Below are 70,751 nucleotides of genomic sequence, written 5' to 3'. Positions count from 1 at the left end.
CAGCCAGAACTACTATCTTTCTTACTTGGTCAGCTCTTAAAACTGCTTCATGGTAGAGGAGCCCATGATATATATGTAAGGGCCCTGAGTTCAAGTCCCTGGCTGCCCAGTACCTCCCTGGGGGATCATGGGGGTTTGCCTAAATTCTCTGAACCTCGGTTTTCTCGGCTGTACAATTCAACCAGTAACCTCTGCTTTGGCTCCCTCCCTTGCCTGTTGTGAGGCAATAGCCACAAGCACTTTTCATGTCCTGAATGGGATAGTGGTTCCTGAGATGCACTGATTGATTGCCCACTCTATTCCAGGGACAGCATGTGTACTGGGAGCTGGAGTAGCAGGGTGAACATAACAGAGGGTCCCTGCCCTCATGTAGCACACAGTGTGATAAGGGATCAAATCTTAATAATGAACACTTCATACAAATGGGGGTATGGTTGTTAAAGGGAAAAATAGAGTACATATCAAAGGAACCCAGTAGATTCTAGGGATCTGGGAGAGGTGCCCTGAAGGCTTAAGCTGAGATCTGACAAGAGAGGAAGCATTAACTAGTGAAAGAAGACAGGGAAGAACATTACAGTCAGAGGGAACAGCACATGCAGAAGTCCTGTGGCAGGAGAGCGGGTTGAAGGCACAAAAGAGACAGAGTGAGAGGGACAGGGACATGAGAAGGGGGAGAGGTGGGCAGGGTTCTGCAGATCACAGAGTGTTTGAATTGTCTCCTTAGAGCCCTGAAAAGCCATGGAGGGAATTAAGGAGGGAGTAATGTGATCAGCTTTTTTTAAAATCAAGATTCCTCTAGCTGCTGGGTAGAGAACACAGTAGAAGGAAGGCAGGGGCTGAAGGGAGACCCACCAGCAAGGGGGCTATGGAGGGCTGGAGAAGTGTCTAGCTCCAAGGGCAGTGGAAACCAGGAACCAAGTCCCCAGGGGGACTTGGGGCTGGAGACCCCAAGGCAGGGGGCACTGAGGGCCATCCTGCTTCCCTCAGTCCATCCATTAGCCCCCCATCCCCCCGTCTCTTTTCCTCCTAGTTCAGCCCTTGCTTGTTATTGTAGGATTGACTCCATGGATGACTCATCCAGGAGTTGGCTTTCTCGTTCCAGCCATGTCCCCATCCCTGGCCACTTGGAGCTCCTCAGGGCCTGCAGACCTCGCCCCTCACCATCTGGGGAGGCAGCCAAGAGCCCCCCAGCTGAGGGGAGGTCCAAGGAGGAAGGAGCTGGTCTCTGTCAGCCTCAGCCATGACCTACGCCTTCCTGCCTCTGTGGATTTATTCATCCTCTTCCCCTCACCAGGGGACCCCCTTTCTGCAAGTCCTGTTCATCCTCCCAGGAACACCTCCTCTGGGAAGCCCTGCCTGGTGGCCCCAGGCGATCTTCCCCGCTCTGCTCAGCAGCACCTGTCTTTTCATTCATCCCTCAGGAACTCACTTTCTGGTAAAGGAAGCAGGAAACTGCTGGAATGGAGTTGTGGACACAAATATGTTAGGAGCCTAGAGGAGGGAACCAGTAACACCCCCTAGAGGTGGGATCCAAGGAGTTTTCCCACAGGAGGGACACTGGCACCGGGGTTGTGAAGGAAGAATAGGAGTTCACTGTGGGGAGAAAGAAACAGGATGTGCAGGGGCTGATGGCAGGTAATATCTGTAATGTGTGAAAGGGACCCCGTGCATTCAAATGTTTGTGATGAATAAATGAATGTTTGGGAAGAACACTGAGAAAATTCAATGTGGCTGCGAACTGGTGGCATATGAGCCAAACCAGGCAAACAGAAGGTTTAAAAAAAACCAAAGCGAATCAGTTGTCAATGTCTAAAAATAAGGAGGCTTCACATAAACTTCTGAAGCTGGGCAGCAAACTCTCCCTTCGCTGAGGCACTTGGTAGTCAGCTCACCAGAGTCCCCACCTGGTTCACTTTACTTGTTCATGGTACTTCCTGGACCCTGCGGACTTCTGATTTGCACCCCTGATCCAGATAATATGCTTTTTTTAAGGTTCTGGACCATGAGTTGCTCACAAGGCCGGGCAAACAACAGGTGCTCAATTAATGTTTGTTAGCTAGGTGGATGGATAGCATGGTGATTCTAAAACATGCCCCAAATTTCTTTCTTTTTAAAAAATTATTTATTTATTTATTTATTTATTTATTTTTGGCTGCATTGGGTCTTCATTGCTGTGCCTGGGCTTTCTCTAGTTGCGGCAAGCGGGGACTACTCTTCGTTGTCGTGCGTGGGCTTCTCATTGCAGTGGCTTCTCTTGTCGCAGAGCATGGGCTCTAGGCGTGCGGGCTTCAGTAGTTGTGGCACGTGGGCTCAGTAGCTGCAGCTTGCGGACTCTAGGGCGCAGGCACAGTAGTTGTGCACGGCCTTAGTTGCTCTGCAGCATGTGGGATCTTCCTGGACCAGGGCTCGAGCCCGTGTCCCCTGCATTGGCAGGTGGATTCTTAACCACTGAGCCACCAGGGAAGTCTCCACGAATTTCTTAACTCTTCCTTTCCCAGAGTGGAGCCCCCTTCATTGTGGGCTGGATCTAGAGACTTACCTTGAAAGAATCAAATGTGGAGGAAGTGACGGTGTGTGACTTCTGAGACTAGGTCATAAAAGACATTGTGGCTTCCACCTTGCTGTGTCTTGGATCATTTGCTGTGGGGAAAGCCAGCCACCATGTTGTTGGGACACTCAAGAGGCTCTACAGAAACACCCATGTGTCGAGGGACTGAGGACTTCTGTCAATAACCATGTTGCTCAACTTAGCAGCCATGCAAGCAAGCCATCTTGGAAGTGGACCCTCCAGCCCGACAAGCCTTTGGGTGTCTGCAGCCCCAGCTGACTTGATTGCAACCTCATGAGAGACCCTGAGCTAGAACTACCCAGCTAAGCTGCTTCCAAACTCCTGATCCACAGAAATTGTGTAAAAAAATAAGTATTTATTTTTGTTTCAAATGTTGAGCTGGAGGTAATTTGTTGTGCATCTAACTAATATAGATGGATGGATGGATGAACGAATGAAGGGATAAATGGATGGATGAGAGGTTGGATGGATATAGCGTATGTAGGGAGGGAGGGAGATTCTATTCAGAAAGTGAGTAGAGGTCAGATCCGAACTAGAAAGCCAAAAAAAGTTTGCAATACAGGAGTGCCATAGTCATCTCTAAGTTTTAGGCGTGTCACACAGGCAGCCAGCTAGGGGAGGATGGAGTGGAAGAGCCTTAAGTCTGAGAGGTAAGCAAGAGGCTGTGTCAGTCATCCTTGGGAGACTGGGTGCCCTGTGTCTCCAAATCCAACTTCCTCGAAAAGCAGTCCTACCCCAGTCTTTTGCACCCTGAGGTCCTGGCTTCGTCATTCCTCGGCCCCAGCTGGCCCTCTGAGCTGTGGAGGAGGTCAAGACTTCAGCATTTCTCAGAGGCCTAGTCATCCTCTCACTCAGAGTCTTCTTTGTGTGGAGGAAGCAGTTTCTCCCTTGCCTGGTGGGGGGCTGAGGGTAGGGTCAGTGGCCTTCAGGAACCAGAGAGGGGGAGTGAGGGGCTGCGATCCTCTGTGGAGACCCCACTGGCCCTGGGCATGACGGGAGCCATGGCCACCAACCAAACATGGGGTTAGATCAACCCTGAAATCCAGTCTACTGGGGTTGTTTGAAATGGCCCAGCACTTCTGGGGCAATGTATATATGAATGGGACTGACATATAGGAGAAGTTTCAATGCAAATCAGACTGCACTGAGATGCCATTTCTCATCCATCAAATTGGCAAAAGTTCAAAAGCTTGACAGCACGTGTTGATGAGCCTTTGAGCAAATAAGCACTCTCATATATCATTGGTGGGAATTTGGTAATATCAGCAGAATGACATGCTGTACCCTCTGACCCAGGATTCTTACTTCTAGGACTTATTCTAAAGCTATAATTACACAAATATTTTAAAACTTACATACAAGATTATTCACTGAGGTATTATGTGTAATAGCAAAATGAGTTTTGGTACCATAAACGGCTGAATATGGCTGAATGTTATGCAGCCATAAAAGCTGGGAGGAAGATCTCTATGAACCTGTATGGAGTGATTTAAAACATACATTGTTAAACCAAAAGATAAAATAAAAACAAGTGTAAAGGATTATGTATAGTATGCTACATTTCATGTAAGAAAAAAATTTTTAATTATATATTTTCACATGTATGTATTTATTTGATCATGCAAAAGAAACCCAGGAAGGATAAATCAGAAACTTATTATTGGGTTGGCCAAAAAGTTCATTTGGGTTTTTTGGAAAAACCCAAACAAACTTTTGGCCAACCCCAAACAGTTACTCATAAGGAGTTTGTGGCAATGCAGTAGAAAATAAAGAGATGGGAGTGAGACTTCTCTGAATATATTTTTATACAGTTTTGATTTTTTAACCATGTATACATTTTCAAAAATAAAATTAAATGAGAAGATGAAAACCTAGACCCTAAGCTTGAAAACAAAGAGAAAAAAATGAGATTTATTGTATGTCAGATTCATAATATAGGGGTTTCCCTGGTGGCACAGTGGTTGAGAGTCTGCCTGCCGATGCAGGGGACACGGGTTCGTGCCCTGGTCCGGGAAGATCCCACATGCCGCGGAGCGGCTGGGCCCATGAGCCATGGCCGCTGAGCCTGCGTGTCCGGAGCCTGTGCTCCACAATGGGAGAGGCCACAACAGTGAGAGGCCCACGTACCGCAAAAAAAAAAAAAAAAAAAAAAAAAAAGTATGGATATGTGTGTACACAGAAGTTAGCCTATACACACTTATTTCTTTTCTCCATCAGCTGAGAGGGCTTAGAAACAACAACACCCCAGTAACAATGAGCCCACCTAGCATCCACAACTTGGTTTCTAATACCATTGTCCAATAAAAGAACCAGGGCTCCTTGGAAAAGTGGCTTATGCTAGGACTGGGATAGGAATACACAAGATGAGCCTGGATCATCTTGCAGTGCCAGAAAGTAAGGAAGTGCTAAAAAACAAACAAAACCCACAATGATGGCAGCATGTCAAAGGGACACAGGAACCAAATGAAAGAGCTTCTAATGAGCAAAGCTGGGACAATTTGAGCAAGAAAATAAAGCATTATACTGATATAAATAAATGAGTGGATAAATAAGTGGGAGAAAATAGATAAATCTCCTTGCAGAAGAATTCCAAATAATTTATGTAGATACATCACCTTCAAGGAGATGGAGCATAATTTGTCACTCCTAAAGTATGGGCTGCACATAGTGACTTCCTTCCAAAGAGCACAGGATGGAAAGGAAAAAAAAGAGTAACTTTACATGGAGAAACCTGACAAACACTACCTCAGCCAGGTGATCAAGGTCAACAACAACAGTGATAAATCCTGTTGGTAGTAAATACTCTTCATATGTGGGCAAGGATAAGGTAATTGAGGTACAAACTGCCTTAGACAGCCTCGATTCTGTTCCCACCTACCTTGCAAAAATACCCAGACAGGGCAATAGTCTTCTCCAAGGACACACAGAGTGTCCATGGCAGATCAAGATTCAAACCCTCTACCCTGACCTCTAGCCCAGGAATCTACCCCCAAATTCCAGAGTGCTGGAAATGGGAGGCACACAACAGGCCTATTTACAATATTACCCAAGGTGCCACTATGGGGACACCCATTTCACAGAAAAGGTAAGTGGGGCTCGAGGGGCTGGTAGCATTTCTCCCGCATCACCTTGGAGTGGCAGAGCTGCAAAAAAAAATAGGATATGTGGCTTCCCGAGTTATGTATGCCCCCAACAGCCACAGCTTAGCCTGATTTACCTTCATCCCTGGAATTCTCAGCCCTAAAATGTCTCCTTCCCCAAATCTCTAGCTCTTTCCCCCTCTTTTCTCACGAGAATGCCTTTGCCCCTTGTGGCCATACTTCAAGGCTCTAGGGCCACCCAAGGACACCCCAGGCCTCTTGCTGGGGTGCAAAGGCCTGGGCAGTGCGAGGAAACTGGGCAGATGGTGCGACGGTAATGGTGACAGGGAGGGGGCCAGGGTCATACTGCGGCCCCTTCCCACCAGCCAGCCAAGAACTTAGCTCCTAATGAAAGGGCTAAACTGTCCTGTGCAGCTGTGCTTGTTTTTTTTCCTCCTCTTTCAATCGGCAGCGCTGATAGGGGAGGGGGGAAGGTCGCTTTCTTCCTGCCTGTGTTCTACCCCCCCCCCAGGGAATCCCCCAGGACTATTCTACAAGGGCTATCAAGTGCCACTTTCCCTTTCTGGTTTCTTGTCAAAGCAGAATCTCAGGTCTGCAGAGTGAGAAGGGGGTCTCAGAAGCCATGGTGTCCAGCTGTCGCCACATCAGAATGACCCATGGGGTATAGTATATGCAGAAGTCCCTTTCTTCTCCAGAATCAGGACCTCCAGGGCTGGGACTGGAAATTGTATATTTTCATAAACACAGCTGGTTGATGAGACACCTGGTTTCACAGACTGAGAAAAACGGAGGTCCACAGAGAGCTGCTCACAGTCACAGAGTGATTTTTATGGCTAGACCCAAGCCAACTCATTCAGTCAGTCACAAAAGCATTCACTCAGTGCTGACTCTACCAGACTATATGTTAAGGATTTACCAGAAAGAAGGTTTGCTAACAAGATGCTCACAATAAGCAAACAAGCAACAAATGGGTCCTTCAAAAGCACAATGATAAGTGACCATTGAGATGTCCAAGACACTGCAGGAGCCCAGGAAAGGGTACCTAACCAGGCAAAGGAGCAGTAATCAGGGAAGGCTGCCTGGAGGAGGTGGTAACCCAAGCAGACTCTTCAAGGAATCCTATGAAATATCTATGTAGTGGAGGAAAGGCCCTCCAGGAAGGTGGATCAGCATGAGTAAAGACTTGGAGGTGATAAACAGCATGGTGTGTTTGGGCAGCCAAAAGCAGTTCAGTGTGGCTGAAGCCCAAAATCTGAGGGAGGAAGAAGTAGAATTCCACTCACTGATTCTATCTATTGCGTGCTTGCTGTATGCTGGACCTTTTTCAGGCACTGGGTTTGGGCACAGTGAACAAAGTGGACAAAATCTTTGCCCTCGTGGGACTTACATTCTAGTGGGAAGGAGAGAAAAACACAAACTGGTAAGCAAACAAGCAAATAACATGCATGAGGTGATAAGTGCTGAGGAGGAATATAAAGTAGGGTAAGAGGCTGGGGGTTCCTGTTTCATGAGGGACAGACAGGAAGGCGTCCTGGAGAAAATGGCCATTAGTGGAGACTTAAAGGAAACAAGGCAGTGAGTCATAAAGTATCTGAGTGGAATGTGTTCTAGGAAGAGGGAGTAGCAAGTGCAAATGTCCTGAGGCAGGAGTGAGATGGAGAAATGTTGGTGGGGGTCAATTCAAGGAGGAACTTATGCAACATGTTAAGAATTTTGATTTTCTTCGTTATGGAAAGTATAAGTCAGCAAAAGATTTAAGCAGAGGAGGGGACAAAGTCAAATGTAGACTTTAAAGTTCCTTCTGACTGTCATTTAGAGAATGGAGCAGATGGCAGCAGGAAGACCAGTGAGGAGGCTGCTATGGCTGTCCAGGTGGGAGGAGATGGTGGCCTGGACTGAGGGGGTTGATGAGGAAGAGAAAAGAAATGCTACACTAACGCTCCAAGAAGCAAAATCCACAAGGCTGGATTGGTTGCTATTGTTGGGAGAGAAGGAGGTGTCCAGGATGGCATCAGGTTATAGGTGGGAGGCATGACCATCTCTTAGTTGGAGGCATACTTGGACCTGGACGAGCAGGACTGGGGGAAAAGATACATTTAATTTTTAACTCCTGAGCCTGGGGTTCCTGTGGGATGCCCCTGTCCAGAGGGAGGATGATCTAGGGCTCTAGAGGGATCTGAGACAGAGAGGGGGGTTGGGGAGTTGGCAGCATAATGAGGGGCTGGGGAGAGGCTGGACAGATTGGTCATTTGAGATGGTTCATGAATGTTGAATGGGAAGGAAAGGGGGCCCAGAACAGAACCCCAGGAAGCCCCAGCATTTAAGGGGTGGAATAGACACCCACAAGGGAATAAGAACCAGGGAGCTGGGACCCAAGGAAGTGAGGAGAGAGTTTTTTGGGTGAAGCCAGGGGATGCTTCAACGGGAGAAAGACAGGCTGTGTTAAGGGCGCTCAGAGACACATTCAATCAGGGACTAAAATATGCCCATGAGATCTTTGTCAGGCATTAAACAGAATGACACTGCTCTCAATGGGCTGATGTGGAGCTGTCTTCAAGACTGTATTCATTATCTACTGCTGGGTAACAAATGACTGACAACTCAGCAGCTTAAAGCAACAGTGAACATTTATTGTGTCTCACAGTTGCTGTGGATCAGGAATTTGGGAAGGTTTAGCTGCCCTGTTCTGGCTCAGAGTCTCTCACGTGGTTGCAGTCAAGATGGTGGCCAGGGCTACAGTTATCTGAAGGCTCGACTGGGACTGACAGACCTGCTTCCAAGATGGCGCACTTACATGGCTGATGATTTGGTGCTGGCTACTGTCAGGAGGCCTCAGTTCTTCACCCAGCAGGCCTCTCCACAGGGCTGCTTGAGCAGCCTCACAACGTAGCGACTGGCTTGCTCCCCCAGCAAGTGATCCAAGAGAGCATGTGGAAGCCACAATATCTTATGACCTCACCTCAGAAGTCACACACTGTTATTTCCACAATATCCTATCATAGTCAGTCCTATTCAGTGTGGGAGGGGACTCTACATAAAGGCAGGGGTCACTGGGGATCATCTTGGAGGCTGGCTTCACAAGGTGAAGACAGGAAGACCATCAAGTGCCCAGCAGCATGTTTGGTACACAATGATTTGTGGAAGTCTTTCAAAGGCCACCCATCTACATAAGCATGTGATGCTTATTTCATAGAACATCTCTGGGCAGATATGCTTTTCACTGTTTAATCCCTTTGTATCTTTTACATGTTTCCCCTATTCTAATAAATATATTTTAAACAATAATTATCAGGTGACTGGAAGAAGGGTCCATTGAGTTTGGAAAGGAGTTCTTTCATTCCTTCAAACAACAGACACTTGTATTGAGTTCCTACTGTGCGCCAGGCATTGCCCTTGGCACCAGAAACAGTGAAGTGAGCAAAACAAAGCTCTTGCTGTTGTCAGCTGATTTGTTTGCTAGGGCCACCATAACAAAACACTACAGACTGCAGAGCTAAAAAAACAGAAATTTATTTTCTCACAGCTCTGGAAGCTAGACATCCAAAATCAAGGTGTCAGCAAGGTTGGTTCCTCCCAAGGCTCTGAGAGAAGAATCCATTCCAGGCCTCTCTCCCTGGTTTACGAACGGCCATCTTCATGTTCCAAAGCCTTCTCCCTGTGTATATGTGTGTCCAGATTTCCCCCTTTTTATAAGGCCACCCATCATATTGGATTAGGGCCCCCTCTCCTGACTTTATTTTAATGTGATTACCTCTCTAAAGACTGTATGTCCAAATACGGCCACATTGCAAGGTACTGGGAGTTAGGACTCCAGTGTATGAATTTGGAGGGAGCACTACTCAGCTCATAACCTCACCTTATGATCTAGGGAGAGAGACAGATGATAAGCCTATAAGCATATGAATCCTCAGGAGGTGGGGGGTGTAATGGAGAGAGAGACAACAGCACTGGGGGACGAGTAGGGCCAAAGGAAAGGTGTGGCTCTTACCTGTGGGATGGAAGTTTCCAGGGGCTGAGTGGGGAGGGGTGGCCTGAGGGCAGCAAGTGGGAGTCTTGGCCTAGGAGACAAATGGGGCTTTGTGGAGGTTTGGCTGAGGAGGGGCTGGAGGATGATAGCTGGAGAGAGGCCTGGGATCAAAGGGAAGTTTCATCTAATTTTACGAGGAAGAATTTCATGAGCTGAGAAGACTCAGAAAAATTCAGGAAAGCGGGGCAAGACCCCAGGTGGAGAGCTGGGCCTCTTCTGGGAGCTATGAGGAAGGGAGGGAGGGAGTGAAGAGGCGGGGGTATCAGCATGAGTGTCAAGGTAGGTATGAGGAGAAGGCTGAGGGCTTGGCTGAGGGACACAGGAAGCTTCAGGGTGGGGGCTCCCCAGCCCTCTCTGCCCACAGGCCTCCCTCCCAATCCCCCACCAGCCCTGACAGCCTCCGTCCTTCCCATTTCCTCCCCGTCTCCCCCAGGACTCTCCTATGACACGGCTGTGGGACACTCCCTCCCCACCGCTGTCCACTCCATCAATGGATGCTGTGTTCTCTCTGGCGTTCCCCTCACCATGTGTCCACCGTCACAGGGACCACACGGCCCGGGGTCGGTCAAGGCCACCTCCATCTGGCGGCAGGGAAGCTCTGCCTCCACATTATGACAATTCAGAAATTCTTAAGAAGCTGTGCGGGGCTTTCCTGGTGGCGCAGTGGTTGAGTATCTGCCTGCTGATGCAGGAGACACAGGTTCGAGCCCTGGTCTGGGAGGATCCCACGTGCCGCGGAGCAACTAGGCCCGTGAACCACAATTACTGAGCCTGCGCGTCTGGAGACTGTGCCCCGCAACAAGAGAGGCCGCGATAGTGGGGGGCCCACGCACCGTGATGAAGAGTGGCCCCCACTTGCCACAACTAGGGAAAACCCTCGCACAGAAATGAAGACCCAACACAGCCAAAAATAAATAAATAATAATTAAAAATGAACATCTGCTTATAAAAAAACAAAAGCTGTGCGGTGGTTTGTTTTTGGGTTTTTTTGTCTTCAATTTTTATGAGAAGCTGTGTTTTGTCTTTTCACATCCATTGGACTCTGCCCCACCTTTTGAAAGCCCTCCAGTGATGCCTTGTTGCTCAGAGGACAGAATCCAAACACTTCAGAGTGGCCTCCAAGGAAGGCCCTGCATGGTTTGGCTTCTTCAGTACTTTTTTTTTTTCCCACATTGCACATGCGGGATCTTAATTCCACGACCAGGGATCGAACCCGCGTCCCCTGAAACGGAAGTGCAGAGTCTTTTTTTTAAAATTTATTTATTTGATTTATTTATTTTTGGCTGTGTTGGGTTTTCGTTGCTGCGCGCGGGCTTTCTCTAGTTCCAGCGAGCGGGGGCTACTCTTCGTTGCGGTGCGCAGGCTTCTCATTGCGGTGGCTTCTCTTGTTGTGGAGCAAGGGCTCTAGGCGGGCGGGCTTCAGTAGGTGTGGTGCGTGGGATTCAGTAGTTGTGGTACGCGGGCTCTAGAGTACAGGCTCAGTAGTTGTGGCTCATGGGCTTAGTTGCTCCGCAGCATGTGGGATCTTCCTGGACCAGGGCTCAAACCCATGTCCCCTGCATTGGCAGGCGGATTCTTAACCACTGCGCCACCAGGGAAGTCCCTAAAGTGCAGAGTCTTAACCACTGCACCACCAGGAAAGTCCCTCTCTAGTACTTTTTAAAAACTTTTTCATTTTGAAGTAATTTCAGGTTTGCAGAAGACTTGCAAAGACAATATAAAGAATTCCAACATACCCTTTGCCTAGGTTCCCCTAATGTTGCCATCCTACCTCACTATAGTACATTTATCAAAGCTAAGAAATTAATGTTGGTGCAACGTTGTGTTACTTTTATAATAAATAAAGATGCTTATAGATTTTTTCATTTTTATTGTGGAATATACCACAAGTACAAAGGCATATATGTGCAGTTTGAAGAATAATGATAATGCCCTTGAACCCACTAGTCCATTTAAGAAATAGAACCTTACTGTTACCTTGAAGATCTCTGTATGCCCCTCCCCGATCAAGTCCCCTAGTCTCAATGATTGTACCCACAGATTTTAATTTATGGAGGTGACTGAGTGACGACTCAGAGAGGCTAATGTCACTGAAAAAAGAATTGATGACTTACACTTTCCAAGGGAAGGGGGGTGCCCCAGGCCACTCAGGGTCACATGAGAAAGACACCTGGGTGATTAGGAGGCAGAAGCAAGGTTGTAGGGAGCTTAACGTCCTTTACTGGGGTTTCCATGGCTGTAGGGGTGGTCTCTAATTGCCTGGTTAGCTGGATGATTTAGGGCAGGGAAGTATTGGTTTGGTGTGTGAGAGTTAGATAAAGTGGGTAGTAGTGGGTATGGACTCTGGATTCGTTGGTTTGCATGTAAAAAGCACACTCCCCGAGAAACCCTTTGCTATCTCTAAGAATTGGCTACCCTGCAGTGCCATCTCTCTTGGGCCAGCAAGATTTTCCAAATGTCAAAACACCATAAGATAACAGAAAATAAAAAACAATTAAGGGAGTTCCCTGGTGGTCTAGTGGTTAGGATTCTGGGCTTTCACTGCTGTGGCCCAGTTTCAATTCCCTGGTCGGGAACTGAGACCCCACAAGCCACTAGCTGTGCCGCGTGGCCAAAACAAAACGATTAATATGCCCCCCTCCCTCCATGCTCCTGCTGCCTCATCTCAGGAAACCCATTCCCTTGTTTTTCACTATAGTTTTACTCTTTATATATAATTTCCTAAACAAAATATTCTTTTGCTTTGTCAGTTTTCAAACTTTATATAAATGGAGTCATACTGAATACATTCCTCTGTGAGTTGCTTCCTCCCAATCCTCCCGAAACTTCTGCTTTTAAGATTCATCCATGTGGACACAAGCAGCAGACAGTTTCATTTGCCTTCACTGCTGTATAGTACTTCATTGTCTGCATATTACAATGTATATTGTACAATGCAAATTACAATGTATGTATGTTCTATTGTGGATGGATACTTGCATCTTCTCCAGGTTTTCGCTGTTGTTGTTTTTCTGTTGTGAACAACGTTTCTCTGAGTATTCCTGCAGATATTGCTGATATACAGATGTGCTTCTTTTGGGTAAACCTAGCAGTGGAAGGGCACGTACAAATACATTCACATCAAAGCACAGCATCTTCAGCGTTACTGAGGATAACGGAAAACTGTTTTCCAAAGTTTACATGCCTGCCAGCTCCCTTTCAGACCCTCATCATCTCTTGGTGACATCATCTCTGACTTTCAAAATTTTGCCAATCTAGTGGGTATGTAAGGATATCTGATTGGGTCTTAATCTCTACTTCTTTGATTGATAATCAGGTGTCAGTCCTGACTGTTGGCTTTTCTTTTTGTAATGGAGGTGACTGACTTAAGCTTTGATTGCCCGGGCATCCACTTCCAAGAGGGCTATCTCAAATAGACACATGGCTGGCCACAGGACTAGGTAAAGAGCCTGGCCACCTGCCCCAACTGAGGCTCTTTTGTTTTAGAGATCTTGGTTGATTTCAGTAATTGAGCTTTTGGGCTACTTGTTTTTGGTTGTTTCCTCTTCCTGCTTCCCACTCTTATGCTTCAAATTTTCCAATAAAGAGAGAGCCTGAGAAACCCTAGGTCCCCACCCTTGACCCCAATTAAAGCAGGACCCCATGCCCTCACCCTCTCTCTCTGCTCGAACCTCGCTGTGTGGCCCCAGGTGTGCTGTGTAATTTCTGGTTCCTGTAAGTAATAAAGCTTTATTTTTTCATGCTGAAGGGCATCTTGCAATCATATGAACCACAAGGGCCGGTCCATGCCAAGCATTGTTTACTGATGGGCTGAGACCAGCACACAACAATTAGTAAAGTTGTCTGGATTCTATGATTGCCCTTGCAATGAATCAAGGGGAATGCCCCTTTTACCTGCAACCTTCTTACTAACCACCTAACTCAGGTGGGGACTCCCATCTGGGAAAGAGCACCGCTTGCTGGGCTTGTTGCACTGCTGTGTGCTTTTGCATATTGCCTTTGTGGTGTATTGCCTGCAGTATCCAACCCAAAAGGTAATGGCCGCCATAATAATCCAAAGATCTCCCCAGAACAGCGTGATCAAGGACATATGGTTTAAAGAGACAATTAGACAATTACTTATAAAGGCTTTAATTGACTATAAGTGTGCATAAGGGTCCTCCACGTGTCAAGACTAAGGGGAGCTAAGGAGAGTGGATTGGATCACAAGGCTATTGTCACTGCCCAGGGAGAGGTTCTGGGGTAAAGGCACCAAGAAAAAGTAAGGAGGACAAAGAGGGTGGGAGACCTCAGCCTGCAACCGCTGAGTCAGTGGGTTGTGCCTGGACTACGTGTCCTACCCCAGGAGTCAAATAGCCTTACAACCGGAAACCAATGGTAACACCAGAGGGAAAATACAACAGAGGCCTATGGTCTCTGTGTCACCACTTCACTCACAACTGTTGCTCTTCGTTGCTCTTCAGTTTACTATGGATTCAATCCCTGGTGTGATGTTGCTGGCAAAAGCCAATCCCTAAGAGGTCTCTTGGGATACCCTAGGGGTGGAAAAAAAGAAGTGAAAGAGGGCTCACAGTGATGTCATCCAAAATTTGCCAGGAACAACACAAAAGATTAAGGTAACAGGAGAAATCAAGAGGTAGAAACTGAGATCAGAAACTGTACCTTAATCAAAATTCAAACCTTTCTTAGATTTTATGCAACAGGAAGGAGAGAGAGGAACTAACTGGCTATTTCAAGCCTTTCTAAAAATTTTACACAGCAGGAGACCTTCAAACCTTTCTAAAAATTTTTCGCAGCAAAATTTTATGCAGTAGAGAGAGGAACTAATTGGCTATTGTAGGTTTTTGTTTGCCCAAAACAGGCTCCAGATTTTTTTTTTTTTTTTTTTTTTTGGCAGTACGCGGGCCTCTCACTGTTGTGGCCTCTCCTGTTGCGGAGCACAGGCTCCAGACGCGCAGGCTCAGCGGCCATGGTTCACGGGCCCAGCCGCTCCGTGGCATGTGGGATCTTCCCGGACCGGGGCACGAATCCGTGTCCCCTGCATTGGCAGGCAGACTCCCAACCACTGCGCCATCAGGGAAGCCCCGGGCTCCGGATTATTATTCATGGCCGCCAAAATGCATCAACTGGTTTGTATCTCTGAGGACCCTAAATTCCATAATTTTCTTAAAGATCCATCCAGGTTACATGCTCATTGTCTTCAAGATACCACAGATCCTAAGTCCCCTCGGCTTTCCCTTGAATGGGGCAAAACTAAAATACACACCTCACTAGGAGTCCCTGCCACCAGGGGAAAAGCTGGCAGGGTTATTGAGGCCTCCAGTGAGGATCACTGCTAAGGCTCACAGTGAATGAAAAACATTAAGATGAGACCTATCTCCTGGTGCACAAAGTTGACCTGGTCCAATGGGTTTATCATTTCCATGAACACTGTGACGCAAAAGACCCCCTCTTCACTTCCAACCCTGAAGAGGCCCCATTTGACCTTGAATCCAAGGAATTATTTTTACAGGGACCTTCCCTAATTGCAGGGCAATGCTACTACATTTTATTGGGACTGTCAAAACCATCCAAAGGACACTAAAACTTCTAGAAGAAAACTTACATTCTTTCTCTGTCTCTTGAAGATATAAATCTCCCCATGTCTTTGAAATTTAAAACCCCAGGAGGTAATTTAAGATTATAAGTGGATCCACACAATTCAAACCCGTGTTGTTCAAGGGTCAACTGTACTTTTTTTTCTCACTACCTGATCCCTCCAGAATTTAGAAACTCTCATTGAGTATTCTTACATTCATAGCAGTGTAATTATTTGCATAACTTCAATAAGAATCTGTTCGCCTTGTGACAGGATAAAATTTGAATCATTGGTTATATTACCAAGGCTTTGGCTGGAACATCGTATTTGAGAATGTGCATAAAAATACACACGACCAGGTTTAAGGAGCTAAGGCTGACTATATTGAGCCAGTAAAGCCCGATACCAAGTCTCCCTAAAATTGAGTGCCCTTACTGAGTGTATGATTAATCTCTCTATCCAAAACTTTATTCCCCACCTTGTCTCCTTTGACCTCAATCCCTTTCTCGTCCCCTCTGACTTCAATCTGGTGCTAACCAAACACTAATCAACAAGAGTCAGAAGACTAAGATTGCTGTGGTCAATAATATCGTTAATGTATTAAAATTGTCATTATAGTATCATCATTAATATACAAATTCAATTTGCTTCTCCAGGGCAAGATGAAACGAACAGACCCCCAAGCCACGGACCACCTGACCTGAGAATTGTAAAACAAAGACATCCTGACTTCCAAAACTATGATTAAGAAATGTCACAGAAATGTCCCAACGTGATGTTTAGTCCCAGTTTCTTTGTTCTTCCCCTTTAATACATCCCTAACTCAAAGACCAAGTTGGAGTGGATCTGAGACTTGTCTCCCACTCCCTTGCTTGGTGCCTGACAAATAAACCCTTATTTTGTTGCAAACACTCACTGTTAGAGTTTGGTTTTCTGCACCAGGGGCACATGAGCCCTTGCCCAGTAACAGCCCCTTGGAAAATCAGCCTGGCACCTTTCTTATAGGGTTTCTGGCAGCCTTACCAAGTGGTTAAGAAAGGTCACTCCCTGGCAGGCCCAGGAACCTCAGGATATTTGGGAGACCTCGAGAAGAGAGGAATTCATCTAAATCTATAGGTATTGCAGGCAAAGTCTGATGGTAAATGTTTGGCTTGTCTTCCTAGCCTTTAAAAGTGCAATCTGAGATTCCTTATGAAAAGTTCCAGCAAATCAGACATAAAAGAGTCTGTATGGTCAATCACTATTCTTGCTGCACTTATGTGAATAATAAGGCCAAGTTTAATGAGACTAGATTTCTTTTGTGAACAAATTAGTCTTACTTTGATTGTCTGTGATAGAAAAAGGAGTGACCGTAGAGAAAAAAATTATCTTTCAGTAGAAACTATATACACACTTGTGGATACTAGATTCTAGTTCTGTTAGTGGTCTTTGTGGTTTTTAGATTCTAGTTCTGTTAGTGGTCTTTGTGGTTTTGTTTTCAACCTGTAAACTGGAATGGACACTGATCCCTTTTCATTTCCTCTGATATCTGGCTCCAACTCTCCAAACTAATGTTTCCAATTTTTCTCCTGCTTTCTGACTTGGAACCTCTGAGAACTAAAACTGCCCTTTCCCAAAGTCCCAAGAGCTAAAGTGGAACAACTTGAAATAAACTTCAGAGAAATCACCACACTAGCTCATATATGGATGATCTTCATGCCTGTTGCTATGTGGGCCCCTCAGAAAGATCACCAGAGGCATTCAAACTGCAAACCAGGAAAATCTGTCAGATCACCACTGCCTGCCCTCACTCCATCTGAAGATGCTTCAAGCTCAGCATCTAGAAATCTTCTCAACTGGTTGCCTTCAAAACTCAGAATCTTTTGTTTCCATAGAAATGCCTCTTATGCAAGTACTTGCACCATGTTGGCCTAACTTGGAGAACTCACCTGCATCACAGCCAACTGAAGACACAACCCTTTAACTGAAGCAACCTATTGTCAGGACTAAGAGGCTGATTCAATTAGATATGGCGCAATCTACCAAATCAGGACAGGTTCAAACCTACTTATACCAAATGGCCCAAGATGTTAAAATATTTCATAATACTACTCAAATCTTTGAACAGATTGCTAGGGCTCCCAGATCACTGACTTAGTTCCATCATGAGGCCTTTCAAGTTTGAGACAATGGCCACGAACTGGATTTCAGACTATTGGCTGTATAATTATTGTAGAATTTGCTAATATAATCTTATTTAGGTGTGTAATTTCTGGGTTGAAACATGCCCTACCCCTGACTTTTAGCATCCAGCTATCCAGGCAGTTAGTTGACTCATTGTTGACTCTGTTGCCTCCACATCACAGGGTAGATTGTAGTGTAAGCCTTGACGGCTGGCTTTTGTTTTTGTAATGGATGTGCCTGACTTAAGCTGTGATTGCCCAAGCATCTACTTCAAAGAGGGCTATCTTTTTTTTTTTTGCGATATGCGGGCCTCTCACTGCTGTGGCCTCTCCCGTTGCGGAGCACAGGCTCCGGACACGCAGGCTCAGCGGCCATGGCTCACGGGCCTAGCCGCTCCGCGGCATGTGGGATCTTCCCGGACCGGGGCACGAACCCATGTCCCCTGCATCGGCAGGCGGACTCCCAACCACTGCGCCACCAGGGAAACCCCAAAGAGGGCTATCTTGAATAAACAACTAGGTAAAGAGCAAGGCCCGCATCCCGCTCCTTTGTTTTAGACATCCTGGTTAATTTCAATAATTGACCATATGGACCACTTGTTTTTTCTCTTCCTGCACTTTACATTCCTGCTCTCATGTTTTAAATTCACCAATAGAGAGAGAGCCCAGGAAACCTGAAGACCCCACCCTCTACCCCAATAAAAGCAGAACCTCAGGCCCTCACATGTGTTCTCTCTCCTGCTGCTTGCAGCCTTGCTGTGTGGCCCCAGGTGTGCTGTGTACTTTCAGATCCTGTAAGTAATAAACCTTTATTTTCTCAAAGTTTCCTGATGGTTACTTCTGAAGGACATCTTGTAATCATAATAAGAACCACAAAGGCGGGTCCAACCACATTGCTTATTGATAGACTGAGATGAGCACAAAACAGGTGGAGTGTCTTTTCTCATGTTTATGGATCATTTCTGCTTCTTTTTTGAAATTTCTGTTCATATTTTTGCTCATTTTCTTTTGTGTTATTTATTAGTCTTTTATTGATTCATAGGTGTTTTTATATATTATAGTTGCTACTCTTTGGTTAGTTATGTGTGTTGCAAATATAGCAGATTGTGACTTGTCTTTTCATTCTCTTAATGGGGTCTTTTGATGAATGGAAGTTCTCAATTTTCATGTAGTCAAACTTATCATATATTTCCTTTACAGTTTAAACCTTTTGTATCTTGTTTTTTTTTTTTTTTTTTTTTTTTTTTTTTTTTTCTTTTTGCGGTATGCGGGCCTCTCACTGTTGTGGCCTCTCCCGTTGCGGAGCACAGGCTCCGGACGCGCAGGCCCAGCGGCCATGGCTCACGGGCCCAGCCGCTCCGCGGCATATGGGATCCTCCCAGACCGGGGCACGAACCCGTATCCCCTGCATCGGCAGGCGGACTCTTAACCACTGCGCCACCAGGGAGGCCCTGTATCTTGTTTTTAAAAGCTTTGGTTAAAGGATCTTTCCATAAAAATGCTCTCCTACATTTTATTCTAAAGTTGTAAGATTTACCACTTACATTTAAATTCTTAATTCATCTGGAATGGGTTTTTTTTTTTTTTTTTTTTTTTTTTTTGCGGTATGCGGGCCTCTCACTGCTGTGGCCTCCCCCGTTGCGGAGCACAGGCTCCGGACGCGCAGGCTCCGGACGCGCAGGCTCAGCGGCCATGGCTCACGGGCCCAGCCGCTCCGCGGCATATGGGATCCTCCCAGACCGGGGCACGAACCCGTATCCCCTGCATCGGCAGGCGGACTCTCAACCACTTGCGCCACCAGGGAGGCCCTGGAATGGGTTTTTAATATATGGCATGAGGTAGGGAATCATTTTCATTTTCTTCCTTATGACTAGCCAATTATTCTGGCACTTTATTGGAAAGACCAATATTTCCTTCTGCATTTGCAATGCAAGTTGTGTTGTATACCAACTTTTCATATATGCATGAGGAAAAAAAAGTGTTAAGGAAAAAGTAGAATGAAATAAAGTGGCATGCAAGTCTTCATCCCAGCAAGTCCACGTCTAGGAATTTATCCTAAAGGAATAATTATAAATGCAAAAGAACACTTAGCTCAAGGATGTTGTTCATAAGACCTAAAAAAAAAAAAAAAAAAGGAAACTATCTACTTGCATATCCAACAAGAGGGGATTGTTTAAATATATTACGGTACCTCCATGCATTGGAACACAGTATAGTAATCTAAAAAGATGTGGCAGGTTTTAATGTGGTGACATATGTTGACTGAAAAAAAATGCACCACCTAAAAGTTGAGAATTATGTTTTATTTGGCAGACTTGCTGAGGACTTAAGCCCGGGAGGCAGCCTCTCAGATAGCTCTGAGGGACTGCTCTGAAGAGGTAAGGGAGAAGCCAGGATATATAGGAGATTTTGCAACAAAAACCAGGTAGTCAGAACATCAAAAGATTACTGTTAATTAAAGAAAAAACAAACATCTCAACTTAATGAATTTAGTGCTTTTGTATGTATGGGAAGATGCAAGACTCTGGGTTCATTGAAATCATTCCTTTGATACCACCTTAACTATCTAGGGCCAGTATCCTGTTTTCCTCCATCCTGAAGCCCCTCAGGGTACACAGCTGGGGGTGCTGCAGTGGCTGATGGCTTGCTGGCCACAACCTCCTTTGTCCACTGATACGGCAGGTGACATTTTTCGTTCACACATGGAAAGAAATACTGAGAAAAGCAGACTGTAGAACCACATCTATAGTATAATTCTCTTTATATAATCTGTTCATAGATACATTTCAAAGAAGGGGAAGAATTTGTTAAAATACCAGCAGTTTATGTGTATTGTTCGAGTTTTTCACAGTGCTATCAGACAAACATAAATAACACACAATTAGTTTTTCCTATGTTAAAAAATAATGTTGCCTATGTTAGTAGGACCCAGATATCCTACTCCTAGGTTCTTATCCAAGAGAAATAAAAAATTAAACACAAAAGCCTGTATGTGAATGTTTATAGCAGATCCACTCATAATCACCAAAAACTACAAACAGATTCCCTCATCTGGTGAATGGACAAACTGTAATACATCCATACAATGGAATATTACTCAGAAATTAAAAAAGAAAACAAAACACTGCTATGAGATGGATATACCTCCATGCTCCGTCCTGTAAAAGAAGCGAGGCTCAAAAGGCTATACGCTCCATTTATGACATTTGGGAAAAGGCAAATGTATAGAAAAAGAAAATATCAGGGGTTGCCAGGGTAGGGCTGGTGGGAGGGGCTGACTGCAAAAAGGTACAAAGAAACTTTTGGGGGTGAAGGAACTGTTCTGTATGTTGATTATGTGGTGATTAGACAACTATGGGTTTGTCAAAACTCAGACATAAACACTAAAAAGGGTGACTTACTGTATGCACATTTCACCTCAATTTAAAAAATTCTAAGTATAAAAGGTGATGCGTATAATGTGACGCATATAATACCTTTATAAATTAAAACAAGCCAACCACGTGAAAGCTAGAAAAAAATACGCTGTGTAAGAGCATTTAATGATATGGAAAAACATTCCCAACATTGTCAAATGCATATCCATGGCACACAACTAAGTAATAGACTTCCATCTGCTTGTGTGTATATGTGTGTATACACAAATGTGTATACACACAAATGCACACATACACGCACACACTGGTAGGAAGACACACTGCTGGCTCAACACCAGAAATGGTGTCCACGTCTCTCCGAGTGGAGGGGTCACAGCTGATCATTATTCTCTTTTGCCCCTCTTTTTTTTTTTTTTTTTTTTTTTTGCGGTATGCAGGCCTCTCACCGCTGCGGCCTCTCCCGTTGCAGAGCACAGGCTCCGGACGCGCAGGCTCAGAGGCCACGGCTCACGGCCCCAGCCGCTCCGCGGCATGTGGGATCTTCCCGGACCGGGGCACGAACCTGTGTCCCCTGCATCGGCAGGCGGACTCTAAACCACTGCACCACCAGGGAAGCCCTGCCCCTCTTTTTGCTGATTTTCCCACGCTGACCACACTTTGTCCTGGCTCCTTGGAACCGCTGGAGTCCAGGAGGATGGGAGGATGCAGCCATTCCACAGCTGGGAAAACAGCAGCCCTCACATGAACCCTGAGCCCAGTCCTGTCAATGTTTATTTTTCCTCCCTGAGCAGACAAGGCAGGAGGCTGGGACAGGGGGGCAGAACTTCAGACCCAGAAGCCCCCTTCAGTTGCCACAAGGCAGCCTGGCCATCTCCCAGGCAGGGGCCCTACACCCTGGGCTCTAGTACATGAGGATAAGGTCAAGAGGGCGGGCTCTGGCGCCCCCTGGATCGACTCGCAATTAATCACTTATCAACTGTGTGTCCCTGGGCCAGGAACTCAACTTCGCTGTCCTCCTCTGTAGCATGAGGATAAAGATGGTGCCTCCTTCATCAGGATGTCGTATGTGTATATGAGCACGCACACATGTGCAAAGGGTTTTGAACGATGCCTGGCACCATTTAAGTGCTCGGCAAATGATTAGGAGGATTGCTGTGAAAATCCCGCTGATAGATGTATGAGCCTACTGGTCCCATCTCAGGGCATGCGGTGCTCACAGGGTCACTGTCCTGATATCCCCCAAATAATTTTTAAACAACTCATTGTGATTTAGAGCACCCAGAAAGGAATAGGCACAATCTCCTGAGATACTTCTTAATATTTCCCTCTCCTCAGTGGTTCACATCCCTCACCACCATCACTATCATCTCTTTGGAGGTCTCCCTTCTCCAAACTCCCTTAATTCAGCCAACAGGCACCTACTGTGTGCCAGAAGCCAGTCTAGGTACTTAGGAGCAAAACAGATAAGAATCCTTTTATCCATATGTAGATTACAGAGCCATCCCCCAGAGCTAGCCCTGGAACCTGGTCTTTTCCCTCTTTCTTCCCCCACCCCTGCTTCATCATTTTGCCACTCAGAGCACCCAGATCCCTGCAGCCCCCTCTACAGAGGGCGGAGGACAGGAAGAAGCTGAGCCAGCCTCTCTTTAGCAGGCAGGGCTCAAGCAGAGCCTGGGCACCTCCAGTCATCAACAGCCATGTCCATTACAGACGGAGATTTCCAGCTCTGGCCGGGCAAACAGGAAAGGCTTAGCCATGGTGGCCTCATTTTACAGCGGTCATCTCAACCCCAGTTGGACTGGCAGCAACTTCCAGGACAGAGCCCACTGTTGTTCGGTCCTCGGGGAAGGTACACCACAGGGCAAGGCACGCAGTAGGCTCTTGGTGGCCAGCGGGGCCCTGTAGGGCACCCCATGGACAGATCTCTTTCAGAGGCCATGGATGGCCCACGTCAGAATCCACTGATATGCTGGGGAGGTGTGTGGGGCAGGGGGTGGGACTCACCAGTCCAGCCAGGGTTTTCCGTGCACTTACAGAAATCACAGCGCCCCACGCTGGCAGAGCATTCTGCCCCTTTTGAAGACCCCACCTGGCCAGTCTGCCACACGTTTAGTCCTCAAGATGCACCTGTGAGCTCCAGGGGACAGACAGTGGGTACGGTGGGAGGAGGCCAGGGTTTGGACTCATCCTCAGCTCCACCCTTAGTAGTGCTGAAGCCTTGACAACCTTCCTGACCCTCAGTGTCTTCTTCTATTAAAAAATACAAATGTTAACCCCTTCCTGGGTGGAGAGGATTCAATGAAAGGTGGTACACAGAAGCATTTTGTTAATGTTTGTCTTCCCTTTTCTCTCAGAAAAATCCTCCACCTTCAGACTATCAGACACCCGGGAACAGAACCCAGTACACTGCTTCTCATGGATCTTATCACTGCGGTCACTGCAGATCTACACATGCAAGCTTGTGTACACCACACACACACACACACACACACACACACACACACACACACACACACACGAGGCAATTATGGATATTCTAACCAGGGATCCTAACTGCAAGCAACAGAAGGCAACTGTGGCCGATTTGAGCAGGAAAAGAAATGTATGGAAAGGATAAAAATTTGCTTCACAGAATCACAGGAATCTCCAGGCCTTTACTCTGAAGGCAGAGTGAACTTCATTAAAATGAATTGAGAGGCACACATAACATTGTGTCTTTCTCAGAGTTAGTGCTCCATAAATGTTATCTACGATAAGAATAATCTTATGTTACGCCTCTGCTCAAAATCCTTTAATGGCTCCTACTGTCACTAAGGTAGTCCTGGCCTCAGGCTGTGGTGCAGGTGGGGATGGAGGATCTGAATTCTTTCAAAGGATCTGTGAACCCAGATAGTCAGGAAGCGTTGTCTGGAAGCCAGCTCACATCCCCAAGGAGGGTAAGAAACGCTCTCAACCCCACCTGCTTCCCTGCTCTCGCCATCTTTCCCCCTCCGCTAGGAATTTGGAATTGCTACTCCAATTGGCTGGATTCCAGGATGCTGATGGGTTCTTGTTTGCTGGTGGGCAGGAGTCTCTGGGGCTAAAGGGCCACACACTCAAGTGCCCTTTCTCTGTTCTTTTGCTCTGTGCCTTGTGACCAGTAAGCCAAACCCAAGCTCACTTTGGCTTTCTCCCCCCGCCCCACCCCCGGCTCTCTCTCCACGCAAGCCAGCCATTGTTGGGATTTCTCCACCACGCGGTCAGTCAAAGGCTGGGAGGGGACGGGATGAGCCATGGGAAGAGACCCGTCCCCCTGGCGTCTGTGCTCCTGGCCAGGCTAAGCCACTGGCCACTGGTCCCGCTGACAATGAATCAGTACTTTGTTTCTGAGCTTGACAGTCTCTGAATTCAGCTCCCCAGGTGTAGTGGGGGCCAGGCGGCGGGGAACTGCCAGCACAAGTTTTGGGCGTTTAGAGGTCCCTTTGCCAAACTATCAACTATCATCTGAACGTGCCCCTGGCTCCTCATCTCAAATGTGTAAACCCTGAGCTCGAAAAATGCAAATTCATTTAAAAGAGTGGCTAAATTTGCAGTGGCTTTTCCTCAACCTCCTGGTTGCAAACGTTAACTATTATCACGGAGGACCTTCATACTTGAAAAACTTGGGAGTCAGTGGGCTTTGAGAACAATACCACAACATGCCTTTGCTTACCTGTTCCCTCCACCTGGCCTCCCCACACACAGTCCATGGAAAATGCTCAGGGGGCTAAGGGGATGTGTTTCTCAGGGAGTCCTGACATTGCAGAGTCAACTCCATCATGCAACCCAAGAGGAAGCACTCCCTCCCCTCTTTTTGAGGCCCTCAACACCCATGTGCCATTCCTCAGTTGTGTGGCCTCGGGCAAGCTACTTAACTTCTCTGAGCCTCAATTTTCTCACCTGTGAAATGGAGCCAGTGATACCTACTTTCAGGGATGGGTGAGGATTATTAAAAGGGAATGTTAGCCAAGGGTTTGACTTGGTTGCCAGTGTGGTTTAAACCCTCCAAAGAGGGGGCTGCTCTTATGGATGAGGACCCTGGGCCCAGAGAGGAGCAAAGACTTGTCCAAGTTCACATAGCCGTGTAGAGGCAAGCCAGGGCTCAAAGCCAGGCCTTTCCTCACTGGCCTTCCGTGGTCCCAGCCCGCCTGTGTCTCCATCTCTGTGCTCTTACCACTATTGCGCAGGGCCAGGCTGGCAGTGGTTTGCCCTTTACCAGCCACAGACCCCCAGGGCTGGCTGAGCACACACCTATTTCCTAATGTGCCTGAGGGGAAATGGTTCTGGATGCTCCTTGGACATTTGGCAACTGTGTGTTTCTTTACTTCCTGTGATCCACCGTGGGGCTGGAGGAGGCCCAGCCTGCTAGAGCCAACACTCTCAGCTTCCAGAGAGAGCGGAGAAGCAAGAGTGACACTCTCTCTCCCCTCTGCCCCCTGGGAGAACAACATTGCTTTCTGCTTCCCTTTCCCTCAGCCTTCAGCTCTCCCCAGAAACTGTCCTTCCTGCAAAGCTAATGCCTTCAGACTCAGAAGTGGCCCTCATTCTCTCAACCCCAAGGCTGCCATCCCAGGGCCAAGGTCAATTCTCACCTCCTCCCGGAAGCCTCTGGGGATTGTCAGGCTGAGCTTGTCCTTCTCAGTCTACATACATTTATTGTCTGGAATTTATGCTCTGGGTTCTGACCCTTCTTTCATGTATTCATTGGTATTTTTTTAAATGTTTAATTTTTATAAAATTTTAAAGGTTACTTTCCATTTACAATTATTATAAAATATTGGCTATATTCCCTGTGCTGTACAGTACATCCTTGAGCCTACATTACACCCAACAGTTTGTACCTCCCACTGCCCCACCCCTATGTTGTCTCTCCACCCCCCACTGGTAACCACTAGTTTGTTCTCACGAGTCTGCTTCTTTTATATTATATTCACTAGTTTGCTGTATTCATTGTGATCTACCCCAGGACTGCACTAGTAATAATTTAAAAAGTAATAATAATAACAGCACCATGAGAAAGACCTGCCCTCACATCCAAGACCAGGGTACCCAAAGGGGTCTTTTTCTGAGATTTAAGGCTCAGAAAGAGATATTTTTTTAGCATAACAAGGTAGGAGGGACACCCTCTCAAGAGGTTTTCTCCATGGTACAAAACGTCTGATTGCCTTTTAGATACTACACACCTTGAGGCCTGATCTCCACGAGGTCCTATTCTTCTCCTCCCCTCCACCCCTCGGATCCACCACGAGCCCCTTCCTGTTCCTGCATCCCCAATCCACGATCAGAAAATAACTGACAACATACACCAGAAGCCAGACACACAGAGAAATTGGGACCAGGAGGGAAAGAGCTGGAGGCTCAGGGGCTGAGGGGGAGGGAGAAGTTTATGGGGCCTCCACTGACCGCAAGGATGACCTCATGGTAACACCTGAGCATCGAGGCCTGATGAAGAGCTGCCCCTGAGGATGGAGTGTGGGGACAAATGAGGAAACAGGTTCAGCAAGGTTAAGTGACAAGGTCAAACTCACAGAGTGAGTAAGTGGCAAGCTGGAATCTGCACCCAGATCAGTGAGGTTTCAGCCTCCGCTCCTAACCATCTTGCTGTGCTGGGAGTGGGTGTTCCTCCGCAGAGCGCCTGGCCGAGGAGTGGCGGCTCACAGAGGCCATGGGAGCCCTGGATTCCTCTCCCTCTGCACATGTCCAGCCCAAACCCAAAGACCCGAGAACCGAGCGCTCAGTATGTTGTGCCCCTAGTGTGTTTTCCTGGGGGCTCCAGGACTCTCCAGCCAGCTAGCCATGAAGGTTAAGTTATGACTATTTGTTGAGCACCTTCTCTATGCAAATTGATCCACACCTGTTATCTCATTTAATCCTCAGAACAACCCCCATGATGGGCATTGTTTCCCTATATTTAAATGAGGAACCCAAATTTCAGAAGGGTCAAATAACTTGACCAGAGTAGGTAGCCTGGCTGGAACTATGAACCCAGGGCTCCAAGCCCAATGGACTTTCCTCTAGAAAAACTCGACATCCTAAGGAGCACGGATTAGAAAGATGGACAGAGCCAGCCCCTGAATTAACCACTCTTGACCCATCCCACCTCTAAACTCCTGCTGAGGTAATATATTTTCCTATAATTTAAGCCATGTTGAGTTGGGATAGCAGGAGAGAATTTGAGTGGATGACAGAATTTTTCTATATTCTTATTGTGATCCTGGTTACATACACATAGCTATATATGCACTACAATTCATAGAACTAAAAGAAACTATAAGAAGTAAATATGGCATAATGTTAAGATTTTATAAGCCTGGGTAGTCTATTCTTATCTATATGTTTGAAGTATTTTACAATAATGATAAAAAGACCAAAAAAGAGGAGGAAGAAGAAGAAGAGGAGGAAAAGGAGGAGGAGACATTGGAAGAAGCCTGTTTAGATGCAATGGCTGGAGCTGTTGCAACCATCTTGCAACTGTCAATGAAAAATTAATCAGTAGATCTAAGAAAGAAATGAAAAATTTTATTCACGCCAAGTTGAGGATTATAACCCAGGAACCGGAGAAGTTAATCTGTGAACTTAGTTCCTGCTTCTCCATTCTCTGGCCACTGAATAAAGCTTGTATTGTTCCAATCTAAAACAAAACAAAACAAAACGAAAAAACGAAAAAAATAAAACCCCAGGAACAGCATCTCAGAAAGCTCTGAGATGCTGTTCCACCCATTAGAAGTCAAAACACAGTTACATACGTTTTTTGAGACAGAGGGCTGTACGTTAGATGACATATTATTGACATTTTACACAATTCAGATGTGCAGGTATTTCTGCCAACGGGGAAGTTTTGGTCAATGCCTAACGCAATGCACAGTAGAGGGGAGAGAGGAGGCCAAAGGGCAGAGAAAATTTTTTACGTTTAAATTTTCTTGTCTTGCCATTAAATGTGAATTTGATTTCACACAACCATGAAAGAAGCCAGTGTGAGGGTAAATCTGAGACACTAGGATGTCAGAGCAGACAGGTGTGGAGAGATGGTAAATGTCTGTTAGCTGTTGAATTATTTTTTTATTCCCATTTTTATTGCAAATCTGTTTTTGTTTTTCTTGGCTGCACAGCATGTGGGATCTTAGTTCCCCAACCAGGGATCAAACCCACACCCCCTTCAGTGGAAGCACAGAGTCTTAACCACTGGACGTCTGGGAAGTCCTGTTAGTTGTTGAATTAATCAGAACCTCAAACCTGCCCTCTCTCTGGACTTCGTCTCTGAGATATTATATGTGTTTATTGTTGAAGCCAACGTGAGCTGGGGATTTCTGTTCCTTGGGTTGAAGACATTGTCACTCATACCGAGTAGAGAGTCAGGCCTGAAGCAGTAGGACACCTCCATGGCCAGTGGCAGAGCTGAAAAGGAGGCCAGAGGGTCGCTGATGGACTCATCTGGATTTGACTGAGCATGAACATCAGAGGGAAGCCAGTGGGGCTGGCTGCTTCAGAAACGTGCCAGTTGGTTTGAAGATTCTGATGTAGTGGCAGTGTAAGTCATCGTCATGTGAGTTTCCTCTTAATACTTCTTTCCTCTCTGACACCCTCACAGATGCAACATCTGCCTGAACCCAGGGGACTCAGGAATTTGGGGCAGTTAGAGCTGCAGGTGTTCAAAACTGTGTAAGATAACTCTTCAAAAATCTAATTTTCTGACAAGTCATGGATCTATGTGTTTTGGCATCTATCTTCCTTGTACAGATACAGACATGTGAGTCTGGGGGCCCAGGAAGGTAGAGCTAGGGTGAGGACCCAGGGTGACAAGTTCTCTTGGAAAGCTAGAGGGAAGAATTCTTCTCTCCATGAAAGGCAGTGTGACCTTGATAGGGACATAATCGCTCTGTGACTCAGTTTCCTCAACTCCAAAATGGAGAATAATTATCCCACCCTCACAGGTTGTTTTTAGGCTTGGAGACAATGTATGTAAAGTGTCTGTCACATAGTAGATGCTCTGTACATGGTCACTGTTTTCATTCTTAAGCAAGCCAGAAGGATTCTTGTTGGGGCAGGTTGGGGCAGGAAGGGAGACCCTTTTAGATACAGAGGAAGAGAAGAAAGGAAAAAAAAAAACAAACAAACCTCAGGAGGTCTCATGTCCTCCTGGATCAATGGGCTTCATTAAACTTTCATCAAATCAGAGTCGGGGAGACAGGGCGCCAGGGGGCTGATGAAGACTCAGCGGAAGAGAAGCCATCCTCCCCCTCTGCAGCCCCGCCCCTCCTCTAATCACCATGGAGATGGTGAGGCTGCCCAGCGGGATTCCAGCCCACACTGGGCCTGAGGCTGCTGCAAAGGGAGGGGCAGGGGCAGAGCAGACAGAGATCCTTCTGGAAAGCTGGTGTGGGGAGTATGTGCTGGTCACCACCCCCCTCAAGCCCCAAGACACTGAAGGACTCAGGATGGTGTGGGATGCATCTGCGTTTGATTTCCAGCTCTGCTAGCAGCTAGCTGCCTGACTGTGGGAAGAACACTTCCCCTCTCGAACCCTCAGGTTCCACATCTGTCAAAGGAAGCGGTAAAAAGGAATAAAAACAAAAGCTTGGTGAAGAAAACTGTGGGATGAGGAAGCAATGAAATATAGTGCAGTGCATGTAGAAGGAGACAGAACCCTACATACTGTTCATTGAAAAAAGGGAACTTTACAGAACTGGTCAGTGTGATCCCTTATTTCTTCGTTGAAAAACACACTATCTACACTTACCAAAAGGGGGAGAGGGGAGAGAAATACTCTAAAATACACTTCTGCTTGTCCTCTCTGGAATTAGGGATGGCAGGTCATTTTTAATTTTTTGGTTCTTTCTCAAATTTTGGTCAATGAACATGGATTACTTTTAAAGCCAGAGTGACATTAATAGCTACCATTTGTGGGCTTATTATGCAGGGGTGTTGTGCTAGGTGCTTTAGGTGGTTTAAAGCCCTTTATGTCTTCACAAAAACCCGGGGAGGGAGGGTATTCTGTTTATCCCCACTTTACAGAGAGAAAATTGAGGCTCAGAGAGGTCAAGGGGCTTGACCAAGGTCAAACCACCACAGAGTGGCCGAGTTGAGATTTAAAACCACAGTTAAGATACCAGACTCCAAAAGTCAAGCATTTAATTATTACCATTTTTGCCTCTCAGGACAAGAAAATGCTAAATGTTCTGTTTCCTTAAATGTTTTACTATGGAAAACATCAAGGAAATCAAAAGTAGAAAGACAAATATAATTTTCAGTTATAAAATGAATGAGTTCTGGGGATCTAATGCACAGCATGGTGACTATAGCTAAGAGTACTCTATTGCACACTTGGGATTTGCTAAGAGGGTAAATCTTCAGCCTTCTCACTACACACACAGAATGATAACTACGTGAGGTGATGGATGAGTTAACTAGTGTGGTTGTGAAAGTCACTTGACAATGTACACATTTATCGAATTATCACCTTGTACACTTTAAATGTACACTAGACCCTTGAACAATGCAGAGGTTGGGGCACTGACCCCCCGACAGCAGCCGAAAATCCACGTATAACTTAGAGTCGGCCCTCCACATGTGCGGTTCCACCATATCCGAGGTTCCACATCTGTGGATTCAACCAACCAGAGATGGCGTAGTACTGTAGCATGTATTTATTGAAGAAAATCCCCATATAAGTGCACCTGCGCAGTTCAAGCTTGTGTTGTTCAAGGGCCAGCTGTATACAATTTTATTTGTCAACTGTACCTCAATAAAGCATTAAAAAAAAGAAAAGAGGGCTTCCCTGGTGGCTCAGTGGTTGGGAGTCCGCCTGCCAATGCAGGGGGCGCGGGTTCGGGCCGTGGTCCGGGGGGATCCCACGTGCTGCGGAGCGGCTGAGCCCGTGTGCCGCGACTGCCGGGCCTGCGCTCTGGAGCCCGTGAGCCACAACTACTGTGCCCGCGTGCCACAGCTACTGAGTCTGCGCTCTAGAGCCTGCGAGCCACAGCTACTGAAGGCTGTGCGCCTGGAGTCTGTTCTCTGCAACAAGAGAAGCCGCCCGGGGCATGGCAAGGAAGAGTAGACCCCTCTCACTGCAGCTGGAGAAAGCACCGCGTGCAGCAGCAATGAAGACCCAATGCAGCCAAAAATAAAATAAGATAAATAAATTTAAAAAAAAAAAAAAAAGAAAAGAAAAATATAATGAACACTGATGTACCTACCCCACAGCTTCCAGGAAGTCCTTAGATAAAGGGATTGGGGTGGGGGTTCAGGGAGGGAGAAGGGGTGCTGAGGGAGGAGAATGATGCCCAGAGCCAGAAGTCTCAACCTACACACACCACACACCACACATACAAACACACACAGCATACCACACCACACACACACACCACACACAGACACGGGGCTCCCAGGCTCCACTGCTGGCTGCTCCGGGGCTGTGGCCCCGACCATGGTGGGGGACCGCAGGCAGGCGGCCGTCCACCCCGTCTCCCGCCCCTACTCCTGTTCCTTCCTCTTTCCACATTCCACTGACTTGCACTTCCCCAGCTGCTTCATTTATAGGTCCCTGATTCCCCTCCAAGGCCTCGAGGTTTTGGCAGCTGTGCAGGACGAAGACATGGCCAGGGGCCCAGATGACATGCGGAGGTGGGCGATCCTGGTGGTGCTGGCCGCCCTGGGCACAGCTGTGACAGCAAACACCACCCCCGGCGTCGTGGCCAGGATCACCCAGAAGGGCCTGGACTACGGTAACTGGATGCCTTCCTTTTCTCCCCTCCAACCTCTGAGGAGCACTGATTGAGCACCTGCTGTGTGCAGCCCTTTAAATCCAGTGTATGGCCTGCTCACAGCTCCTCCAAGGAGGCCCTCTTACCCCTGTTACATATGAAGAAGCTGAGGTAAGGTGAGCTACCCAAGGTCACAGGGCTGGGAAGCGGCAGCACCGGGATTGGAGCCCTGGTCTGGAGGACTCTGAGTCCAGTGCTCAGGTCCCTCACGGTCCCCTCCCTCTACGCAATACCCACCTCGGGCTTCTAGGCCTTTCACTTCCTTCCAAGCTGGTTCTCAGCCCTGATTTTTTTCTCAAAGTCCCTGGCTCAGTCTTCAGTGTGGGGAGGCCCTCCCCCAGGGCAGGGGTTTGTCAGCCATATTGTGCACACTAGCCATCTGGGTGACCCAGAGAGGGTCCCCCAGGCCATGCATCCAGGCCCAGACAGAGGAGAGACTGGCATGAAGCAGCCCCTGACCTGCTCAGATCGGTGCCAGGCACTGTGCTAAAAGGACATACTGTTACCAGCAACCTTTACAGATGAGCAGACAAACTTGGAGGAGGGACTGGGAAGTGGGCGGCCTGGATCTGAGCTCTGGTCTTGTCAGACGTACCAGGGTGGGGCTGATCAATGCTGCCTCTCAGTGGCAGAGAGATGAACTGCAGAACAGTGGGGGACAGCCAGTGCCAGAGAAATCAGACCCAGAAGGCAGAAGAACCACAGCTGCGGTGGACCCCTGGGGAATCAGGGCAGGACCAAAGGGACCTGGTATCCCACCCCTGAATTCCTACCCCAGCCCAGGCAGGACATCTCTGAATCCCAGGGGTGCAGATGGAAGTTCCCCATGAGCTAGGAGAAAGGATTATGTCCCTGCTCTCTACCCAGAGCTGGGGTGGTCCTGAAGTCTTCCAGAGAGCAGAGGCTTGGGCTCGGCCTTTAAGCCCAGAAGTCTTCATGTTCTGTCACAGCAGCCTTGGTTCCCCCTTCTACTCACACCCCATGCGGCAACCGGTGAGAGCTGTGAAATACAGCAAAGCTGCTCATTCCCCCTCTTTACTTACACTGCTCAGTGGTTCCCTAGTGCCCTCAGTGGATGTCTTGGGCTTGGCATTAGAGACCCTTCAAGACCTGGCCGCTGCAGACCCACAGATCACGGCCATCCCACATTTTCTTTTCCCTCTGGGCAGTGTCAATCTATGCATTGTTTACTTTTGAACCCCCAGAGGGCCTATCCCAGGGCACAGGCTCTGGGACCAGAAGGCCTGGATTCAAATCCTGCCTCCATCACCTGCCAGCTGTGTGGTCACCTTTCTGAGTCTCAGCTTCCTCATCTGTGAACTGGGAGTCATAACAGGACCTACGACCCAGGATTGTTCAGATTCAGTAACTTAATATGTGTATAGAGCCCAGAACTGTGCCTGGTGGAACAGAGTAAGAGCTTGATAACTGTTATTATTACTATTATTATTCTTACTACTTCCTAACTGGCTCCTGGGATCCCTCATCCTGCTACTTACTCTTCTCATTTAACGTGTTTGCCTTTTAACTGGTTTTTCGATGCTGTTAACCACGTAATAACTGATGGCAGAATTCCTGACCCTGGAACATTCATTCATTCATTCCTCCAACAGGTATTAAGTTCCAGTCACTGTGGTAAAGATAGGGGATGTCCGTGACATCTACCACTGACCTTGGGGGGCTTACATCTAGTAGGGAAGAGAGATAGTAGCAAAAAAATCACATGAATAAATGCATAATTACAAACGGTAACGGGAGCTCCAGAAGAGATGCCCACAGCATCATGAGAACGATAACAAGGGGGATCGCTCTCATCTGATGAGTCAGAGAAAGTTCCTAGAGGAAGTGATGACTAGAACGACCAGGTGAAGATGAGAGGAAAGGGTTTCCTAGGCAACAGGAATGGTACATGCAAAGGTCCTGTGGCGAGAGAGTCCGAAAGCCAAAGAGAGAGAGTATCTGTGAGGGCAGAGCACAGAGCAGATGTTCAATAACACCCACAGGTTGCCTGACTGGGTATTTGGAGGGGGTGATATTTTAAACTAGGGGCTGGCAAATGACAGCCTATAGGCCAAATCTGGACCGACGCATGTTTTTGCATGGCCCAGGAACTAAGCATGGCTTTTACAGTTGGAAAAAGTCAAAAGAAGAATCCTATCTCACACCATGAGAAAATGATATGAAATTGAAATTTCAGTGTCCATCCATAAAGTTTTATTGGAACACAACCGTACCTAGTCATTGACGTATTGTCTACGGCTGCTTTTGTGCAATAAAAGCAAAGCTGAGTGGTTGTGACAGAGACAGTGAGACCCACAAAGCAGAAAATCTTTGCTCTGGGGCCCTTGACAAAAACCTTAGCTTGAGCCCCGCTTTAGATCTTTCCGATCCCAACGTCCCTGCCATGAGCAGGCTGCACACCTCTGACCACTGACCCCGCTCTCTCCCCTCAGCCTGCCAGCAGGGAGTGGCTACCCTGCAGAAGGAGTTGGGGAAGATCACAATTCCCGATCTCTCAGGAAGCTTTAAGATGAACATCCTTGGGAAAGGGAAGTATAGCTTCTACAGGTAAGGTCCGTCAAGCTCAATCCTCAGTGTGCAGGACTGTAGTGTGTTGGGGCCACCAAGACCTAGACTCACAGAGCCACAGACTCCTAAACTCAGAGACATTAGGATCCCAAAGCTAATGTTCACACCATCCCAAGGGGATCCAATCCCCCAAGCTTCATGTGGAGGAAACCACACAAATGGTCTTTCAGGCACTCACCATGACTCCTGCGGGGATGTCACGAACCCCCAAACTCTGTGCCAAGCCCACATGTTAATTAGGATTAGGGGTGGGGGTGAGGTTTCAAGGACAGAAAACCTAATCCCAAATGGCCTAAACCAGAAGGTATTGGCTCACAAATCCCTGGAATTGTCTGTCTTCAGGTTCAGCTTGAGGAAGGCTCAAATGTCACTGGACCCTGTTTCTCTCCTGCCACCTCTCAGCACCACTTCCCTTGGGAGGGCTAATTCTTGGGTAGGGCCTCCCCGCGAAGCACTCACCAGCATCTTCTCAGCACTCCCAGCCCTGTGGGAGGAGGGCACCTTCTCCTTACAGCTCAAGCAAAACTCCTAAGATTCACTCTGATTGGTCCGTCTTAGGTTATGTACACACTCTTGGACCAATCACTGTGGCCAGGGGATAGAAGACACGTAGGAGCTTGTGCTGAAGTCTCAAGCTCCACCCCCTGAAGATGGCAGTGAAGTCAACTTTCTTTGGAGCAACACGGACTAGATGTGGGGAAGCGTTCCTCCAGAGTAAAATGGCAGTTCCCTTATCACAAAAGAGGGGTATGGGTGCTGGGGAGAGAAATCCATAAACGTCCTCTAAAGAATTTTGTGCACTTACTATGTGTCTGACTCATCAGGCTATGCTACAATAGTGAAAAAAAGGCAGACACATTCCACCCTTTACAGAACTTGTAGTCACTGGGATAACATTTGTTATCTTCACCGATCATCACACACCCTGCAAGACAGAGGTTACTGTACTCATTTTACAACATGAGGAAACTGAGGCTCAGGATGATTAAGTGATGTGCCCAGGGTCACACAATAGTAAACTGAAGAGCAGGGTTCAAATGCAGATTTGTCTGACTTCAAAGCCTAACCACAGAGCTCCCCAGGCTGCTCTCATAGCTTCTGGGTTCTTTTGGAATAACTGGGGTAAAGGGCCAGGATGGAGGGGAATGAGTCTGCACTGACCATTGACTGAGTCCTTGTGGGGACACTTAGAGACTAACTGATCATTTCTTCTTTGCAGCATGGTTATTCATGGATTCAAGCTTCCCAATTCCCAGATAAGACCGTTGCCTGATCAAGGCCTTGAACTCTCCATCAAAGATGCCAGTATCAAGATGAGTGGAAAATGGAAGGCTCGAAAGAATTTCATGTGCGTTTCCAAGCTCAGTGTTTGTTGAGTGTGTGGGTGAGCTCTTGGTGATATTTGGAGGAGATGAGAGCCAAGGTCTCAAGAATGCCCAATTTTTGCCTGGCCCATTACCATTTGCCCCCTCAGAGTTCCTGGGGGAACTTTTCACAGAAGAATTTTCAACATAACCCTTGGTTAATAGCTGAGAATTTTCCCACATCTCAACGCAGGGCGTGGGCAAGGCTGAGTTGGTGCATGTGGCTTAGGATGGAAGGCTAAGTGGGACCTTTTTTTTTTTTTTTTGCGGTACACGGGCCTCTCACTGTTGTGGCCTCTCCCGTTGTGGAGCACAGGCTCCGGACACGCAGGCTCAGCGGCCATGGCTCACGGGCCCAGCTGCTCTGCAGCATGTGGGATCTTCCCAGACCGGGGCACGAACCCATGTCCCCTGCATCGGCAGGTGGACTCTCAACCACTGCGCCACCAGGGAAGCCCTAAGTGGGACCTTTAGTTTACCCCTTTATCAGTTAGCTATTGCTCTGTAACAAACCATCAGTGACCGAAACTCAGTGACCTAAAACAAGTCATAGATCATCACTTACATATCTATGTGTTGGCTGGGGTTCCCTGATGTAGGTTGACCTCAGCTGAGGTAGCCCTGCTACACATGTATCTCCCTCTCCTCCCTGGACCAGTGGGCTACCCAGAGCATATTTAGTGATGATGGAGGTGCCAAAAGGGCAGCCAGAAACATGCAGGCCCCCTTAAGGCCTGGGAGGGATTGAACTGACCCATGGTCACTTCTATTCATATGCCATTGGCCAAAGCAAGTCATGTGGTCAAGTCCAAGGTCAAGAGCATGGAACTACACACATATGTCCCCAAGGTAGGCAATGGTGAGGGTATGGATGCAGGGAGGGGTGAAAATTGGGGCAGATCATCCAAACTACAGCTCTGAATCTAAATATTGGGCCCTCACTGCAGTGACTCCGTGCAGCAGTGACAGTGGCTCAGACTGACCTGTCAGTTTATCAACTTCTCCTTTGTGGTGAATCCAGGGAGAAAACAGACACTTTGGTGAGGAGAGGGGCGTGAGTCTGCCTTCTGTTACAAGGACTGCTGGGTGTGTGCATTCCCCACAACAAGAATTGCTTACTTCTTCACTTGGGCTCTTTCACATCTATCATTTCACTTACTGATCACACACATACAAAAAATGATAACAATGCTTCCTCACATTATAGAAGAGTTGACAAACTACATTCACACTCACTGTCTTATCCCAAACTCATTTCATCCCTGAGGGAGGAGGTATTAACCCCATTTAATGAATGAGGGCATTAATTAAAGTCATTTGTCCCCCAGACTCAACTTTCTAGTGGCAAAGCTGGTGTCCCACTGCTGGTCCAGGGTCTGGGTAAGGAAACTGAAGCTCAGAGAGGTTGAGAAACATTCTCGGTGCCACACAGCACACAGGCAGAGGCTGAGGCAGTGGGTCAGAGCAGGGTTCTGCCAGGCAGACATGGGTTCAAACTTCGGGGTGGAATCCTGGCTCTTTCACTCAGCTGCTGTGTGACCTTGGGCAAGCTGCCTTCCCTCTCTGAACTCCATCTCCTCACCCAGAGTGGAGATAATAGCAAAACCTGCCTTCCGGCATTGGTGCGAAGTCTGAATGGCAGCGAGCAGAAAATGCTCGCTCCAAGTCTTTTCTTTCTGTTTCCCTTCAGCAAAGTCAGCGGCAACTTTGACCTGAGTGTGGAGGGCATCTCCATTATGGCTGGTCTCAAGCTGGGTTATGACCCCACCTCGGGCCATGCCACAGTCGCCCGCTCCAGCTGCAGCAGCCACATCAGCAGAGTCCACGTACGCATCTCGGGCAGCAACCTGGGGTATGATCTCCTGGGGCTGTGGATGGGAGGAGGGACAGGACTGTCTTAGTTATTCTTTTTTTATAAATTTATTTATTTATTTTGGGTTGTGTTGGGCCTTCGTTGCTGCGCATGGGCTTTCTCTAGTTGTGGCGAGCAGGGGCTACTCAGCTGCGGTGCACGGGCTTCTCATTGCGGTGGCTTCTCTTGTTGCAGAGCACGGCCTCTAGGAGCGCAGACTTCAGTAGTTGTGGCTCATGGGCTTACTTGCTCCGCGGCATGTGAGATCTTCCCGGACCAGGGCTCAAACCCGTGTCCCCTGCATTGGCAGGTGGATTCTTAACCACTGTGCCACCAGGGCAGTCCCTGTCCTAATTATTCTTGTATTCAGAAAACACATCCCAAATGCCACTTCTATGCCAGGCCTCAGGTGTAAGGGGACAGGGGTCTACAGATGGAACACACAACACCCCTGCCTTGAAGAGTCACTTGCTCATTCAATATTCATTCAGCAAACTTTACTGAGCACTTATGCTCCAGGCTGTGGACTAAACACTTTAAGTGCACCAAGTTATACAGTCCTTACCACAAGCCTGCAAGCATTCATCTCTCCATCCATCCAACGAACATCGACTAAGAATCTGCTATGCACCAGGCTTGTGCATTGTGCTCAGGAAATAGCAGTGGTCACTAAAAATTTGGCCTTGCTAACAGCGATTGGAGACTTACTGCATGCCTGGCACTGTTTCAAGCATGTTCCTTATCTCATTCAATCCACACAGTGACTCTGTGCAGTTAGTCAATTATTACCCCATATTCAGAGGAGAAGATCAAGGCACAGAAAGAATAGGAAATAACCTGAGTTTTCATACCTAGTGAGTATTGAGAAGGGATTGGAATTCAGCCCAGGACTTGCTGGCCCCAGAGTCTTAGCTACACAGTCCCTGCTCTTTTGAAGCTTCCAGCCTGTGGGGAAGACAAACATTAATCAAATCATTGCATGAATGAATGGCTCACAATAAGACCTGAGAAAAAGAGGTACCAGGTGCGATGAACACATAGAACTGGAGGATCTGACCTAGCCTGGGGGCTGGCCATTTCATTTTCTTTGATGAAATGACATTTCAGTTGAGATGAAAAGAATAAGTAGGAGTTAATTAACTTGGGGACAATGGGTGTTTTAAGCAGAGCGAACAGTATGTGCAAAGACCCTGCGGTGAGAGGAAGCACAGGACACAGGAGGATACGGCAAAGCAGTGTGGCTGGAGTACAGAGAAAGGGAGTGGTGAGGAATGATGCTGAGATGGGATGGGGGTCCAGCCGTGCACCTATTGAAGAAATAACCTCAGAAGCAGGTCACTGCCCACAGGGGAAGAAGTGTCTGATGGGGGTGTACAGAGTTGGAGCCCAGGGATGAGGGAGTTTAGGTTTATTTGGAAAAGGGAGGAAGGCTTCCCAGATGAGGCAGCCTTTGGAATGCATCCCAGGGACACCTGGGAAGCCTCATGCCTGTCCCCACGTGTCAATCTCCAGGTGGCTGATCCGACTCTTCCGTAAAAAAATCGAGTCTTCGCTCCGAAACAGCATGAACCGCAAGGTACGAGGGGCTCAGAGTTTCACTTCCTGTCAGAGCGGGTGGGGCCTTCTGTGTCCACATACCTCACGCATCACTGGACACTTCTGCTCTCACCCAGACCTCTTTTTTTATATATATATCTTTATTGGTGTATAATTGCTTTACAGTGTTGTGTTAGTTTCTGCTGTACAACAAAGTGAATCAGCTACATGTATACATATATCCCCACATCCCCTCCCTCTTAAGCCTCCCTCCCAGCCTCCCTATCCCACCCCTCTAGGTCGTCACAAAGCACGAGCTGATCTCCCTGTGCTATGTGACTGCTTCCCACTAGCTAGCTATTTTACATTTGGTAGTGTATATATGTCAATGCCACTCTCGCACTTCGTCAGAGCTTCCCCTTCGCCCCCTGTGTCCTCAAGTCCGTTCTCTATGTCTGTGTCTTTATTCCTGCCCTGCAACTAGGTTCATCAGCACCATTTTTTAGATTCCACAAATGTGTGTTATTTGTTTTTCTCTTTCTGACTTACTTCACTCTGTGTGACAGACTCTAGGTCCGTCCACCTTGCTACAAATAACTCAATTTTTATAGCTGAGTAATATTTCAGTGTATATATGTGCCACATCTTTATCCATTCATCTGTCAATGGACATTTAGGTTGCTTCTATGTCCTGGCTATTGTAAATAGAGCTGCAATGAACATTGTGGTACATTTATCTTTTTGAATTATGGTTTTCTCAGGGTATATGCCCAGTAGTGAGATTGCTAGGTCATATGGTAGTTCTATTTTTAGTTTTTTAAGGAACCTCCATACTGTTCTCCATAATGGCTGTATCAATTTACATTTCTACCAGAAGTGCAGGAGGGTTCCTTTTCTCCATACCTTCTCCAGCATTTATTGTTTCTAGATTTTTTTGATGATGGCCATTCTGACTGGTGTGAGGTGATACCTCATTGTGGTTTTGATTTGCATTTCTCTAATGATTAATGATGTTGAGCATTCTTTCATGTGTTTGTTGGCAATCTGTATATCTACTTTGGAGAAATGTCTGTTTAGGTCTTCCACGCATTTTTGGATTGAGTTGTTTGTTTTTTTGATATTGAGCTACATGAGCTGCTTGTATATTTTGGAGATTAATCCTTTGTCAGTTGCTTCATTTGCAAATATTTTCTCCCATTCTGAGGGCTGTCTTTTCGTCTTGTTTATGGTTTCCTTTGCTGTGCAAAAGCTTTTAAGTTTCATTAGGTCCCACTTGTTTCTTTTTTATTTTATTTCCATTTCTCTAGGAGGTGGGTCAAAAAGGATCTTGCTGTGATTTATGTCATAGATTGTCCTGCCTATGTTTTCCTCTAAAGGTTTTATGGTGTCTGGCCTTACATTTAGTCTTTAAACCATTTTGAGTTTATTTTTGTGTATGGTGTTAGTGAGTGTTCTAATTTCATTCTTTTACATTTAGCTGTCCAGTTTCCCCAGCACCACTTATTGAAGAGGCTGTCTTTTCTCTGCTGTATATTCTTGCCTCCTTTGTCAAAGATAAGGTGACCATATGTGCGTGGGTTTATCTCTGCTCTCACCCAGACCTCTTCAGCAGTCCCCCACAGTCCTTGGAAAGCACATGTCCAGCTCTAAAAATCAGTCATGTCAATTTTCCTGGGGATCCAGTGAGAAACTAAGAAAGGGTCATGTGACACATGACCCACAGCAAACTCCTCCATGCTTGGACCACCTCTGCTCTTCCCTCATCATTCTTCCCTGCAGAGAAACTACCATTCTCTCGCACTGAGCCCCTCTCCTCATAGCGCTCCAGCCTCCTTCCCCATCCCCCAACCCCGAACCCCCTTGGTGACGATACCCACCCAGAAAACGTGCAGCTGATGAAGCTGCTAGACTAGAGTGTGGTCACATTATGTCTTGAGGCTGGAACTGGTACGAAAAACAGACACGGACCAGAGCTTCCCAAGCCTACCTTCACCCTAACCCCCGCCCCACACAAGCCAACCTCTTCAGCTGAGAAAAGGGGCCATTCCTTGGGCTAGTTTTCCATTAATAAACTGTCAGTCTCCAGGAAACCCCTGAGCCTATCTCCCAAGACAAGTGAGCTTGAGTTTTCTCAAAGGGCAATGGGGAGCCATTGAAGGTTTTAGGCAAAGGGGTGACCTGGCCAGATCTGTGCTTTAGAACAACTTCTCTGGCTGCCGTGAGAATGGCTGGAGGGACCAAGAGCAGGGGCAGGAGTCTCGGCTACACTGAGGAGGCTTGTGCAGTCTTACAGGTGGGAGACCTTGGTCTCCCAGTGAAAGGCACTGACAACATGGGTAGGGAGACATCCATCAAATGAGATCATCTATCTGAAGGCACTCTGTCAAAAGTTAAAAAAAAAAAAAAAAAAAAAAAAATCCGGGCCTCCCTGGTGGCGCAAGTGGTTGAGAGTCCGCCTGCCGATGCAGGGGATACGGGTTCGTGCCCCGGTCTGGGAGGATCCCATATGCCGCGGAGCGGCTGGGCCCGTGAGCCATGGCCGCTGAGCCTGCGCGTCCGGAGCCTGCGCGTCCGGAGCCTGTGCTCCGCAACGGGGGAGGCCACAACAGTGAGAGGCCCGCATACCGCAAAAAAAAAAAAAAAAAAAAAAAAAAAAAACCAGTTAAAAAAAAAAAAATCCATTCCTGGTGGTCAAAATGCATAACACAGGAGATTATAAAACAGGTTTTAGAGTCAGAGTCTCTGAGTTTTGATTCTGGCTGCAGGGCTTAGCTGTGTGATGTTGAGCAAATCACTTGACTTTTCCAAACCTCATTCACCGTCTGTAAAATGGGGACGTTGATACCTTCTTCACCAAGACGTTGTGAGGATTACTAAAATAGTTAAGGCTCCCCACCAGCCTGGCTCAACCATAACTCAACCGTCTCTGTAATTAAGTAATAGTATGAGGGGAGTGTTAGCATGTATTTAACATAAAGAACTATTAAAACAGATTATTTCTTGTTAACGCCTTAAGAGTGACCCCTTGAGAGCAGCCAAGCTGAACAATAATAACGCTGAGACACAGATAGAGGAAGTGATAGTGCTGGGCTTCAAACCCATGCCACCCCACCTCAGAGGTGAAGCTCTTAATCAGTCCAAGATATTGTTTAGAAGAGAGTATGGGCCTGAATGAATGAATGGATGAATGGATGAATAAATGAAGTGTCAGGGTGTCCATGATGTTATGTAGGCCTGGAAATGGCGAGGAGTGAGTTTGGGAGTCCACCCCCCAGGAATTCAGAGAGAAGAGTGGGCGTCTGAGGGAAGGAAGGGCCTATAGAGGGTGTGGATGGGGGTGGGGGCGGAGGAGGGTGGCAGCAGACAGGCAGGCGCCAGGCGGCCATGTGATTTGCTGTGATTTGGAGCCCCCTGGTGGCCCTCATTAGTAACTGGCATTGGAGGGCAGTAGCTGAGGGCAGGAAGCCCAGGTGTCCAGCTGGCCCCTCGCTGCCAGATGTGCCGCCCGCTTTCACCTTTGGGCCACTTGGAGCAGAGGCATGGGTTTCTCCGAGAGTGACATTCTTAGTCTCCTTGGGACATCCAGAGTTTTATGTGATAGAAACACACTCCAGGAAAACCAAAATTTCTCCCTCCTTCCTTTCTTTCCTTCCTCCCTCCCACCCCCCAGATAAAATAACTTGATTGACAGTGGGGAAGGCGGGAGGGAAGTATGGAGGTGCCCTATCTGCCCTGTGGGCAGGTAGGGGGACCAGCACTGCGGAGGAGTGGGAACCTGACGGGTTTGGTTGAGATGTGCTGGCCTTGGGGGCCTGTGGGACCTCCAGGGACTTGGTCCAGGAGGCAGCTGGACCCTCAGGCTGGAGCTCAGGGGAGATGTCTGGCTGCAAACCAAGATCTGGGTGCTGGCCACAGGTTGGGAACGTGGAGCGGGGGACCCAATCAGGGTCCCCCCACCCCCCTAGGCATGGCTGAGACAAAGATTCAGGTGCGAGTGTTTTATTGGGCAGCGATCCCAGGCGAGGGGTGGGGAAGGGACCTGGGGGCAGGAACATTATTGAGTGGGCTACCGCTCTGGACAGCTGGGGCTCAGTGCTGCGGGACTTCGGGGCACACACCTCAGAGCTGTCCCAAAGGGGTGGGGAAGATGGGTATTTATCCACCAACTCTCACCCCTCTTTCGGGCTGCTGTAACTCCTTGGCACTTGGGAGCAAGGTCCAGGGATTAAAGTCCTCAGGCAGGGAGAGTTGCTGGGTGTGTAGGGAGCTGTCACGCCAAGCGCAGGGGACCCCCGGGGTGGACCAACAATGTCCCACAGGGGCCATGGGCATGTATGGCAGGCTCCAGAGGGGCTCCTGGGTGGAAGGAGATCATCATCTTCACGAGGGAAGAGGAGCTCACTGGGTGTCCAAGGAAGAGGAAGTAGAGGTCCAGGCGGAGAGCGGGGAGGGTCCTCAGTCAGAGACAGTGGCCTATCATGCCAGGGGCTGCCCAACAGTCAAGAAAGGCAAGGACTGGAGAGACTCCGTTGGATGAATGAGGTCATTCAAGACGTGGGGAGAGCAACTTCGTGAAGGCGGGGCTTATCTGTCCGCCGCCACCTACTGCACCACCTACCCCATCAGCCCCAATGGGTCAAATTAAGGAAGCCTGTGATTTTAATCCTCCTCCAGCTATAGCTTCGAAACAAATAGCCCCAAATACAGCGTCATCCAGCAACGACCATTTGATAATGTTCACGGATTCTGTGGATCAGGAAATCAACAGGCACAGTGGGACCAGCGTAGCTTGTCTCTGCTCCATGATGTCTGTACCTCATCTGGGAAAACTCCAAAGCTTGGGGCTAGAGTCATCCAATGGAATCTTCTCTCATGTCCGTGGTGCCTGAGCTGGGACGACTTGATGCTCGGCTCAGCCGGGGCTGTCGACTGGAGCATTTACCCGTGTCCCCTCCATGGGGCTGGGGCTTTGCACAGCTCATCAATGGGTTCCAGAGTGACCATCTCAAGAGACCAAAGTGGGGCTTCCCTGGTGGTGCAGTGGTTGAGAGTCCGCCTGCCAATGCAGGGGACACAGGTTCGTGCCCCAGTCCGGGAAGATCCTACATGCCGCGGAGCGGCTGGGGCCGTGGGCCATGGCCGCTGAGCCGGTGCGTCCGGAGCCTGTGCTCCGCAACGGGAGAGGCCACAACAGTGAGAGGCCCACGTACTGCAAAAAAAAAAAAAAAAAAAAAATAGAGACCAAAGTGGAAGCTGCACAGCCTTTTATGACCTCACCTGGGAAGTTACACAATGTCACTTCCGCTGTTTTCTATTGGTTAGAAGCAAGTAGCCATCCCGCACACCCAGATTGTAGGGGAGAGTTCACAGACTCCACCTCTCAGTGGGTGTGACAGGGCCACATTCCAGAAGAGCAAAAGGAATGGAAAATATAACCCGCAGCGCTCCATTTTACAGATGAGAAAATAAGGGTCTCTTTTCTCATAGAAATGGAGTAACTTCCTCAGTGGCAAAATCAGCATGTGACCCAGGGCTTCTCAGACCAGTGCTTGTTCCCCTATGAGTTATGGGAGGGGGACTGCTGGGAAGTCTTCTCCGGCCACACAAAGCAAAGATGAGGGTGCCCACCCAGGCTTGAGCAGAGGGCCTGCCCCCTGCTCCTAGAAGCACACACAGGGGAAGGCTGACATCTAACCACCTCCTGTTCATTTTTTCACCACCTCATTCCACAAAGGGTCTGAGTGCAAACAAAAACAAACAAACAAAATCTCACATTAAAAAATAAAAAACATAAATACCATCAGGAAAGCTCCATGCCAGAGTAGGAAATAAAATGCAGACGTGCAGGTCATACAGTCATATAAACTTACTATTTCCAAGTTACATGTTGAACTCTGAGCTTCCTGGCGGCCAAAGAGAAAAGGGAAACTTGAGTAGTTATATGATTTTCAAGGAAACATTCAAGAAGAGCGAAACATGTCTGGATAATTATTCTCAGAAGACATTTTCCACTATAGGAAACCTTTGCTGATCAGTTCTTTTGTTCTCCCCAGATCTGCGAGGTAGTGACCAGTAGCGTATCCTCCAAGCTGCAACCTTATTTCCAGACACTGCCAGGTAAGGAGACTGGAGTAGAAGGGGGAGGGGGTGAGGGACACAGGGAGAGTGTGATGGAGCCAGCAATTTCCCTAGGCAGGCCTGGGCTTGGGTGGGAATGGGTAGCACAGATTATTTTAAAATGGCAATTGGGGGCTTCCCTGGTGGCGCAGTGGTTGGGAGTCCGCCTGCTGATGCAGGGGACACGGGTTCGTGCCCCGGTCTGGGAAGATCCCACATGCCGCGGAGCGGCTGGGCCCGTGAGCCATGGCCACTGAGCCTGCGTATCCGGAGCCTGTGCTCCGCAACGGGAGAGGCCACAACAGTGAGAGGCCCCCATACTGCAAAAAAAAAAAAAATAGTGGCAATTGGCATCAGATCCCCTCTTGGGCCAGGTCCTTGTGACAGGTCCAGAAGTTTAATGGAAAAGCAGCTCTGCAGGGGCCAAACAACAAATACCTGCAGCTCTCTGGAGCCAAAGATACATAGCTGGCCTGAGATCTGAGGCTGATCGCTTCCCCTCTCAGGGCCTCAGTTTCCATATCTTTAAAATGGGGACAATCTTCTCTTTCCCCAAATGCTTGGTAAATGGTGAAGGGCTGCAGGAGGTGGGGGAGGACCCGTATGGCCAAGTGCTCACCATGTGTCATGTACCCAGCAGAACGGTTTCCTCTCGGCCTCCTAACACCCCACTGAGATCACTGTTTTGTCCCAATTTTACCACCAGGAAACAGAGGCTCAGAAAGGAGCCGAGGGCTTCCCTGGTGGTGCAGTGGGCTTCCCGGGTGGCGCAGTGGTTGAGAGTCCGCCTGCCGATGCAGGGGATACGGGTTCGTGCCCCGGTCCGGGAGGATCCCACATGCCGCGGAGCAGCTGGGCCCGTGAGCCATGGCCGCTGAGCCTGCGCGTCCGGAGCCTGTGCTCCGCAACAGGAGAGGCCACAACAGTGAGAGGCCCGCGTACTGCAAAAAAAAAAAAAAAGAAAGGAGCCGAGTCTTACCTGAGGTCAAGAGGCAGTAACAAGCAGAAACAGGATCCCAAGCCTGTGCCCCAAACTGCTGCCTGGGTTGCCTCCCTGTGGAGCCTGGTTTGGCTGGCACATGGCACATGTCCATTTCAGATACATTCCCTTCCCCGAGGCATGGCCCCAGCCCCTCCAGGCGCAGGGCCCCTCCTGGACGTGTTCAGTGCAGTTGCAGTGTCCAGGGTTTGGCCTCACCAGGCAGGAAAAAGATTTTGGCTTGAGTCCCAGCCTTGTCACTCACCAGCTTTGCCATCTTAGACTAGTTACCTTTTCTGAGACTCAGTTTATTCCCCTCTAACATGGGAAGAAAGGGCTAAAGGAAGAACCAATATTTATTTAATCCTCATTGATTACTGCTGGGAAGCAGAGAAACCACTCAGACCTGAAGCCAGTCTGGGCTCAGCCTGGAATATTATCACTGCTAATAATGATCCCTTCTGGCTTTTGAGTTCCTACCATGTACAGGGCATCATCAAGGTCACTAGTAGTACCCCATTTTACAAATGAAAAAATGTGGCTCAGAGAAATGAAAGGACTTGTCCAAGGTCACATAGATTTCAATTCAAGCCCAGGTCTTTCTGCTCCTTGACTCTGTTTTAGCCACGTCTCCGGGCTGTTGGAAGAAGGGAGAGAGATGATATCTGTGAATGTGGGGTGTGGGCTCATTTTCTTTTAAGGAGACCTCAGGGAGGGCTCCCTGGAGGAGGTAGGAATGGAATTAGCACTGCAGGTCTTGATTCAACTTTAGGGGATGCTGCCCCTGCATCCAAGGCCCCAAAGATGCTGCCATGGGGAGCCAGCTCATGGTACATCTTCTTTCTCCCTAGTGACAACCAAAATAGACAAGGTGGCTGGGATTGATTACTCTCTGGTTGCACCTCCAAAAGCCACAGATGATAACCTGGATGTGCTGTTGAAGGTAAGACTTACACCAAGAATCATACACCCTCACACCTTTGCCTCAGACCACCTCCCCCCCAGACTCCCCTTGGAGACAGATCTTATGACTCCACCCCTTTCCTATCCATCCTCACTGACCTCCCCAGTCCACTCTCCTCATCTTCTCCCGGTTCCAGTCACACTGGCCTTCAGGCTATTCCTGAAATGCGCTGCGACTGCTCCCTCCCCAGGGCCTTTGCACTTGCTGCCCCTTCTAAACAGGAGGCTCTGGCCCAGATATCCACAGAAGCTCTCCCTTTCCTCCTTCAAGTCTTTGCTCAAATATCCTCTCCCTAAAGAGGCCCTCCCAGGCCACTGTTGCTAAAATAGCGCCCTCCTCTTCCCCTATATCCTGCTTTATTTTTCTCAGCAGCACTTAATACACACTGTCGCAAGCTTGTCTCCCTCAACGTGATGAAAGAAAAAGGGCTGTGATTGCTTTGTTCTTTTTTTTTTTAATTTATTTATTTTTGGCTGTGTTGGGTCTTCGTTGCTGCACACGGGCTTTCTGTAGCTGCGGCGAGCAGGGGCTATTCTTCATTGCGGTGCCCAGGCTTCTCATTGCGGTGGCTTCTCTCGTTGCAGAGCATGGGCTCTAGGCACGTGGGCTTCAGTAGTTGTGGCATGCGGGATCTTCCCTGGCCAGGGCTTGAACCTGTGTCTCCTGCATTGGCAGGTGGATTCTTAACCACTGTGCCACCAGGGAAGCCCACTTTGTTCTTTACTGTATGTGTAGCACCTCAAACTATGGTTGGCATATAATAGGTGCTCAGTAAATAGGTATTGGATGGATGGATGGATGGATGGATGGATGGATGGAGTTAGTTTCATTTCATGCCACTTTCCCCCTCATTCTGCAGCCTCCAACCAAACTCACTGGCCTTGCACTTCCTCAACATATCCAGCTAGTTCCCACCTCAGGGCCTTTGTCCTGTCCATTCCCTCTGCCTGGACTCCCCTCCCTCCCATGCCCTCCTCTACCCCACTGGCTTCTTCTTATCCTCCAGTGGATGTGGGCTGGGTTGTCGCTCCCCGAGCAGCCTTCTCAGACCTCCTCAGCTGGAATAAGTCCCACTCCCTGAATCCCTTCCGGATGTACCTCGGTCCCTCCACAATCGATGACTGGCTTGTTTGTTTACTATTTACTTGTTTGTTCTAAAACACATTTGATGTCAAAAAGAAAATGTAGAAAATACAAAGGAGCAGAGAAATAAATAGGAGGGAGGGAACGGAGCAAGGAAGGGAAGAAGGAAAGAGAGATTACCCTAATGTTACAACTCAGAGATATGCACTGTTGACACACAAGTTACAGTCTTCCAACCCTCCAATCCTTGTCTCTGCTGAGACACAGGAAATTACACACACACACACACACACACACACACACACACACAGAGACACGTGTAACAGAGGCAGAAACAAATACACATAAAAACCATGTATATAGGGCTTCCCTGGTGGCTCAGTGGTTGAGAGTCCGCCTGCCAATGCAGGGGACACGGGTTCGTGCCCCGGTCTGGGAGGATCCCACATGCCACGGAGCGACTGGGCCTGTGAGCCATGGCCACTGAGCCTGCATGTCCGGAGCCTGTGCTCCACAACGGGAGAGGCCACAACAGTGAGAAACCCGCGTACCGCAAAAAAAAAAAAACAAAAAACAAAAAACCCACATATATAGACGTAGAAGTACATACATGCATGTGCATGTATACGTCATATTTTACATTCTGTTTTACAACTTTTAAAACCAGAACAGTATAATGTGAACATCTATCAATAAAATGTCCTCCCGTAGCCCTTTTACTGACTCTTGGGTCTGTCAGTGGACAGCTTGTGGTAAGGTATGTGGACAGTGTCCCCTCCTGGGGTGTCTGTGCTCTTTCCATGTTTCCCACAAGTTTAACGAGAGCTGCCTCGAATATCCTTATAGCTGGATCTCTGCCCAACTTTGACTATTTCGTAAACGTGAAATTGCTGGACCAAGTAGTATAGTTTTTTAAAATCTAAGTGATACGATGGAATAAAAGATTAAAACAATTCCTATTTATCCCTAGCGAATGAGAATGTCCTGTTTATTGCCCCCTATCCCCACTCGGGGCTCCTGCCCAGAGGTAATGGCTGTCAGCCATGGAGGGTATTAGCCCTCCAGTCCCCTGATCCTAAGCATTCACATACACATATGTGAAAGCCCATCTAGTTTTGCTGAGAATCTGTTTGCACGTATGAATACACACTGTTCTTCACTTGCTTTTCTCACCTAATGATATACATTAGAGCCGGTTCCTGTTTGGTACATAGGTCCACCTGATTTTTTCTATTTTTGTCTTTTATGTTTTCTTTTTTCGTGTTTTTTTTACACCTGATATTTTTAAGAGTTGCATATGGTATTTATTCTATCATATGGGTGTCTCAGTCATTAATTGTAAATAATGAGATGATCCAAAAGTACAGAGAATATTGCACATTCTCACGTACCCACAACCCAGACTTCAGACATGTTACATATTTTGTCATACTCACCTCTGATTTTTTTGAAATGAAACATTGTAGAAATAAATAGCTGAGGCCCCCTTGGGGACCCTCTACCCTCCAGGGAATCACACGGGTGACGCCCCTGTGTGTCCTTCTTGCCTGTGTGTGTCAATAATTTTTTTTTTTTTTTTTTTGCGTCACACGGGCGTCTCACCACTGTGGCCTCTCCCGTTGCGGAGCACAGGCTCCGGATGCGCATGCTCAGCGGCCATGACCCACAGGCCCAGCTGCTCCGCGGCATGTGGGATCTTCCGGGACCAGGACACAAACCCGTGTCCCCTGCATCGGCAGGCAGACTCTCAACCACTGCGCCACCAGGGAAGCCCAATAATTCTTATATAGTATGTTTTATAGGCCTTTAAATTTTACATAAATGGTATTCTAACATATGTATCCATCTACAATTTGCTTTTTTATAACTCGGCATTCTTATTTTTGTTTTCGCCATGTGTTGCCAAATTAATCTTCAGAAACATAAACATATAATCCCCAGCAGCACGTGAATGCTTTCACCAAAAACTGGGTAGTATGAGCTTAAAATACACACACACTTAAAACAGTTTACCTCTCTCTTGAAATTTTTGCTAATTTGATCGATGAAAACAAACAAACAGAGCCTCCTTGTTCTCTTAGGAGAATTTCTGCACTTCTTTGCAAGGTTGAGGCAAAGCCAACAGCATTGTTGGGTGCATGCTTGCCGGACTCTGGCTGCCCAGGTTCAGTTCCTGACTCTGCCACTTACCCTTCCGAGTGACCTTGGGCAAGTCACTTCACCTCCCTGAGCCTCGGTGTCCTCTCCTGTAAAATGAGTATAATCTCACCTACCTCACAGTGTTGGTGGGAAAAGCACTTAGAAAGTAGCCCCAGGAGGAGATGCTATTGTTGGTTTCTGGCCATGGCTTTCTCCTCTGTGAATACGTGATTGGTACCCTTAGCTCATTTTTTCTTGGAATGGAGACATCGAATTGTAATATCCTGAAGGATGCCCAGGCTCACTCTTCCGCCTCCATCCCCAGGGGGAGTTTTTCAGGCTGGCCCACCGCAGGCCCCCTCCCTTTGCCCCGCCGGCGCTGACCCTTCCCACCGACCACAACCGCATGGTGTACCTGGGCATCTCCGAATATCTTTTCAACACGGCCGGGCTCGTGTATCAAGAGGCTGGAGTCCTGAATATGACCCTCAGCAATGACATGGTAAGGCCAGGTAGAGGTAGATGTGTGAAGAGCTCTAGACTCAGAGCGCAGTAGACGGTCTGGATCTGAGTCTTGGTTCACAGTTGGGGAGATCAAGGTCTGGACTCTAGAGTCAACCAGACCTGAGTTCAAATCCCGGCTCCCCTCTTTTCCAGCTGGGTGACCTTAGGTGGTTATTCAGCCTCTCAGAACCTTGGTTTCCTCTATTTCCTCCAAAGGGTTTAATGAGGGTTAATTGAGATATGAATGCTTGTGCAGCCCCAGCACAGGTTTATCAGCATGGAGGAAGTCCTCTGAATACTAACAGTAACAGCCAACATTGACTGAGTATCTGCCGTGTGTTGGTCTGTAATCCAGCCTTATCATCATATGACCATTATCGTCATCATCCTCATTGTATATTTGTGGCTGAGTCCTGCTCTGGGCCTCAGTTTACCCATCTGTAAATTGAGGAAACGACCATCTTCTCCAGAGTCTAGGGGCAACCTGATCCCACCCTGGTCACCACCCGCACAGGGTTCCTCCTACGCTGCTCCCTGAAGAGATGCCAGATCCTCCCTCTCTGTAGAGGCACCAAAGGGATGTGACCCCCACATGTCCCCCCTGTGGAAATAAAGAATGACCACCCGAATGAGAACTCTTCAGGGCAAGGGAGTCAACCTCTATCATTTGCGTTTGGCAGAGACTCGAAGGCAGACAGGGGGCAGGAAAGCTTTATAGTGAAAAAAAGGGAGGGCTTCAGGTAGGCTCTCACGGAGGTTGTCGGTGCGGGGAAGCTGGAGGTGGGCTAACAGAAGCCGGGCAGCCTATGGGATTGCTTTGAGGAGCATATTTGACTTTTTCAATGCAAAAAATAGGGAAGCTGGCAGTCACTGATCATGCCCTGACCCTTCTGGGTCAGCATTCTATTGTCATATGTGGTCTGGCCATGGTCTGTTTGTATATTCAGCCTCTCACCCCTCATATGGAATTTGCCACCCAATCTATAACATAATCTTCCAAGATTCTTTTCTCTTCTTCTCTCACTACAGTTACCAAAGGAATCCAAGTTCCTCCTGACAACAAAATCCTTTGGAGCCCTCATACCCGAGGTGAGAAAGGATCTGCTCCCCTTTAGTCAGCTCAGTAAGGAGGCCTGGGGGAGCTAAGTAGGACAGGGCTCTGCAGAGCGGCCTGCCGAGAGCGCCCCTCTCCAGATCCAGAGGCAACCCAGCCCGAGAGTATGGAAAGAGCTTTGTGCAGCCCATCCCCAGTACAGAGAAAGGCTCCAAGCACCCACGTGACCAGGTGTGAGGGTAGATGCCGAGGGCTCATCCATTCAACAAATATTCATTGAGTGCCCACCACATTTCTGGGGCCCTGTGCTGGGCATCCAGCAAAACAGACCATATCCCTGCCCTCCAGGAGCTCCAGTCCAGTGGAGAGAGAAAATTATTATTAGACACCCAAAACAATAAAAAAGAAAATGCAGACTGTGATAAGTGAAGCCAACACTAATTGGCTGAAGTTGATGAGGTCACTTCAGACAAGGTAGCGGGGGAAGGCCTCTCAGTCTGCTTGGGCTGCCATAAGGAAATGCCACAGACCAGCTGGCTTAAACAACAGAAATTTATTTCTCACAGTTTTGGAGGCCAAGAAGTCCAAGATCAAGGTGCCAGCAGGTTCAGTTTTTGGTGAGGGCTCTCTTTCTGGCTTGTAGATGGCTGCCTTCTTGCTGTGTCCTCAGATGGCCTGTCCTCTGAGCACATGGAGAAAGAACAAGAAAGCTCTGGTGTCTCTTCTTATTAGAACAGTAATCCTGTTGGACCAGGCCCCAGTCTGATGACCTCATTTAACCTTAATTACTTCCTTAGGGCCCCATCTCCAAATACAGCCACACTGTGGGTTAGGGCTTCAGTATATGAATTTTGCGGGGGATGGTGGGGGGGGCGGGGAGACACAAACTTTCAGTCCCTAATGGCCTCTTCGGTGGTGGCACTTCCAGAAATTTCTATACAGAAGGTACTGGTGTAGAGGAAGTGTGACTGGTAGGGGGCCAGGGGAATCGTCTTGAAGCTTCATTTGCATAACAATAGCATTCTTTTTACTCAGACTGTGAGTTTACCTGGGGGAGGATTGGAGGCGAGCTGAGATGGGGGTGTTGCCAAAGCTCTCCTCTGATCCCCCTTGAAGCCACCACTGCTCTCTAGACTTGAAGGAAGGAAAAGAGCGAAGCTAGGGAAGAATAGGATGAGCATTCAGGGAGAGGGAACAGAGAGTGCAAAGGGTTTTAGATGGGAAGAGAGCAGGTCATATTTGAGGAAGAGAAGTCCTTTGTGGCTGAAGTTAAAGGGCAAGAGGTAGAAGCATGGGGTGTGAGGTTGGCAGGGTACCAAGTGCTGAATTATGCAGTCTTTACGGTTTATTCCAAAAGCAATGGGAAGACATTGGTGGTGTTTATGCAGGACCAGGACAAGATTGGATTTAGAAACATTTTAATAAAATTGCCCCTTTTGTTGGTTGTCCCTGCTGGGGGCTGCAGATGGCTAAGAGGTTCCCTGACATGAAGATGCAACTCCTCATCTGGGCCTCCTCCCCACCGAACATTGCCGTGTGCCCCACTGGCCTTGACCTCACCTTTGCCCTGGATACCCAGGCCGTTGCTGTCCTCCCAGACTCGTCTTTGGCCCCCCTCTTCCTGCTTGAGATGGTAAGCTGCTCCCGGGTGAGAGCAGATGGGGAGCCCTGGATAGGGCCAAGAGCATGGCCCTCAGAGTCAGAGGGACCAGTGTGACTCCTGCCCAGACTCAAACCTGGACTGTGTGTTTCCAGGGCCTGAGACTGGAGCCACTGTCCTACTGCTTCTTACTTCTACCGGCATTCATTCATTCCGTTGTCCGTTCCGTCGTTGGCTTGAAATATGCGTACTATTTCCAATTCATTCACTTGTATCTTTGGTCATTCAATTATGTATTTGTGGATTTGTTCATTCATTTATTCATTCAATTATTCATTTGACTGCTATCTTGAAACATACTATACCTTTGCTGGTTCATACATACATTCATCTATTCCATTATTCATTTACTTATACCTTTGTTCAATTGATCATTCATTTGTATATTTGTTTGTTCATTCATTCCTTTATCATTTATTCATCCATGCATATCTTTATTCTGTCCATTGTGAGTTTAATCCTTCACTTATTCAAGTATTTATTCCATGATTGACTTGTGCATTCGTTCATTTGATCACTCTGTCACACCGCAAACATTTGGTAGTACCCACTCTGGCAATTGAAGGTGAGGGCCAGATTCTCCCCACCAGGAGGTACTCAGGTCTGCCCAGTCTCAGGCTGAGGCCCATTTTCCCCACTTTGCAGATTCAGTGGGTTCTGAGGGGGTTGCCCAAGGCCACACAGACAGTGGGCAGGAAAGCTGAGGTTGGGAGTCTTTGTTTCCTGACTCAGTAAACATTCGTTTTATGAATGAATGAATGAATGAATGTGAGACTAGGGCTGGCCTGGACTCCAGCCCTACAGCCTGTCTCCCACAGTCCACGGGAGTGGCCTGGGAACGCTGAAATGGTCTCAGAAGCAGGGGGAGAAAATGGTAATTGATTGACAGGCCAGGACTCATCAACAAGCACAAGGTTTGCAAAAGGAAGAGTCCTCTCCTCCGTGGGTCCCGCAGATCTGACCCAACAATGAGGGCTCCTCTGCCGAGCCTTTGTGAAGCTTACCTTCTGGTCTTGGAGGCTTCGCAGAGTCCCCAGCCCCTGGGTCAGGGGCCTTCACTTCCTGGATTGTTTCTTTGCAGTACATGAACGTTTCTGTGGATATTGGTGCCAGGTCAGAGAGACTTGTTGGAGAGCTCAAGTTGGACAAGTAAGTGGGCCTGTGGGCACGCGAGGAAGGGACTGCCCATCTGTTCTTGGTGCCCGTGGGCTAGCAATGACCTTACAACGTGCCAAGCTTTCCTGTTCATCCATCACATTTAAGCCTCAAACAGTGCATGGTGGGCACAATATCCGCATTTTGCAGACAGTGAAACTGATGCTCAGAGATGAAGTGACCTGAGACCACACATTATAGGGTGACCAACCATCTCGGTTTGTCTGCAGTGTCCCAGTTTTAGCACTGAAAGCCCTGCAGCCCAGGTCACCCCCCACCCCATCCTAGGCCCACTCATGGCTGGGCAGTGCCAGCTGATGAATCTGCTCCAGCCCCCAGCCACTCCACGTCCCTGGCCTTCCTTGGCACTTGGAAAACACTTCAATTTCTTCACACCCTTCCTTGGGACTTCGTCAGCCATCTCCTGCTGGGAGACTCTGGAATCTGTGCCTGGGTTGGAATCCCAGCAGAGGAGGTTGTGGTTACGGATGTGGGCTCTGAGGTTGAGCCTGCTGCCTTGGAAGCGCAGCTCGCCTTTGGCAAGCACTGAACTCTCCAAACTTCAGTCAGTTTCCCTGGCTGGCAAAATAAGCCCAATAATTGTTCTTTGCCAACAGCATCATTTTGAGGGTGAAATGAGGTATTAATATGTATTGCAGTGCTTAGAACACTTCGAGGGATACAATAAGCAAGAGGAAAAGAGAAAGACAGAGGAGCACACAGAAAAAGAAAAAAAAAATCAGAAATGAGGGAGAGTCAGAAAGAGACAGAGAGACAGAGAGAGACAAAGGAAGGGAGGGAGAGACGCAGAGAAAGAGAGAGTGAGAGCAAGACAGACAGACAGATGGAGAGACACATTAACAGGAGAGAGAGAGAGACACAAAAGGAGGAAAGAGGAGAGAGAGACAAGCAGATACACAGAGATCAAGAGCGAGGGAGACGCACAGAGTCCGATGCGGTGACCCCCGCATTCCAACCTGGCGTCTACATCTGCATCACTTTCACACTGTTTAAATTGAGTCTTGACCCACATTCCTCCCCATTTCTGCCTTCTCTCTGGCACAGAGCTGTCCTTCTTAACCTTGAGTTTGGCTCCTGAGGTTTACGTGCTGCTTATTTCTCCTGGCATCATTTTGACAAGTGTTACTGCTTTAGAAACATGTGGATTTAATTTTCCTGGAAACACCCATGGGCCTCTCAAGTAGAGGAGCTGGAGAAAATAGAGCTGGGTGATGGCTGAACACAGACTTTCTAAAGTATGCAGGGATGGGGGTGGTGAGAGTCCATAGGCAAGAGTTTTCAAACTTTGTAGGGTACTGGAGACAACAAAAACTTTGACATCAGGGAGACCTGTTTGAAATTCTACTTAGCTGAATGTTAGCTGTATGACCTTGGGCAGATTGCTTGACCTCTCTGAGTGTCAAGGACCTCGTCTGTAAAATGGGAGTGTGATGGCCCTTGGCTTTGGGTATTACAAGAATTCAATCGGATAAAGCAACCAACATAGCAAATGATAGGGGTTCAATAAATAGCCATTTATTTACCTGTTTCCTAGATCATAGTTAAGATGCCATAAAGTCTGTAAATATGGGATTGTTTATTGGCTCAAATAATTGAAAAGTCCAAGGGTTTCAGGCAAGGGTGGATCCAAGTGCTCAAATGATATCCTTACAACTCTGACTCTCTTGATCTCTTGGCTTTACTATCCCTTATGCTGGCTTCATTTCCCAGCAGGCTGTCACCAAGTGATGGCAAAAATTGTTACCAGCATCTCCCCAATTTTGCTGGAGAAAAGAGAATACCTCACTTCCAATATTTCCAGCAGAAGTCCTGGGACCAACTCTCATTGGACCAGCATGGGCTAGAGTTCAATCCTTGAAGCAATCACCATGGCAGGGGAGATAGACTCTGCCCTTTGGCCAGCCCACCCCAGAACCCAGCATTAATAATGTAGGGAATGGGTGACCGTCCAAAAGGAAAAATCTGGGGGCTCTCACCATAGAAAGGGGGAATGGATACAGGATGGGAAAACCAGACAGTATCCACCAGAGTGGGCCCCTTCTCCCCAGCAACTGAACTCTAATATGAGTCAGGCTAATGGTGGTCTCAACTTCCCCCTCCCCTTCTCACAGGCTGCTCCTGGAACTAAAGCACTCGGATGTCGGCCCCTTCCCGGTGAGTCTGAGGCCATTGGTGGCTCCTTCCTTCCTCTGATCTTGAGATAACTGTCCTGAGGACACCTGGGCTCATAGCATCATTTCAACAGACCACTGGTTCATTTGCATATAATTTGCCTGTGAAGTAATGATGCAGGGAGCTTTGTGGGCACAGAGACCCGAGCTGGAATTGCTGCTCCAAGCTTACTAACTGTGGGCCTTGGGCAAGTCCCTTCCCCTCTGTGAACTTCATATCTTCCCCACAAATCAGGGATAATCCTTTCCACCTGAGTTAGTGTGGTGAGTTTTAAATGGGATTAAATGTGCACAGTCAGGTACAGAAAATCTGCTCAACAGATGTTTGTTGAAAAAACAAGTTAATTACTTTATTGAGTACCTACTATGTGGCAGGCACTCTTCCCCAGGTGTGGGAATGTGCTGATGAATTAGACAAGAAAGTGACTTCTTCTAGAGCCTACATTGTAGTAGAGAAACAGACAAAAAGAAATGAAGAAGATCATTTCAGTCAAGATCAATGCTATGAAAAACTAAGTGGAGGTGGGGTAGTAAGTGATGGGGGAGGTTAAGGGTTAGACCATGTGATCAGGGAAAGCCTCTCTGGGGAGGTGATATTTGGGCTGAAGGAGCCTGCAAGGTGAAGATCTGTTGCAGGCAGAGGGAATAGCAGGAGAAAAGGCCCTGTGGTGAAACAAGCTTGGCATGTTTGGGGAATGCAGAGAAACAGTGTGGCTGGAAAAAACAAGTAGGGGCTGTAGAGAGGCAGGCAGGGGCTGGCTCGCCTGAGCCTTCTGGACTAGAACAGGTTGTGTTCAAAGGGCAGCGAGAAGCTGGTGAACGTTTCATGCATGGAGTGACATGATCTGATTTATACTTTGTAAAAGATGCCTCTGGCTGGGATGGGGGGAATGGATTATGGGGGGCGAGAGTCAGACCATGCGGATCGTTGGGGAGGCAGGTGCATTTGCCCATGTGAGAGATGATGGAGGCTGGGTCTAGGCCAGGAAGAAGGAGAAAGATGGTGGATTGGAGACACACTTTGGAAGTAGAATTAGAACTTGGTGAGAGATTTGATGTGTGTGGTGGGGGAAAAGGCAATGAAGAATGACTCCTAGCTGTTTGGCTTGAGCAGCTGGATGAATGAATGGCAGAGTCACTTAGAGATTGAGTAGGGGAGGTGGGAGGGAGACGACAGGTGTCTCGCCAGCCCAAGTAGATGATTCCACTACCCGGAATCACAGACTGTCATCAAATAGACTCACCCCTGATGCTCCCCCATCACTACCCTCTGGCACTGGTGGGGAGTTGCCCCTGTAGATAGCAGGTCAAGTGTACTTCAACAGCCGACCTGAATGAGCATCGCTCTTGTGACTTCCATTGGAAGACACAGTGTGCTAATTCTGTCCACAGCACTTTACTGCACATGGCCCGAATCTTCCAGAGAGCCTCTTGCTAAAGCTCTGGAGAACATTTCCTTAGATCTCTGAAATGCCCCCAAAGGTTTCTACTGAGTAGGTGCCTTATAAGCCACCCAGCCCTGAAGTCAGTCCCAACATCCCCTCCAAACCCAATGGACATCCATCCAGCCACTTCCATCTCGTAAGATTGCAACAAACAGAAGGGCCCAAAGCAACCTCATTGTATTTTCATGGATTTACTGGTGCCAAGGCTCTCATGGTGGCAGCTGGACTCAGTTGGTGACTAACTTCTGCTTCCGCAGAAAATAAAAGTTTAAAGTTCCCAGATTCATGAGAAGAAGGGCACCACATTTGATGAGCCCAGGGGACTACAGTCTGGGGAAGGAAACTCAATTGTCCTAGAAACAAAAATGTACATACTTACAAGTTGTAAATGTCACCACTACAGGCAATCATCTTGAGGGTGTTACATTATTTTTGAATTTTTTCAATTATAGCAAAAGCAAAACATATACATTATAGAAGAGTCAGAACCTACAGATTTGCAAAACAAACAAACAAAAAATAAAAACCATTCCTGTTTTCACCACTTAATTAATAATTTGGAGTACATCCTTCCTGACTTTTTTCTATGCATATTTACTAACAGAATGGAATTACATGGTTTCTGTAGCCTACTTTTTCTTTTTTTAAAAATTTTTATTGGAGTATAGCTGATTTACAATGCTGTATTAGTTTCTGCTGTACAGCAAAGTGAATCAGTTATACATTAGCCTGCTTTTTCTTACTCAAAAAGATATCACAGGGGCCTCCCTGGTGGCGCAGTGGTTGAGAGTCCGCCTGCCGATGCAGGGGATACGGGTTCGTGCCCCGGTCTGGGAGGATCCCATATGCCGCGGAGCGGCTGGGCCCGTGAGCCATGGCCGCTGGGCCTGCGCGTCCGGAGCCTGTGCTCCGCAACGGGAGAGGCCACAACAGTGAGAGGCCCACATACCGCAAAAAGAAAAAAAAAAAAAAAAAAAAAGATATCACGAAAAATTTGTGCTGATAATTATATTTCTACAATATCATTTTTAATAGGTGCATAGTATCTCTTAGTATCAAAGTGCCACCATGTTCCTCAGATGATTCCCCAATTGTTGGACATGTAGGTTGCTGTTAATTTATTGTTTTGGTTCTATCTATTGCACTACTTCATTTCCTTAGGATAAATGCCTTAGAGGCATGTTTGCTGGCCCACCATGCACACACATTTTTAAGGCTTTGGATGAACATTGCCAAATAGCCCTCAAAAAGTTTGAACTAATTTGCTCTCTAGCCCACAGTGTCTGAGCGGGTGCATTTTCTTATGCAAAGTTTTTCACATTTAAATACTCTGTGAAGACCTTCCTTACCTCAGCCTTGCCCCCTACAGTCTAGAATGTGATTTGCATCTGGAACCTTTAAAGCAAAAAGGGTCACTCTGGTGACCTTGATGGAGCTGCAGAGTTTTCGCGTCACCCCTGTGTCCATCTCTCAACGGTTTTCCCAGCTGCGAGGTTGCCCTGGGTGGGAGGGAGGGTGACGGAGGACAGCTGATGCTACAGCGCCCTGATGTGTGTCCCATCCTCCTCATGACCCCCAGGTTGAATTGCTGCAGGCTATCATGAACTACGTGGTGCCCACTGTCGTGATTCCCAAGATTAACAGTAAGGAATTTTGGAGAAAGGATTAATTTTCAGTCCTGGGGGAGAGGCGGGGTGGGGGTGGGGGGTTCGGTCCTGAAACCACCGAATACCCAGCCCCAGCTGTGGTAGCTGGAAGTGGTGCCTCAAATGGACTTCAAATGGCATCTGACCCAGAAAAGGGATGGGAAAAAGGGTTGAGTTCCTCCTATGTGCCCATCCAGCCTTTTTTTTTTTTTTAAGATTTACAAAAATGTTTAATATACTGTTGTCTGTAATAGGAAAAACCGAAAACAACCAAAATCAAAATTAAGTTATAGGAGTCATTAAGTAAATTATGGCATACATTAACATTATTGAATATATAAAAATTAAAAATCACATTCTTTTTTTAAAATTTTTTTTTAATTTTTAATTTTTTTATTGAGCTTTTCTCAGTCTTTTATTATCCTTTGCATATGTTCACACACTGTGATCATACCATGCATAAGTTTTTTACTCTAGTTTTCTAATTATTCTTTCTATTATAAGCATATTTTTTTTTTACATCTTTATTGGAGTACAATTGTCCCACAATGGTGTGCCAGCCTCTGCTTTAAAACAAAGTGAATCAGCTATACATATACATATGTTCCCATATCCCTTCCCTCTTGTGTCTCCCTCCCTCCCACCCTCCCTATCCCACCCCTCTAGGTGGTCACAAAGCACGAGCTGATCTCCCTGTGCTATGTGGCTGCTTCCCACTAGCTATCTATTTTACGTTTGGTAGTCCCTAGAGACAGGGGATAGCAGTGGCCATCAGTTTTCATAGGAGGAAATGGGAGATCAGAGAAGTTAAGTGATTGTTCCAGGTCACAGAGAAGGTGAGAGATGGAACTGGGATTTGATCCCAGCCCTGAAGCCAGAGCCCTAGGTCTTTTTCCAACTCTGAGAGAGAAGGACCAAGGAAGAAGAGCCAACCTGGGCTAACGCTTCCACTCAGCTCACTCACTGGTGAAACCCCTGACCTTGGCAGAGCCAGGGGCAAGGGCACACATAGAGGCCCCCGTGCTGTGTAACTAGAACACTTAGAAATTGTAAATGAGAACAACAAATTGTTACATATAGTCTCTGGCTCCTCCTACGTTGACAAATGCAGCTTCATAATGACCCGAGGGGACCAGGTTGGAGTTTAGAGTTCTCCAGAGTTTCACAGCAGAATGGGGTGGGACGGGGGAGCTGGACCACAGCCCGTTTCCAGCTTCATCCCAAACGTGGAGGGGCTTCATGTGCATACCCATCACATGTCCCCGGAGGGCGTCCACAGCCCAGCAAGCAGCCGCTCCGGCTGTCACTTGGGCTGGATGTGCACCAGCACTGCCGGCACCCTCAGGAGGGTGGTCTTGGGGCTGAGGGGGCGGGAATTCAGCAGTCCTGGGTGCTTGGAGCGCGGCGGAGGAGAGAGTGGGAGATTCCAGGCAGCCTCTTCACAGGTTTCTTCCCGGAGCCGGGCCAGGGGAGCTGCCGGCCGGCCGGGCTGTCTGTCTCGGATCCCTGTCCCTCCCTCCCTCTACCTCCCTCTTCCCTACAGAGGAAGTACCTTAACCTTAACCTCTACCTTAACCTCCAATGCAGAGAAGCTGCAGAAAGGCTTCCCTCTCCCACTGCCCGCCTCCATCCGGCTCTTCAACCTGGTGCTTCAGCCTCACCAGGTGAGTCCCCAAGCTCTCCTTCGCCAAACCTCCCATCACAATAGGCACCTTCCTCCATGTCAGCTCTGGATCAAGCGCCTTCTACCCTTGCAATAATCCCAGAGGGTGGGCGCTGTTACTAAACAGAGAACAGAGGCTAAGACTCAGAAAAGCCACACGGCCATTCCATGAAGTCCAAAGTCAAAGCCAGTTCCCTGCTTTTAACCATGGGCTGCACCACTCCCACCCTCCACTTGGTAAAAATGGAACTCACGTGGTGGCCCCAAAGCCTCTTTTATAAGGTGGATGCACTTAAATACTTGACAAGTAGGTGTCACATGCCTTCCTTTGCATCCAGCAACCTTTTAGGCCCTGGGCTATAAAGCGCAGGGTCTGGCAGATTACCATACCGGGAATGGACGGCCTACTCTTCCCTTTCCCTCAGCCTGACCCCCCAACAGCCTCTGACACTATTTTCCCCATCCATGGAATGCTTTCTTCTCTTAGCTTTGAAGATTCCCTCTCCTGGTTTTCCAGCCACCTCTCACTGGGCTGTTTGGTCTCCTTTGCTGGTTCCTCCTTCCCCTACCAGTGGGAGTTCTACAGGGTTCCTGCCCCAGCCTCGGCCCTTCCCCCGCTATTGCTTTCCCTGGTCGCTTTCATCAACTCAGGCTCAACAGCCACCTTTGTGCCGCCCAGTGACCCGACCGTGCTTCCAGTCTCTTCTATGTGCCCAAAGTGTACATACGCTGGTTTCCTTGGTGCCTCCATCCTTAAACCCACTGTGCCCCAACAAAGCTGATAACTCTGCAAGGAAACCATCACCCACTCTTACATTCCTTACGCTGTCCATGGCTTCCTGATGGGAAACCTCCGCCCAGCTTCCTCTCTCTCTCTCACGCCCAACATCCAGCCTGTCAATCCCTGATTCTTTAAACTTAATGGGAGAACTACCAGGGCTAAGAGACAGTAGAGAAATAGCTGAGTGAGCAGAGGAAACACATTCCCCACGTTCCCTACATTTTACCAAGTTCATTCTTAAAATAAAAAAATGACCCCATAGGCACAATTTAATGCCTTCATTTCTGAAAATCCTGAGTGAAGGGTAGGAAGGAGCAAAAGAGAAGTGTTTTTGCAACTGTGACTGCAAGGAGGGCTCCCTGGAGCTGCCAAGAGGCAGGGATGACAAGTGAAGGCCTTCCCAGCAGCCCGGGGGTCTCCACGTCTGAGAAGAAAACAGCTGGCAGAGAAGCTGCTGACAGATTCACGGGCCTTGGCAGCCACTGATGTGCAGACCCCAGGGGTGGGACGCCAGGTGCCCCCCGCCCCACTCACTCCTGCCTTTCTGTCAGCAGACAGGCCTGTGCCATTCTCTGCTTCCCAACAGACAGGCTCCCAAAATTTCCTTCTAAAAACCCAGCATCCCCATATTCACAGATGAGGGGTATTCTTCCGCCTAATGATGGTCTTCTCATCTCTCCCCCAGGATTTCCTCCTGTTCGGTGCAGATGTCCACTACAGCTGAAGTCCCCATGGGTGCTGGGGGCTGTCAATCACATCGGGAGGTGAGGGGCTGTCAGCACCCTAACCCTGACAGGCCCCATGGGGCCCGGGCTCCCTCCCTCCAGGCTTTCCTCTCTAGCTCTTGACTCGGAGACTTGCAAACTTCTCTGAACTCAGATTCAGAAATGATCTAAACATGGGAACCTTGTTCCTTGGAAAAGTGTGTGGTGTGTATTTTAGGGATTATGAATTTCTTTCAAGGGCTAAGGCTGCATGGACATTTCCTCCAGGAATTGCATTTCAATTGTAATCACAATATTTCTCTTTGTGCTTCACACAACATTAAAAAAGCAAAACAACAAAAACAAAAACCCTGTTTTTTCTGTGGAATTCTATGTGATGGTATGGTTTCTTCTTGTTTTATGTCCATTCATTCGTTCATTGGCTGTATGCAGTGTGGCCAAGATACAATCACCTCTTTTTAGTTCTCTAATTTCTTGAGCCCCCCACATGCCTTCCTTAGCAGAAACTCCCACTGTCCCTTTTTGAGGGCATCCCTCATTCAACAATCCCCAAGAATAATTGGGGTTTACTTAGTCCAAAGGGAGTGGGTCTTGCTTCCTCATGTCAGGCAGAGGTCTGTAGAGTGGCTCTGTCCATTGGGCTGTTGTTCCTGCCACTGCCACATAGCGTCGCTGTTGAACAGTGATTCCGCACCGCCCATTGTCTTCCTGTGTAGTCATCTACCGCGGCTGTTGCTCCTGTCACCACCAGGCGGGGTCGCTGTTGAGCGCTTACCCTGCACAGCCCGTTTTCTCTGCCCCACACTTGGGCTCCACCTTGATGGCTCTCTTAGTCCATGCTTTCCTGCCCAGCCATTGGGCCCAAAGCAGAACACTGAGCCAGGGGACAGAGCCCTGTGGAGTTTTTAGTCAGTCACATTCTCAGCTGCAATTAACACTTCCCCATGACTCTCCAGGCTGCTATGGAAGCCCGATCACCAGCCCAGACTGTTGTTGGACTCTTGGTGAGTTTCCCTGGGGACTTTGGGCCATTTCCTATCATGGAACATCAGGTGTGGCTATCTCAGGCCATTAGATGGGTCCTAATAGCACTGTACTTGAAACTGGTTGAAAATTCCTGGAAAGCCTCCTTAGCTGTTGACATTTGGTCTGAGACCAGAAGAATGAAGAAGAGTTTGAAGCAGGCAGTGGTGTACGGATGACATAATCAGATTTCGTTTTAAAAATGTTTTTTGTGTGTGTGACTTCTGAAAGCATTAGAAGGGCAAGAGTGGAAGGGGGTGGGCACAAATTAGGAGTCTGTTGTCCTTCAGACTTCATCCAGGCTGGTGCTGGTAAAAATAGAGAGAAACATTGCAGTGAGGAAAAGCAGATAAAAGACTTTGATCCTCTGTTAAATGGAGGTAGAGAATCTGGGGCCACAGGGGAAGGGAAGGACATTGATCAAGCACAGCATACTAATGATTTCATCTAATCCTCACAGCACTTTCCATCCCCCAGGGTGAGATTTGTTCAGTCCTTGTAGATTGAATCACTCCCCGGATTACACATCTGGTAAGTGGTAGAGCTGGGATTCCTGCCTTTTATGTCATCAGAACCCATGCTGTTTCCACTCCTTCCAGATGTCCGCATCTTGCCTGTTTAGGGCTTGGCGTATTGAAGGCAGGACTACTGGTTTCAGTTGCCTAGGCCGTGCACTGCAAAAAGGCACCAGGCTGAGGGAACAAAACCCTTTCTCTAATTTGTCCTCCAAAAGGGTACACTTTTTCTGTTTGCCAAAGACTAATGGAGGCACTGAATAGGAACAGAGAAAAGCAGCTTGTTAGGCTGGAAGAGGGCGAATAGAGCACAGCATGGGATGAGGCTGGGAGGCCGTGAAGACTGTTAAGGACTCTGGATTTTGTTCCAAAAAATAAGGGGAGCCACTGGAGAGTTTTGAGCAGGAGAAGGACACAATCTAATTCACATTTTTTAAAGACCCCTCTGGCTGGGGTGGGAGCATAACAGATAAGTAAGGGGACATAACCCTGCCTTTTCCCACCCTCACTCCCTCTCCCATCATTCTCTTTGGAGATGGTCAGCCCCTTCCCACGCCTACCCTCTACTTTCCAAAACATTCAGGCAGCCCGTGCCCCACTTTCTATAGAAAAAAGTACAATTATTTCTTGGATCTAAAGACCTGTGAGTGGGACTTCCCTGGTGGCTCAGTGGTTAAGAATCCACCTGCCAATATAGGGGACATGGATTCGAGCCCAGGTCCGGGAAGATCCCACATGCCGCGGAGCAACGAAGCCCGTGCGCCACAACTACTGCAGCCCGCGTGCCTCGAGCCTGTGCTCCACAACAAAGAGAAGCCACCGCAATGAAAAGCCTGCGCCGCGCACCATAACAAAGAGTAACCCCCACTCGCCGCAACTAGAGAAAGCCCATGCACAGCAACGAAAGAAAAAAAAAAGACTGGTGAGTGGGACACAGTGTGCCCTGGAGACCTCTTACTAATGGCTGAGAAATATGCAGTTGTTTGGAGGTCTGATGTGAGGGGCATCCCCCCAACACACTCCAAATTATCTGCCACGCTGCCTACAAAACCACTGTTGGAGTGGCTTCTCCCTTCAGGCTAAGCACTGCTCACTCCAAATGATGGCTAACGGGTACAGGGTTTCTTCGGGGGGGGGTGCAGAAAATCTTCTAAAATTAGATTACAGTGAGAGTTGCACAACCCTGTGAATATATAGAGCTGGCCAAAAAGTTCATTCGGGTTTTTTTTTTTCCCCTTCATTTTTTTTTTATTATAGCATGTTTGCTTAATTTACAGCAAGCAGAAAATAAGCTGGGTCTTGTTTTGATCCAAACATTGATGTTTTAAAGGTTGTACACAATATTTGTTAAAAAGAACATATAAAAATACCTTTTTAGAAGCTTCTATAAGAAAGAAAATACAAAGTTTAACCCCACAACTTTCCTCTTTGCTAGAACTGCAAACTACTGCTACAGTTTTAAATAGACTTTTTGTTGTTTGAACTATACATCCAGGAAAATCTAAAAAAATTAAAGAAACGTGCATATAAATGATTGCATAGCAGAACATGAACATTAACTGCAAACAGTAAAGAAATGAAAGTTAGAAATACTATCAAATATACAAAGGTTCTAGAATCAATCCTTTAAACACATTCCACAAACAGTATTTAAAAACCACCTTTTGTTCTTTACAGGCAAGGCCTAGATTACTAAAACCAAAATTGAAAAAAGTAATCCTCTAAAAGGAATGGTTTCCCTACAATATTTCTTACTTATTATGCCTGTAAGCAAGCAATCTAAAAATTTTAAGGATGCCAGCTTTTATTCTGAAATGAGATTGGACACGTCAAGTCACTTTTTATTGCCCCCAAATGATCTCGCAGAGAGATGTTAGAAATTATAAAGAGTTAGGGTATTATTTTCATCAGGTACTACATGGATAATCAGTCAAAACCTCAAGAGATGTGACTTCCTTAAAATTAGTTTTTTTCAGAATTATTTAAAATCTCATGGCACCACAGAATCACGTAGAATGGGAGTGTTGTCTTTTTACTTGCCTCACATTAAATAAACTGAGGCGTGAAGAACAAGCCTCCTTCATAAAGATATGGGCAAATTTTGATACAAATGCACACACCAAGTGCTTTAAGCATCAAAATTCAGTCCTTTTACACTATGCACACACACAAACAAAACCTACTTTGAAAACACTTTACTTGCTTTTAACAGCAGTGAGAAAACTAAGCAATATTATGGTCAACAATGCTCCTTAAAGTTTAGAGTAACTGCATAAGAGCATTCTTTTCCCCTTAAAATTATTTCTGCCATCATCAACCTGCCCAAATTTTAAGGTGGGTTTTTCCGATGTTTCTATGGTTCCAAATCTTCACAGAAACCAGAAAAGTGAAGGCTCCGTGTTTCAATCAAAAACTCCATCTCCCTGAAAATGCTACTTAACCCAGTTGGCGTCATTCCCAGAGACAATGGGGTTAACAAAAGAACTATTCCACACTGTGCCATAAATTATCATCGTGGGTCTCGACACCTTGACAAGACAAAAAGGTCCACCCTGGGGCCTCCCTGGTGGCGCAAGTGGTTGAGAGTCCGCCTGCCGATGCAGGGGATACGGGTTCGTGCCCCGGTCTGGGAGGATCCCATATGCCGCGGAGCGGCTGGGCCCGTGAGCCATGGCCGCTGAGCCTGCGCGTCCGGAGCCTGCGCGTCCGGAGCCTGTGCTCCGCAACGGGGGAGGCCACAACAGTGAGAGGCCCGCATACCGCAAAAAAAAAAAAAAAAAAAAAAAAAAAAAAAGGTCCACCCTGAACCTAAATGTGTCTAATTGGGTCAGTGTTGTACGGTGGCTACAACTTCACTTTTGTATCATTCTACCTTATTAGCAAGCTACATTTCTAGGTTAACAGTTCTACCAAATATGGATATGAAAGTTTATTTTTAATAAGACAATGTTGCAAATTATGGTCAACCAACATCTTTTCACCAATACCTCAAGCATTAAAAAATGAGAATCTTTACAAAAATATACAGAGACACCACAAATTGGTAGCTGCCCATAACATTAAACAAACTGGACTCTTAAGAGTGGCTTCTCAACAGCATATCATTTTAATAATAACCATTGCCTGGTACAGGGAAAACTGACAAGTGTTTTTTTTAAGCATCATTGCAACATTGTATTCCTGACAATTTAAGTAAACCAAACTATGAGTAAATGAATGATACATGCCTAAAAATATCATGGTTTATACTATCAGTGGCCACTGGACTTAGGACTAGTCCAAGACCTTGATCTAGATTTTGACCTAGACCTAGACTGTGATCTTGACTGAGATTTGGATCTAGGTGGTTCTTTTTTCCTTGATTCCTTTTCATATCTTGAGCCAGACTTATAATGTGTTTTGGAATCTGTTTTAGAGGTGCCTCTAGTTTTGGTGTGAGATGCAGACCTAGAACATGATTTAGCCTTCATTTCTTTCTTGGGCTGGGACTTGGACCGTGATCTTGAATTGGATTTAGATCTTGAAAAAGATCGATTTCGGTGTTTGAATCTATCATTGTCGGAATGGCTTCTGCTACGCCGTGGTCTTCCAGTCGGTCTACTGTTTCTAGGACTATAAGATCTTCTGTAGTTGTAATCAAAGGAACGACTTCTTGATCTCCTTCTTTCATAACTTCAGCTTCTAGAACGTCTATATCTGTCATAATCATCATAGCGTGAAGAACTATACACATTTCTCCCTTCCTTGGCTTTCATCTGATTTGGAGTCTTTCGATCCCCCTGTGCAAACTGTATTTCAATCTGGCGTCCACAAATCCATTTTCTGTCCAAATTATGTAAAGCATCTTCTGCATCACGAACATCCTCAAATTGAACATATGCAAATCCTCTTGGAGGGCGAGTGTAGAAATCAAGTGGAACATACACATCAACTATAGGACCATAACGACCGAATTCGCGTCGTAAATCTTCAGACCTGGTATCGTCCGCCACGTTCCTTACGAAGAGAGACGTGTTGGGGGGGACGCAGGTACCGGGACATGACGGCGGCGTGGGTCTCAGCAGGGACACTAACGGGCTCAGCAATCCGTCCGCAGCTCCGGCGCCAGATCCTCGACACACACAGCCAGAGAGCTCCGCTCTCATTCGGGTTTTCCCGTTAAAAACCTGAGCAAATTTTTTGGCCAACCCTAAACTAAAACCCACTGAACTGTACACTCGAAGTGGGTGGATGTTATGGTATGTGAAATATGTTGATAAAGGTGTTTAAAAAAAAAAAAGAATTGAATTGTCCACTCTGGACTGCCTAAAAGCTCATCATCAGAGCAGCTTCACTTCTGGTTAAGCATTGCCCACTTGGGGCTCCTTTTGGCAATGCTGACTTAAATATGAAGGAGGGGTACCCTACAGGGGGAGAGAAGAAGGCATGTCAACCCAATCCCTCTTGGGCTGCACAACTTTCCGAATGGCACTTAACCTCTCTAATCCTCTATTTCCTCCTCTGAGAAGTAGAGGTAAAACCTTGCCCTTGGGCTTCCCTGCTTCCCTGGTGGCGCAGTGGTTGAGAGTCCGCCTGCCGATGCAGGGGACACGGGTTCGTGCCCCGGTCCGGGAAGACCCCACATGCCGCAGAGCGGCTGGGCCCGTGAGCCATGGCCGCTGAGCCTGCGTGTCCGGAACCTGTGCTCCGCAACGGGAGAGGCCATGACAGTGAGAGGCCCGCGTACCGCAAAAAAAAAAAGAAAAACCTTGCCCTCCTCTGTGGCATGAAGTTGTTGTGAGGAATGAGTGGTACCATTGATGAGCTCATGCCATGATGGTTAAATGCAGAAGCTGTGGTCCCAGATGCTGTGGATTCAAATCCCTGCTCTGCTGTTTACCAGCTGTGTGACCTTGAGCAATTAAGCCTCTGGCCTTCAATCTTCTCATCTGTAAAATTAGGATCATAATAATACCCATCTCAAAACGTGGTTATGAGAATCAAATCTATGTGAAATCCGTGGTACAGTATCTGACAAGCAGTAATCAAAGTTGGCACTAAATATTAATAAACCCACTAATCCTCACTCTACTGTAAGGACTCTATCCGGCTTGCCACAGTTCTCTTCCCAATGCCTGCCGTACGGGTGACACTCAATAAATATTTATTTTTAAAATGATCTAGGATTTGAATCCAAAACCACTTTGTCATGATTTTCAAAGTATGATCCAGGGCTGCCTGCCTGGATGGGCCTGACCCCAGGAATCAGAACGACTGCCTGGCTAGAAATCTGGGCTCAGTGATGCATCCACTGTGTGGCTGGTCTTCCCTCCCTTGGTCTCAGCCTCCCCTTCCGTAAAAGCAAGGGCCCTCTGGACTTCCAGGAAAGGAATCCAATAAAGTGAACTCTGGCAAATATTAAAGAATCTTTTCTTGCTGAGACATTTTCATTTTAACAGAAGCTCCTTAGGGTCCCGAAAGCTATTAAGACCTGGTGAAATGAGGCTATGGCTCGGAGTTTAGATGCTGCCAATGGCAGAGGCGGAGGAGGGGTGGAGGGAGACATGGGAGGGTTTTCAAGTTCCTTAGAGCTTCCCCGGGGTGAGAGGCTGTGTGTCCTCATGGCCAGCCCTGCTGCAGTAGGTAACATCTCCTGGCATCCCAAGTAGGTGACACAATCTCAAACCACATTGGATCGGCAGTGACAGTACTATTTTTTTTTTCTGTAAATCCACATGCCTCAGGGCTCATGCATGTGTGTGTGTGTGTGTGTGTGTGTGTGTGTTCATGCACACACATCACAGATCTGCAGGTGACTGGGTTGGGAGAGGGGGCAGTCATAGACATCAAACTCCAAAGTGCCTACGGAGCTCCAAAAAGGCAGGTCTTCACGACATCCTTCTCTTCAATTAGAGCCGATGTGCTCAGGAGTGCAGGCACCATCATAGAAAACTGCCCTGAAAATAAGAGTGAACAGAGGTATAAAATCACTGAGCTTGGGGGGAACTTGGAGCCCATTTAGTCCATTGTTCTCAAAGTACGGTCCAAGATTGGCACCACCTGGAGCTTGTTAGACAGAGTCTCAGCTACCAAAGGAACGTGATGAATCAGAATTTGTATTTAACAAGATCCCTGGTATATATATACATACCACAACTTCCTTATCCATTCATCCGTTGACGGACTCTTGGGTT

The 70,751-nt window shown here is 47.6% G+C and overlaps 2 protein-coding genes across 2 annotated transcripts; one reads left to right on the top strand and one right to left on the bottom strand.

Moving 5' to 3' along the window:
- The first annotated feature begins 31,423 nt into the window (after positions 1-31,423).
- BPI (bactericidal permeability increasing protein) lies at positions 31,424-63,039 on the top strand. Its single transcript, XM_060078051.1, has 15 exons — positions 31,424-31,553; positions 34,046-34,160; positions 35,401-35,529; positions 37,236-37,397; positions 38,910-38,973; positions 44,987-45,050; positions 46,881-46,972; positions 50,541-50,717; positions 51,749-51,808; positions 53,239-53,406; positions 54,515-54,582; positions 56,721-56,763; positions 59,805-59,868; positions 61,459-61,535; positions 63,001-63,039. The coding sequence occupies exons 1-15, from the start codon at positions 31,424-31,426 to the stop codon at positions 63,037-63,039; spliced, it is 1,452 nt and encodes a 483-aa protein (XP_059934034.1).
- A 4,741-nt stretch (positions 63,040-67,780) lies between these two features.
- LOC132475999 (serine/arginine-rich splicing factor 10-like) lies at positions 67,781-68,634 on the bottom strand. The gene is given in 2 exon segments (XM_060077701.1): positions 67,781-68,600; positions 68,602-68,634. Coding segments are annotated over 2 exon segments (789 nt in total). The 5' UTR covers positions 68,620-68,634; the 3' UTR covers positions 67,781-67,829.
- Between the last annotated feature and the right edge of the window lie 2,117 nt (positions 68,635-70,751).

This window comes from Mesoplodon densirostris, chromosome 16 (assembly GCF_025265405.1).
Source record: "Mesoplodon densirostris isolate mMesDen1 chromosome 16, mMesDen1 primary haplotype, whole genome shotgun sequence".
Classification (NCBI taxonomy): domain Eukaryota; kingdom Metazoa; phylum Chordata; class Mammalia; order Artiodactyla; family Ziphiidae; genus Mesoplodon; species Mesoplodon densirostris.
This window is presented reverse-complemented; position numbering and strand designations above follow the sequence as displayed.

Excerpts from the sequence above, each read along its gene's own strand:
- BPI (XM_060078051.1), top strand. The coding sequence starts at position 31,424 with ATGGCCAGGGGCCCAGATGACATGCGGAGGTGGGCGATCCTGGTGGTG. Across the intron at positions 37,398-38,909 it reads ATCTCGGGCAGCAACCTGGG|GTGGCTGATCCGACTCTTCC; the intron begins GTATGATCTCCT and ends GTCAATCTCCAG. Across the intron at positions 38,974-44,986 it reads GAAACAGCATGAACCGCAAG|ATCTGCGAGGTAGTGACCAG; the intron begins GTACGAGGGGCT and ends TGTTCTCCCCAG.